At 41.9% G+C, this 72,089-nt stretch overlaps 1 long non-coding RNA gene across 2 annotated transcripts; it reads right to left on the bottom strand.

The window, feature by feature from the left end:
• Positions 1-26,520: 26,520 nt before the first annotated feature.
• On the bottom strand, positions 26,521-67,515 carry LOC139186403 (uncharacterized). Of its 2 annotated transcripts, none has more exons than XR_011569947.1 (5): positions 67,331-67,515; positions 37,135-37,304; positions 36,256-36,371; positions 29,043-29,119; positions 26,521-28,254 (listed from the first exon to the last, which is right to left on the bottom strand). It is a non-coding gene; the product is annotated as an uncharacterized lncRNA (long non-coding RNA). The 2 variants fall into 2 exon arrangements; XR_011569952.1 differs by having other exon boundaries at positions 26,521-28,188.
• Between the last annotated feature and the right edge of the window lie 4,574 nt (positions 67,516-72,089).

The following is a 72,089-nucleotide window of genomic DNA, read 5'->3' as shown; positions in this document are numbered from 1 at the left end:
GCCACTTTCACTTTGGTCTGGGAAGGTCAAGGAAGCACTCTACCTCAGGACTGAGAGTAAACTGGGTGCTAACCATCTTTTAGCATCCATGACCATCTCTTTATGGACAGCAGTCTGGCACCACGTCACCTGATGGCCCAGAAAACCTCAAATTAAGTGAATTTAGATTATGATGGCCCAAAAGAAGTAGTACCTCTAGACTAATGGTGAAAACAATGGAAATCCTTTCTAGATGTAGAAAATACCATGCTAGGCCCCTAGTCGGAGAAGGCAATGGCACCCCACTCCAGTGTTCTTGCCTGGAGAATCCCAGGGATGGGGGAGCCTGATGGGCTGCCATCTATGGGGTCCTACAGAGTTGGACACGACTGAAGCGACTTAGCAGCAGCAGCAACAGGCCTCTAGTTATTTCAACAAATAAATTTTCACTGTAATGTCTAGAATATTCAAAACTAACTAAGCATCTGTAAAGACAAACAACATGAGCAAGCAGAAAAATTAGGCAACAGAAACAGACAGACAGAGACTCCAGATATTGACATTATTGGATACAGATTATGAAACAACTTTATCCTCAATGTCATAAACCAAGTTTTAAAATTTCACAAAAAATTAGGGAATCTATAATATGACATCATAGATTTTTTTAAACAGTCAAATAGAAGTTCTAGACCTGAAATACACAATAGTTTAAACTAAAACTGGAATGGATTTGTAGTAAATTAGATGTTGGTAAGCTTTTAAAACCATATACAGAATTAAGCATTGTGTTACAAAAGTGTGGAAGAATAGAATCTTTTTAATCCAAAATAATTTGAGAAAGAACAAAGCAAGAAAAGTATAACAGGATAGACAAATACACAGCACATATCATGAGAAGGTAGATTTAAAGATGAACACACCTATAATTTCAGTAAATGTCAATAAAAATGCTTCAGTTAAAAGACAAAGATTATCACACTGGATTAGGAAATACACGTTATTTACTATTCAGAAGAACTGCATTTAAAATGTAAGAATACAAAAAAGTTTGAGAGTAAAAAATGGTAAAGGGTACCCATACAAACACTAACTAAAAGTAACTGGTGCACCTATATTAATAACAGCTAAAATAGAATCAGCAATAAAAAAAAGTATTATTAGAAATTAAGAAGATTGTTTCTCAATGAAAAAAAGGATCAATTCACTAGTAATTATAAGCTTTCTAAATTTGGATGCACCTAATAACATTGGCCTCAAAATATATAAAGCAAAAATTTACAGAACTATAAGGACAAACAGGCGCATTTATAATATAATGGCAGATGTTAACATGCTCTCTCAGTAACTGATAAAATAAGCAGACATTTTTTAAAGTAAGGCTATAGAACAATCTGACCTGATTGAAATAAACATATAAAATATCATACTTAATAACTGAAAAATGCTTAATTTTTTTTAATTGGCTGTATTATGAGCCATAAAGCAAGCTTCACAAACTTCAAAAGGTTAAAATCATAAAGAGGTGCACTGTGCAATATGTTTTTCATAGGAACATATGGCTATTCAAAATTGTTAACTATAATTAAATAAGATTTAACATTCAATTCCTCAGTCACGCTAACCATGTTTCAATTCTCAGTCCTTTTTCAGTTGTCTCTACAACATTTAAACCGTATGCAAATTTTTATTTAGCTGTCTCTTTACCAGCAAACTTATTCTTTGCTACATGTTTTTTATCTGTCTTCCCACCTAGAAGTATGCTCTGTGAAGTCAAGAACAGTATTTGTCATATTCACCCTGGGACCTACTTAGTAAAAGTTGGTTGAATTTACTAATTAACTAATTAATGATTCTGTATTATATTTTCTTATAGTATAAACTTAAGTTGGTAGATTGAATGAAAGAATCATTCATGTCAAATTAAAATATCAAGCAAAAATTCTTAGACACAGAAAGATATTTCACTTCCTCTGCTGGTGATGCATCATCCTAGAAACGGTCAGTGTGGAAGACGGCTTCAGTTTGGGATTTAGAAAGCTATACAAATGTCTGAACGGAGGGAGTTGAGACTCTGGAGTCACACCTGCCTCAATGATCTAAAATTCCTCTCTTTTTGTACAAAGCTGTTCAGAATAACCCTATACAATTTTTTGCCCCAGAATAAGGTATGGAATCTATTTATCAAGGTCTTAACAATGACACAGAGTCAATGAAAGCATGCATTCCTATCAGTCTGAGAATGTCATGTTGTACATGAAGCAATTAGAAATGGGCAGAATCAAAATGAGAAATGCCTTGTGTACTTTATCATGAAGGAGTAGAGGCCCACCAGCAAGTTCTAAATAAAAAGGAGATGGCCTAGGATATGAATAAGAATAAGAGCTTGGACTCATGGCTGAATTTTGGAGGACCTTCCAGCTTCCCTAAACTATATGCAAAGGTCACACTTTTTTCTTCACTCTCCAAATTTCAGGGAATGTTGGTTCCTATGAAGAAGAATTTACTTACATATAAAAACTACACCTCTTTAAGCCAGGCTTGGAGAATAGCATCATCTGCTGCTGTGACAGCAATAGACATCATCGAATTAATAAAATCTCATGACATTTGCAAGCAAGATCAGTCACAAAGAATCATCAACCTCTTATCATGTGGTTAGATCTGTTTTGGGTGCAGAGGTTTCAGCCACTAACTAGACATACAAGATCATTGCTTTCATGGACTTTTCAATTCAGAAGGAAAGATAGCCAATAAATAAGCACACAAACAAATATACAAACAGAGATAAGCTCTACAAAGAAAATAAATCAGGACATTTGGACAAGGAAGTTAAGGAAGACAAGCTAAGAAGAGACTAATCTATTACTAGAAAGGTAAAAACAAGAATGCCATTTGCAACAACATAGATATGATCAAACTAAGTGAAGTCAGTCAGACAAAGACAAATATCATATGATATCACTGCTATGTGTAATCTAAAAAATTATACAAATTAACTTACTTACAGAACAGAAACAGACTAACAGACACAGAAAACAAACTTATGGTTACCAGAGGGGATAGCAGGAGTTTCCAGGGGGAGGTAAACTAGGAGTTTGGGATTAAAAAATACACACCACTATAACGGGCTTCCCAGGTGGCTCAGTGGTAAAGAATCCCCCTGCCAATGCAGGAGACACAAGTTCGATCCCTGGAGGAGGAAATAGCAAACCACTTCAGCATTCTTGCCTGGGAATTCCATGGACAGAGGAGCCTGACGGGCTACAGTCCATGGGGTCACAAAGAGTCAGATGTTACTTAGCAATAAAATAACAACCTATAAATGAACTGTGTTCCAACAGACTTCATGTACAACCATGGGCAGCTGGTGGGCTGTTGTTTGCCAACCCCTGACCTCAGATCCTCTTAACAAACTCTGTGAGCTGCCTACTCCATACTCTCTCTTGCCTTCATTATTGATAACATAACCCCAAATTTGTTTACAATAACAATTCATGAACTGAAACTGCTCACTATCCCAGGTTGACCATGAGACTCAATTATGGCCAATGAGATGTAAATGGATATCTCCAGATAGGGCTTGGAAAAGATGGGCAAAAAAAAAGATTTTTAAGATGGGCAGCCTCAGTTGTCATGCTTTCATTCAAACTTATATGCTTCTTTTTTCTGCTTCCTGTCAGAACTTGAATGGATTTAGAACAGCAATCTATATACATGAGTCTACATAAATAAGAATGGAGGCTACATGCTAAGAACAGCAGAGAATGATATACAAAGGCTCTGGTTTCCAGTACATCATTGGCAGCTGTATTAGCCATGGATTGACTTCCTCCACATGCACACTTTTCTAACTGATGCATTATGTTCAACTGAATGCCTCCCTAGCTAATATACTCAAATCTTTAAGAGACTACAGCTATCAGCATGATTGGGTAGAGGATTATCATATTAGTAAAAAATAATCTATCATCAGCGACTTTTATATAACAAACAACCACAAGATTTCTTGGCATATAACAATAAACATCTATTTCTCATGCGTCTGTGGTCCACTGGGGTGATTCTTATATCTTGGCTGTGCTCAAGTTGGGTGGAGGTCTGCTACACATGGCTCTCATCCACCTTGGATGAGCTGGCTAGCCAGGGCATGTCATTCTGATGGTGATAGTAGATGAAAAGTAGGTTGAACAGAACAGACAGGGTGTCTTAAGTCCTGGGCCTGTCACTTCTGTCCACATTCCATTAGCTAAAGAAAGGCACATGACTGAGTCCAATGTCCAGGAACAAGAAAGCAGATTCCATATTGCATTGAAAGAACTAATTACAGGGCAAATGGCATGGATAAAGTGAAGAACTGGCACCAAGAACCTGATAACACCACAGATAGAGGACACAGAGAAGGCAGAGTCGATTGGAGCAGACTCTTTGGTCACTCTGCTGAGCCCTGGGGAATCCCACTGAGAAAAGTTACCTCTCAAGTGTTCTTGGTCGAAGATGGAATAGCAATCATGCCTTTCCCCTTCAAACATTCATCTATTCTACCCCCAAAGCACCCATGACCCCCAGAAATCTTCATAGAATTCTATATATTCAAACAATTATTTCCAGACCCTAAAATAATACATAAATAGACATGCTCAGAAGTCAAAGTTAAAGTAAGTCAGAAAAAGATAAATACCATATGATATCACTTATATGTGAAATTTAAAATATGTACCAAATAAACTTATCTATGAAACAGACTCTCAGACACAGAGAACAGGATGTTGGCCACCAAGGGGAAGGGACAGACTGGAAGTTTGTGGTTAACAGATGCAAACTAATATACATAGAATGTATAAACAACAAGGTCCTACTATATAGCACAGGGAACTATATTCAATATGCTGTGATAAGCCAGAATGAAGTAGAATATGAAAAAGGATATATGTACGTATTTATTTGAATAACTTTGTTGTATAGCAGAAATTAATGCAACATTGTAAACCAACTATACTTCAATAAAATATTTTTTTTTAAAAAAATCAGAGTTACCAATGGAACAAATATATAAAGCCCAGAGATTAACCCACACACCTATGGGCACCTTATCTTTGACAAAGGAGGCAAGAATATGCAATGGGGCAAAGATAGTCTCTTCAATAAGTAGTAATGGGAAAACTAGACAGCTATATGTAAAAGAATGAAATTAGAACCCTTCCTGACACCATACACAAAAATAAACTCAAAATGGATTAAAGACCTAGATGTAAGACCAGAAACTATAAAACTCTTAGAGGAAAACATAGAACATTCTATGACATAAATCACAGTAAGATCCTCTATGACCCATCTCCTAGAGTAATGGGAAAAAAAAAAAAAAATAAGCAAGTAGAACCTAATTAAACTTAAAAGATTTAAGCAGCAAAGAGCAAAGGAAACTATGCTGTGTTTAGTCACTCAGTCATGTCTGACTCTTTGTGACCCAATGGACTACGGCCTGCCAGGCTCCTCTGTCCATGGGATTCCAGTTGCCATGCCCTCCTCCAGGGGATCTTCCCAACCGCAGAATCGAACCCAGGTCTCCCGCAGGGCATTCAGATTCTTTACCACCTAAGCCACCAGGGAAGCCCAAAGAAACTATTAGCAAGGTGAAAAGACAACTCTCAGAATGGGAAAATAATAGTAAATGAAACAACTGACAAAGGATTAATTTCCAAAATATATAAACAGCTTATGCATCTCAGAAACAGAAAAAGAAATATCCCAATCAAAAAGTGGCCAAAGACCTAAGCAGACATTTCTCCTAAGAAGACATTTAGATAGCTAATAAACACATGAAAAGATGCTCAACATAGCTCATTATTAGAGAAATGCAAATCAAAACTACAATGAGATATCACCTCACACTGGTCAGAATGGCCATCATCAAAAAATATGCAAACAGTAAATGTTGGAGAGGGTGAGGAGAAAAGGGAATCCTCTTGCACTTTTGGTGTAAATGTAAATTGAACAGTCACTATGGACATTGGTATGGAGAGTCTTCAAAAAACTAGGAATAAAACTATCATGTGACCCAACAATTTCAATACGGGGCATATGCCCTGAGAAAATCATAATTGAAAAAGACACATGTACTGCAATGTTCATTGCAGCACTCTTTACAATAGCTAGGACATGGAAGCAATCTAGATGTCAATCGACAGATGAATGGATAAAGAAAGTGTAGCACATATTCACAATGGAATATTGTTGTTGTTCAGTCACTCAGTCATGTATGACTCTTTGTGATCCCGTGGACTACAGTACGCCAGGCTTCCCTGACCTTCAGTATCCCAGCATTTGCTCAAACTCATGTCCATTGAGTTGATGATGCCATCCAATCACCTTATCCTCTGTTACCCCCTTCTCTTCCTGCCCTCAATCTTTTGATGAGGATCCGTTCCAATGAGTCAGCTCTTGGCATCAGGTGGCCAAAGTGTTGGAGTTTCAGCAACAGTCCTTCCAATGAATATTCAGGGTTGATTTCCCATAGGACTGACTGGTTGGATCTCCTTGCTGTCCAAGGGACTCTCAAGAGTCTTCTCCAACACCAAAGTTCAAAAGCATCAATTCTTTGGTGCTCAGCCTTCTTTATGGTCCAACTCTCATGTCCATACATGACTACTGGAAAAACCATAGCTTTGACTACACAGACCTTTGTTGGAAAAATTATGGCTCTGCTATTTAATATGCTGTGTAGGTTTTTCATAGTTTTTCTTCCAAGGAGCAAGCATCTTTCAGTTTAATGGCTCCAGTCACTGTCCACAGTGATTTTGGAACCCAAGAAAATAAAATCTGTCACTGTTTCCATTTTTTTCCCATATGTTTGCCATGAAGTGATGGGATCAGAATATTATTCAGCCAAAAAAAAGATTTGAATCAGTGCTAATGAGACGTATGAACCTAGAGCCTATTATACAGAGCGAGTGAAAGTATTAGTCTCTCAGTAGTATCTGACTCTTTGCAACCCCATGGACTGTAGCCCACCAGGCTCCTCTGTCCATGAAATTCTCCAGGCAGAATATTGGAATGGGTTGCCATTTCCTTCTCTGGGGGATCTTCCCAACCCAGGTATCAAACCTGGGTCTCCTGCATTACAGCAGATTGTTTATCATCTGAGACACCACAGAGTGAAGTAAATCAGAAAGAGAAAAACAAATATCATATATTAATCATATATATGGAAGCAACAGTTAGAACTGGACATGGAACAACAGACTGGTTCCAAATAGGAGAAGGAGTACGTCAAGGCTGTATATTGTCACCCTGCTTATTTAACTTATATGCAGAGTACATCATGAGAAACACTGGGCTGGAAGCAGCACAAGCTGGAATCAAGATTACCAGGAGAAATATCAATAACCTCAGATATGCAGATGACACCACCCTTATGGCAGAAAGTGAAGAGGAACTCAAAAGCCTCTTGATGAAAGTGAAAGTGGAGAGTGAAAAAGTTGGCTTAAAGCTCAACATTCAGAAAACGAAGATCATGACATCTGGTCCCATCACTTCATGGGAAATAGATGGGGAAACAGTGGCAGATTTTATTTTGGGGGGATCCAAAATCACTGCAGATGGTGACTGCAGCCATGAAATTAAAAGACGCTTACTTCTTGGAAGGAAAGTTATGACCAACCTAGATAGCATATTCAAAAGCAGAGACATTAGTTTGCCAACAAAGGTCCGTCTAGTCAAGGCTATGGTTTTTCCTGTAGTCATGTATGGATGTGAGAGTTGGACTGTGAAGAAGGCTGAGCGCCGAAGAATTGATGCCTTTGAACTGTGGTGTTGGAGAAGACTCTTGAGAGTCCCTTGGACTGCAAGGAGATCCAACCAGACTATTCTGAAGGAGATCAGCCCTGGGATTTCTTTGGAAGGAATGATGCTAAAGCTGAAGCTCCAGTACTTTGGCCACCTCATGCAAAGACTTGACTCATTGGAAAAGACTCTGATGCCGGGAGGGATTGGGGGCAGGAGGAGAAGGGGACGACAGAGGATGAGATGGCTGGATGGCATCACTTCACTGACTTGATGGACGTGAGTTTGAGTGAACTCTGGGAGTTGGTGATGGACAGGGAGGCCTGGCGTGCCGTGATTCATGGGGTCGCAGAGTCAGACACAACTGAGCAACTGAACTGAACTGAACTGAGAATGTCCCAGGGGGACCAACCTGGTGATGGCTGATCAGATGTTGCTGCTGCTGCTGCTAAGTCGCTTCGGTCGTGTCTGACGCTGTGTGACCCCATAGACAGCAGCCCACCAGGCTCCCCAGTCCCTGGGATTCTCCAGGCAAGAACACTGGAGTGGGTTTCCATTTCCTTCTCCAATGCGTGAAAGTGAAAAAATAAAGTGAAGTCACTCAGCCGTGTCCGACTCCTAGCGACCCCATGGACTGCAGCCCACCAGACCCCTCCGTCCATGGGATTTTCCAGGCAAGAGTACTGGAGTGGGTTGCCATTGATCAGATGTTAGGAAGATGTTATTGTCGCACACTGCAATTCTTGGACTTGAAAACGTGAGCAATAGCTCAGTACCCCATTAGCTAAAGTACTTGGTGACACTTAATATGCCAGTGGACAGCAGACTTTCAGTTCCTTTCAGTTTATAAGGAAGTGGTAACAAATTTCTGCAGTGGAAAGAATGCTGGGAGACCATGCATGGGGCTGTGGTCAGGCACGGCCTCCCAGGGTAGCTGGCCCACTGCTGGGTGGGCAGTGGGGGTGCAGGACTGGAACTGTGCCTGCCCCTGGACGCCTCCCCCACCCCCTGCCCCCGTTGGACCAGGCAGGGGTGAAGCTGTTATTTTCACCCCACTTGAAAACAGACATCATGAAGTCTAACATGAAGTCTAACAGTACAGGGAAGCGACAATACCATGCCCGGAAGGGGACAGAAAGGTACAGATCTCAAGGTCAGCACAACCCTGTCTTCTTGACACAGAAACTGTGAATGAACATCAGCAGGGCAGGACCGAAGTAGAAACATCTTCAGGGCAAAATTTGTTCTATAAATGGACGTTGCTATCACATTCATTTTGCTCGCCTTGGCTTCACAAAATCAAGTGATTTAGAGTGCAAGAGAGCTGAAATCATGGCAGCCAGTCCCCTTCTCTCACAAGTGAAAAAAAAAAGGTGTGTGGAGATCAACTTCCTAAGGCAAGAATAAGGTATTAGACTGATACCAGCTCTCTCACCTCTGAGCTCTTTAGCTATTAACCAGCATTCCATTGAGCCAACTTGAACCTGCCTTCCCACCCAGGCAGCTCTAAAGTGTCATATTTACAAAGTCTTTAATAACTTGAGCTGAATGGGAGATGTGAAATTATATGTGCAAAACAATCCCAGCTACTGTGTGTGTTTAACCACCATATGACTTTCAAGGAAAGCAAGAAACTGGATAAATGGAAAGGAAAGAGATATTGTAGATTGGAAGAGAAAGGAGAACCAAGATATTGATTCAGAAATGAGTTGGGTACACAGATAGCAATGGCAAAATGTCCGGAGAGTGTAGACATTTGGATGGAGTGAAACGGATGCCCTGGGAGTAAGGGCAGGCATAGGTGTCAGCCAGATGTGGGTTTATCCCAGCCAGCTCTGATAAACTAGGAGATACACAGGTCTACTGTGGATACACACTGCTGCTGCTGCTGCTGCTGCTGCTAAGTCGCTTCGGTCGTGTCCAACTCTGTGCGACCCCATAGACAGCAGCCCACCTGGCTTCACCGTCCCTGGGGTTCTCCAGGCAAGAACAGTGGAGTGGGTTGCCATTTCCTTCTCCAATGCATGAAAGATGGATACACACTACTAGATTCAAAATAGGTAAACAACAAGGTCCTACTGTAATGCACAGGGAACTGCACTCAATATCTTAAAATAACCCAAAATGGAAAAGAATCTGAAAAATAATATAGTATAATATATATTTCTAATTGAATCACTTTGTTGTATGGTGGATGAGTGGTTTAGTCACTAAGTTGTGTCTGACTCTTGCAACCCCATGGATTGTACCCTGCCAGGCTCCTCTGTACATGGGATTTTTTTCAGGCAAGAATACTGGAGTGGGTTGCCATTTCCTTCTCCTTGTTGTACAGGACGTTGTAAACCATCTACATTTCAAATTTTTAAAAATTAAAAAAAAAAGAACTAGAGGACTAGAGTCTATTGAATTAGCTGTTTCCTTACTAATCGAAATGAAGACAATAGTATCTATCTGCAGAGATATTGTGACAATACTCATAAAGCACATGGCATGTGGCTCACCAAACACAATTGGTAAGAGGTCCCAGTTGCTGTAGGCTGGAACTCTAGGTAGGGGTTCCATATAAGAATTCATATTCAGGAAGGAGAGTGAATTCCTACAACACAGAAAATGTTTATTAAAAATCAGAAATGAAGTGAGTCTTTCCCCCAGCACCTTGCAATCCCCTAGTTCCACCCCTGTCACACACACAGGCACAAGCTCACAGTGAAGGACCTTCAAGGACACAATCGGAGCCAGGTAGCAGCAGACAGAAGCACAGAGTTGCCTATTACTCTACACCACTTCCCATCCTGAGTGATCTGGTGCAATCAGCGAGACCAAAGCCTCCATGGCAGACAGCAAGTAACCTTTTCTAGATGGTCAGCCTTTCATTAGTCAAATCAAATGATGAAGAGGCAGATCTTTTCTAAAGGAAGAAAAATTGTCAACTGAGAAATAACTGACTATAAACTTCACAATGAGGCTCAGTGTTTTGACACTAAAGCCCGGAATTGAAAGAATACCTGCATTTTGTTTCTAAAAATGGGATGCCATGAGAGTCCTACACCGAGAAGACGAAAATGTCTCCAAGGAGGTCATGCTTGGAATCCTTTCAGAACACCCAGGAGTATGAAATGGCTCATCTGAAACTGAAGAACCAACCAATCTGGATGTCAAAGGTTTGGCTGATGAATGAATTGGGAAGAGAAAGAGTCCCCAGGAGGGAAGAGACATTCAAAGAGAATTATAGACTTTCAAAGCTGGAAGGGACTTCAGTCCTCAAAAGGTTGAGGCAACTGAGAAAACCCAAAAAAGCAAAGCACCTTGCCCAGAGGAACCCAACTAGAGAGGACAGTGTCTTAGCTTCGGTTCCCTGGAGAGCGAAGGCTTGGGTTCAGGCCATCTGTGCTGGGGGGAATCCAAGGAAACAAGGTCTGTGGAGACTGAGACAAGGAAGGATGAAAAGTCAGGCAAAGAAGGCATTGTCAAGGTCACTGCTATGGCCCACAGGAGTTCCTAGTCCAAAAGGACCCCTCAGCAGTATATACAGTGCCACTCAGGATTATCTGCCAGAAAGATGAGACAGGAACCTTGGTCTGGTCACGTCCTTTTCTGGGTAGTAAAGGATTGTCCCTGAAAGTTTTAACTCCTTTGCACATCTGCACACACCCTGTGCATGACCGAAAGAGCCCTAGGGTAGAAGGCCAAGTCAAGCGGCATATCCTTAAGGCCAGATACCATCAGCAGAAAGAGAACCAAAGCCTGAACAGAACTGTCCACTCCAGTCATGACTGAACTCAGAGGTGAGGTCAAGAGAATGCAAAGCAAAACACAGAGTCATTTACCACAAACAGCAAGTTTTGAGCTGATCCCAATACATACTATGTGGGTCACAGGTGTGTGACAATGACGTGATGCTTCTGAAAGACTTAAAAAGCCCATACTCCTATCATAACCATCTAACCAGATACTCAAGGTTCTAACCAGATAGTCAGGGTTTTTTTTAATTGGAGTGTATTTGCTTTACAATGTTGTATTAGTTTCTGCTGTACAGCAAAATGAATCAGCTGTATGTATACATATATCCCCTTTTGTTACCACATAGCACTGAGTAGAGTTCCTTATGCTATACGGTAAGTTCTCAATAGTTATGTATTTTATACATAGTAGTGTATGTATGTTAATCCCAAGCTCCCAACTCATCCCACCTTCTGCCTCTCTCCTTTTGGTATCCATACATTTGTTCTCCATGTCTGTGTCTCTATTTCTGCTTTGTAAAAAAGTTCATATGTACATTTTTTCTAGATTCCACATATATGTGTTAATTCATGATTTTTGCTTTTCTCTTTCTGACTTCTCTCTGTATGACAGTCTCTAGGTCCATCCACATCTCTGCAAATGGCACAATTCTGTTCTGCTTTGTGGCTGAGTTATAGTCTACTGTATTAACATATATGTACCATGTCATCTTTATCCATTACTCCATGGGTGGCAGATGCTCAAGATTTTAACCAGAGACTCAAGATTCTAGCCAGAGATTCAAGGTTCTAACCAGAGACACATTTACATGTTGCCTTGGTCAAAACTGTAAAAATCTACCATGTGGTACCCAACTCTACCTTGAGCTCACAAGGTGATCTTGAATGCTGTTAAAAAGGAACTCTGAGCTCCTTGACGGCATACAAATACTGTGCCCTAACAGGATATTGAACTGGATCTTTCACCTCTAATGTACCCTTCAAGCCAGCTTTGATGTCAATGCCTAATAGAGCTCTGAAAGAAAATGGGTCAGTTCTAAAGGAGCATGTAAGCAGCAGACCTCAAAAGCCCAGGATCCATGGTACCCTTTTCTTGCTAGGCTGCTCTTACTTCTTTAAGGAAATATCATTGACAAATTAAACGTAAGACCAGTGAAGTGTCTGACAATGTCAAGAAAAAGTGACAGGAGATGCCAAAAGTCTGTCATATCCATTTTCCAGGGTGCATACTAACAGCCAAACAAGGCCTGCCATTCAATTTCATTGTTCTGGGAAAGCTGCCTGGTGCAATGCCATGCTTCACAAACTGAGTTGGGCAAGCTCCCAAGGAACACAGCTGCAGGCCAGGGGTCTGCAGGATACTCAATAAACATGCATTTCTTACAGGAGCATCTATTCTGCTTAAAGATATCAGCAGTTTTTACAGCTAAAAGGATATGTGATGAAGTAGAATGCCAAATAGATATTAATTTTTAAGAGAAAATGTAGAATTTTGAAGAATTTTCAGACTCCTATGGGCAATTTGGGCAGTAGCCCTGAGGCTCCCTAGGGGTGCGAATTCACTTTCCTCCACACATAGAATAATTCAAAAAAGGTTTCAAAAATACTGGTGAGGGAGAAAGCTCTCAGGATCTAGATAAAATTTTTTTCCTACAGAGTCATTTTGGATGAGTTATTTAACTTTTTCTAAGCCTGTTTCCTCATCTGTTAAATGTGGATAATAATGCCTATTTCTTGATGTGGTGAATACTACTCAGCTATAAAGAAATGAAATAATGCCATTTGCAGCATCATACTAAGTGAAGTGAAGTCAGACAGAGAAAGACAAATATCTTATTATACCACTTTTATGTAGAATCTTTAAAAAATGATACAAATGATCTTATCTACAAAATAGACTCACAGACATAGAAAACAGACTTGTGGTTGCCAAAGGGGAAGATGAGGTGAGATGGTTTGGGAGTTTGGGGTTAGCAAATGTAAACTATTGAAGAAGGCATAAACAACAAGGGCCTATTGTATAGCACAGGGAACTCTATTCAGTATCTTGTGATAAACTATAATTTAACAAATATGAAAAAGAATGTACATATACATATATATACATCATTTTGCTATATCGCAGAAATTAACACAACGTTGTAAATCAACCATTGTTCAACAAAACAGATTTAAAAATTAATAATATTTTCTCCCACTCTGAAGGCTGTCTTTTCACCTTGCTTATAGTTTCCTTTGCTTGTGCAGAAGCTTTTAATATTTAATTAGGTGGATTCATGTTGATGTGTGGCAGAACCAATACAATATTGTAAAGTAATTAGCCTCCAATTAAAATAAATAAATATAAAATTTAAAAAAAATAATAATAGTGCCTACTTCTTAGGGTGGTTGGGAAAATTAAATGAGACAGTATGATAAAATGACTAGAATAGTTGATACATGATAAACACGTGTCTATTTCCTCATTTTATAAGATGGAACCAAATGAAAATTCAACTAGACTCAAGAAGGGCTTAACTAGAAGAACAATGCCAGCTCTAAGCTAAGGGTCTGTGAGCCTGACTCCATTAGTGGCTCCAGCTTTTAACCCTCCCAGCCCCTCATTCCCACCCTTTGCTTTGTGACCTTGTGGTACCCTCCTGCCCCAGTTCAGTGCTTGGCCATATTACTGATGTCTTAGTCTGATGGACTGCTGTAACAGAATGATTATAAACAATAAAAATTCATTTCCCACAGTCCTTAAGGAGGGAAAGTCAAGAAACTGGCAGGTTCTGTGACAGCTGAGAGCCTACTTCCTGGTTCACAGACCACAGTCTTCTCCTTATTTCCTCAGAGAGCAGACGGAGTGAGGGAGCTCTCTGGGGTCTCTTTCTAAAGATATAAATTAAATTCATGAGGACTTCACCCTCATTTAATCACCTCCCAAAGGGCCCACCTCTTAGGACCATTGCATTGGGCGTTATGTCTCAACAGATACATTTGGGGAGACTCAAATATTCAGTCTATGGAATCTATCTTAAAGTAGTGGGATGTACGGGTACATGACACAAGCAGAGACCTTCAAGGTGTCTTCACTCTGAGCTTGGTCTGCTTTTCTGTCTCCCATCACTTGAGAAGGGCATGGTTGGGGTAGCCTGCTCAAAGAGAAGACACAGGGGAGTGGCGCTTGGCCACCTGAATGGTCACAGCCCCAAGGCGATTCTAGATAGGCCAACAGCCAGCCAGCCCCTAGGAATCTGGGTGAGCAAGTCAGGGTCACCTGGCCAGCCTGCAGTGGACCCCTGCTGCAAGAGCAAGCCCAACCAGTGAGCTAAATAACCATTTATTGTTGAGTGCCATTGAGCTGTTCTAGGTTTGTGCTACACCCAGGGGGTAATAGATAGCTGACCCAGTGCTGCAGGCTGAGTTGCTGTTTAGTTGCTAAGTTGTGTCCCACCCTTTTGTCACCACATGAACCTTCCAGGTTCTTCTGTCCATGGGATTTCTTAGGCAAGAATACTGGGTTGCCGTTTCCTTTTTCAGGGGATCTTCCCAACTTCAGGATCAAAACCACATCTCCTGCATTGCACATTGGTTCTTTACCACTGAACCACCAGGAAATCCCCAGGCTGAGTTGTGTCTACCTCAAGTTCATATGTTGAAGCCCTGACCCTCAGGATCTCAAAATGTAATGGTATTTGGAGAAAAGGCCTGTAGAAAGGTGATTAAGTTATAACAAGGTCTTCAGAGTGGGCCCTAATCTGCTATCACTGATGTCTCTCTAAGAAGAGGAAATGTGGATACAAAAAGCCACCAAGGCTTCACATGCACAGAAGAAAGATGACATGGGGACACAGTGAGGAGCTGGCCACCTACAAACCAAGGAGAGAGGCCTGAAGCCAGTGCTTCCATGATGGTCTTCAGTTCAGTCAGTCAGATCAATAAGCCACTCAGTTGTGTCCGACTCTTTGTGACCCCGTGGACTGCAGCAGGCCAGGCCTCCCTGTCCATCACCAACTCCCAGAGTTTACTCAAACTCATGTCCATTGAGTCCGTGATGCCATCCAATCATCGCATCCTCTGACGTCCCCGTCTGTTCCTGCCTTCCATCTTTCCCAGCATCAGGATCTTTTCAAATAAGTCAGTTCTTCACATCAGGTGACCAAAGTACTGGAGTTTCAGCTTCAGCATCAGTCCTTCCAATGAATATTCAGGACTCATTTCTTTTAGGATGGACTGGTTGGATCTCCTTGCACTCCAAGGGACTCTCAAGAGTCTTCTCCAATGCCATAGTTCAAAAGCATCAATTCTTCAGACAGCTTTCTTTATAGTCCAACTCTCACATCCATACATGACTACTGGAAAAACCATAGCTTTGGCTAGATGGACCTTAGTTGGCAAATATCTCTGCTTTTTAATATGCTGTCTAGGTTGGTCATAACTTTTCTTCCAAGAAGTAAGCATCTTTTAATTTCATGGCTGCAGTCACCATCTGCAGTGATTTTGGAGCCCCCAAAAATAAAGTCTGCCACTGTTTCCACTGTTTCCCCATCTATTTGCCATGAAGTGATGGGACCAGATGCCATTATCTTAGTTTTCTAAATGTTGAGTTTTAAGCCAACTTTTTCACTCTCCTCTTTCACTTTCACCAAGAAACTCTTTAGTTCTTCTTCACTTTCTGCCATAAGGATGGTGTCATCTGCAGAACTGAGGTTATAGATATTTATCCTGGCAATCTTGATTCCAGCTTGTGCTTCATCCAGCCCAGCATTTCTCATGATGTACTCTGCATATGAGTTAAATAAGCAGGGTAACAATATACAGCCTTGAAGTACTCCTTTCCCTGTTTGGAATCAGTCTGTTGTTCCAATGTCCCGTTTTAACTGTTGCTTCTTGACTTACATACAGATTTCTCAAGAGGCAGATCAGGGGGTCTGGTATTCCCATCTCTTTAAGAATTTTCCAGTTTGTTTTGATCCACACAGTCAAAGGCTTTGGTGTAGTCAATAAAGCAGAAATAGATGTTTTTCTGGAACTCTCTTGCTTTTTCGATGATCCAATGGATGTTGGCAATTTGATCTTTGGTTGGTCTGCCTTCTCTAAATCCAGCTTGAACATTTGGAAGTTCACAGTTCATGTACTGTCAAAGCCTGTCTTGGAGAATTTTTAGCATTACTTTACTAGCATGTGAGATGAGTGCAATTGTGCGGTAGTTTGAACATTCTTTGGCATTGCCTTTCTTTGGGATTGGAATGAAAACTGATCTTTTCTGTGGCCACTGCTGAGTTTTCCAAATTTGCTGGCATATTGAGGGCAGCACTTTCACAGCATCATCTTTTAGGATTTGAAATACCTCAACTGGAATTCCATCACCTCCACTAGCTTTATCCATAGTGATGCTTCCTAAGGCCCACTTGACTTTGCATTCCAGGATGTCTGGCTCTAGATTGGTGATTACACCATCATGGTTATCTGGGTCATGACGATCTTTTTTGTATAGTTCTTCTGTGTATTCTTGTCACCTCTTCTTAATATCTTCTGCTGCTGTTAGGTCCATACCATTTCTGTCCTTTATTGGGCCCATCTTTGCATGAAATGTTCCCATGGTATCTCAATCTCTAGTCTTTCCCACTCTATCGTTTTCCTCTATTTCTTTGCACTGACCACTGAGGAAGGCTTTCTTATGTCTCATTGCCATTCTTTGGATCTCTGCATTCAAATGGGTATATCTTTGTTTTCCTCTTTGCTTTTTGCTTCTCTTCTTTTCACAGCTATTTTTCTTTTTTGCATTTTTTTTCTTGGGGATGGTCTTGATCTCTGCCTCCTGTACAATGTTACAAACCTCCATCCATAGTTTCTCAGGTACTCTATCAGATCTAATCCCTTAAATCTATTTGTCACTTCCCTTGTATAATCGTAAGGGATTTGATTTAGATCATACCTAAATGGTCTAGTGGTTTCCTCTACTTACTTCAATTTAAGTCTGAATTTGATGGTCCTCAGAGAAAACCAAATGGCAGCATTTTGATGTTGGATTTCTAGTCTTCAGAACAGTAAGAAAAGTGATTTTTGTTTAAGCCTGTGTTATTCTTTTGTAGCAGACCATGATGACTAATACAACCAGATTGCTGAGACTTAGCTAGACAAGAGCCAGTCACTTTACCTGTGTCACAGCTCTGTGTGATGGATTTTGGAACCCTGTGTCCAGGTGAGACATCTCAGTCTGGGAGGTAGATAAGGATACAGCTAGAGAGGCAGGCCCTGGGCGTTCAGAGGGGACTCTGGGCTGGTCTTTCCCCGTGTGCATAACCATGAGGTGAGGAGAGGTGGACAGTTCTACCAACATTTTTGCCCTTGTCCCTTATCAAATGAAATTCTCATCATGTGTTTAAGAAACATAATTTTCATGTCAAGTGTGAGCACATATCAAAATTTTACAAAACTGATCATTGGAGAATCCAGCAGAAGGGCACCCCAAAGAGCTTTGTGGATGTAAGTTATATCTAGTAATATTTGATGCAATAAAAATTAAAATTAAGGGTTTTAAAAATAATAATAATAAGCCCATTATGTGTTCATGCTCATTTGCTAAGTCATGTCTGCCTCTTTGTGACCCCATGGACTGTAGCCCACCAGGTTTCTCTCTCCATGGGATTTTTCAGGCAAGACTACTGGAGCGGGTGCCATTTCCTCCTCCAGGGGATCGTCCTGACCCAGGAATTGAACCCATGTCTCCTGTGTCTCCTGAATTGGCAGGGAGATTCTTTACCACTGAACTACCTGGGAAACCAATAAACCCACTATCAGATCAGATCAGATCAGATCAGGCGCTCAGTTGTGTCCAACTCCTTGTGACCTCATGAATCGCAGCACGCCAGGCCTCCCTGTCCATCATCAACTCCCAGAGTTCACTGAGACTCACGTCCATCGAGTCAGTGATGCCATCCAGCCATCTCATCCTCTGTCATCCCCTTCTCCTCTTGCCCCCAACCCCTCCCAGCATCAGGGTGTTTTCCAATGAGTCAAATCTTTGCATGAGGTGGCAAAAGTACTGGAGCTTCAGCTTTAGCATCATTCCTTCCAAAGAAATCCCAGGGCTGATCTCCTTCAGAATAGTCTGGTTGGATCTCCTTGCAGTCCAAGGGACTCTCAAGAGTCTTCTCCAACACCACAGTTCAAAAGCATCAATTCTTCGGCGCTCAGCCTTCTTCACAGTCCAACTTTCACATCCATACATGACCACAGGAAAAACCATAGCCTTGACTAGACGAACCTTTGTTGGCAAAGTAATGTCTCTGCTTTTGAATATGCTATCTAGGTTGGTCATAACTTTCCTTCCAAGGAGTAAGCGTCTTTTAATTTCATGGCTGCAGTCACCATCTGTAGTGATTTTGGAGCCCAGAAAAAGAAAGTCTGACACTGTTTCCACTGTTTCCCCATCTATTTCCCATGAAGTGGTGGGACCAGATGCCATGATCTTAGTGTTCTGAATGTTGAGCTTTAAGCCAAATTTTTCACTCTCCACTTTCACTTTCATCAAGAGGCTTTTGAGTTCCTCTTCACTTTCTGCCATAAGGGTGGTGTCATCTGCATATCTGAGGTTATTGATATTTCTCCCGGCAATCTTGAAACCCACTATAGATTAATGTAAATTTTAAATAACATACTTTTGTAAAAAATAACTATATTTTCCAACAAAAAATATTTTTTAGTGAGAAAAGTGGGTATGTTTTACATCTTGGTAAATTTTGTTTGAAGTCTGCCTTAATAGAACACAGCTGGATTCCCATAGCTGCTTCTACATTCAATCTGTTACAGTGTGTCATTTTGGTTGAGTAGTCAAAGGAAATCCAACCTCACTCAGATATGCTGTCAGAACAGGGAGGAGGAGTATTTTAATAACCCTTCTAGATCATTCTGGATCATTTTCTTTGACACTTTATTAAAACTAAACAAATGGTCGTTTCTCCTTGCATGTGGCAATGAACAATATGAGTCACTTTTGTTCTGAAATAACATTGAAAACTTTTTATATTGTTATATTAAGGTCCTTTGGTCTGCCTTATATTTTCAATGGGTATTTTACCCACGCATGAGAAATCATGATTGGTCATTTAGAAAATGTTAATTCAGTGAATTCTACAGATCTTCCAAATGCTGGCACACTTCATTATGCTATAACAAAAAATTCATTAATATCACCACCGATTTTGTCAGTGAAACAATTTTTTTTACTGTGAGTATATGGCAAGATGTATGCAATGACTAGGGCTATGAATTGTGTTAGTATACAAGCAGCTTCACCCACTGTTGGTTTTGTCCCAGTTGCAAATGTCAATCCAGTGGAAAATGCAAATACTATCTTCATGTCATCACAAAAATAGTTTTGAGCTCACAGACACCCTCCATGGGTTTCAGGATCCCCAGAGATTCCCTAGCCCACACTTTGGGAAGTGCTTCTCTCCAGCATGATGTTGAAAAGATAAGCTGTCATCTTTTTGACAGATATCCAAGTTTTAGCTCAAATTTCTTAATATCTCTGACTTTCACAAAAATAAACAGAGATCATTCAACCAGAGTTGGTGTTACTGACCAGGGTCCTTGGCTTCCATAATCAATGGAAACTGATCAGAGGTCAGAGAAGAAATTCAGGCCAGGCTTTACTGGGGTCCCTGCTACAGCAGGGTAGGAGGCAGTGAGAACAAGTGGCAGGTTCCCTCGCTCAGTCGCTCCCCAAGGGGAGACGAGCTGGTTCCCTGTATGGAGTGAGGGTAGGGTTATGCTCAGGGGTTGGGCTGGAGAGATGGCTTAGATGGTCTGCTCACCCCTTAGGTGGCGCTGTGTGCAGGGGGCATGCCCAGTACTCTGCTTTTCCTCCCAAACCCCTGCTTTTACTCCTGGCTCCTCAGAAGTGGCCATTGGTCTTTTTAGTCTTCTTTGTCGATAATTACTTACTGTCCATCATTTGCTACAACTGCACATGCAAGAAGGTGTTTTTAGTCCCTTATAATTTGTTTGTATTTTGCTGCTGTATGTTTGTCCAGGTGCAAGCACTGCAGCAAAGGGTCCCAGGCCCCAGGTCCCAGCCTGTGTCACTGGAAGCAAGGGGGGGATAGAAAGATAAACAATGCTGGTGACAGTGGGAGGGTTGCCATGGCTGTTATTCCCCGAAGTACAAAATGTGTAAGCAGGACCATTGTGAGGAAGGGACATCATCTCCCAATTTGGCCCTGCAGGCTAGAGCATGTCACCAAAAGCAGGCTTTAAATCAGGGGAATCTCCCTGAAAGCAGAGCTGACTACCCAAAAGCAAGTGAATGTGGGCTCACAAGTTTGTAACTGCAACCCAACACTCATTTGCCATTAATCAACAAAGTTAATTAGCAGATAATCACTGCCCCTTAGGGTGTGTGCTACTCAATTCTCTCAGCAGATAATTTCAAAACAAAACAAACAACCCAACTCTTTAGAAATTAGTGCAGATGTAGTCTTTTGTCTCCACCCTGTAAATAGCACACTGATGTTTTTTTCCTTCAGGATGTCTCAGCCCCTGTCAGTTCCTGGTGCCCTGTTGCCTAGATGGAGTGCATGAAGTGGGTGGGGTGAAGCAGGGCAGTATGTGCCTCAGTCGGCCAATCACTCACCAAGGTTTCCTGCGCCAGGAGATCCAGTGAACAAAACGTCTAGTCAAGGCTATGGTTTTTCCAGTGGTTATGTATGGATGTGAGAGTTGGACTGTGAAGAAAGCTGAGCGCCAAAGAATTGATGATTTTGAACTGTGGTGTTGGAGAAGACTCTTGAGAGTCCCTTGGACTGCAAGGAGATCCAACCAGTCCATTGTGAAGGAGATCAGCCCTGGGATTTCTTTGGAAGGAATGATGCTAAAGCTGAAACTCCAGTACTTTTGCCACCTCATGCAAAGAGTTGACTCATTGGAAAAGACCCTGATGCTGGGCGGGATTGGGGGCAAGAGGAGAAGGGGATGACAGAGGATGAGATGGCTGGATGGCATCACTGACTCGATGGACGTGAGTCTCAGTGAACTTTGGGAGTTGGTGATGGACAGGGAGGCCTGGCGTGCTGCGATTCATGGGGTCGCAAAGAGTCAGACACGACTGAGTGACTGAACTGAGCTGAACTGATAGACACCAGGTTGCGGGAGGGTTGGGGGCGGAGTACAGGGTTTATTGCAGGTGCAAAGTGAGAACAGGCAGCTCAAGCTCAAAAGACCCAGACTCCCCAGTTTTTAAAGATAGCGTGAGGGAGGGGGCTGCAGGGTATATGATCAGCTTGTGAACAATTTTCAGATGTGCGGGCATCAAGGTAAATTTTCAAGCATCATCAACGTTTTGGTTTCAACCAGTCTAGGATCTATATGCTTGTGGTAGCAGTTTCCATCTGGCGGGGGTCTGCTATCTATAGAAACTACTTAGGAACATGTATCATGTCTTTATCTGTATTTTCAAGGGACTGTGAGTTTGGTGGCTGTGCCATGTGGCTGGTTTATAGTCTGAACTGTTCCCAGTTTCCCAGCCCAGTAGCTATTCTTTTTTCCTACGTTTTCACATTCCTAAAAATTAACTCTTGTTTTTTTTTTAATCTTTAATTGGAGGATAATCACTTTACTATATTGTGATGGTTTCTGCCATACATCAACATGAATCAGCCTTAGGTATACATATGTCCCCTCCCCGTTGAACCTCCCTCCCACCTCCCTCCCCACCCCACCTCTCTAGGTTGTCACAGAGCACCAGCTGCCAGGAATAAGGTAGAGCAAAAGATAAAGCCTAACCATTAACTCCTGAGCCAGCTTTTGAGACTCCAGGGAGGCCTGGGAGATTAAAACCTTTTACTTCAAAGGACAGAGACATGGACTTGTCCAGTAAGTCCCCTACATACAAATTTTTCAAGTTGTAAACTTTCAAAGATGGAAACATGCATTCACATGCCTGATCACATTAAGTTAGCTCACGTTTGGCATACGTTGTCACACACGTACATTCTCTACAAGTAGCTGTCCTTTTGTGTACTTTACTCTACAGGACTCTATAGAGCATAGTAGTACAATTCTTTATTTCAAGCTCAGGATGTCTGAAAGCAAGGATAAAAACATCAGCGATGTACCTGGTACTGCTAAGAAGCACCAGCTTGTGTACTGGACTTCTGTACTTTTCAAGATTCTATACTGTAAGATACATTTTTTTTATTTGTTTTTTTATGTATTATTTGTGTGAAAAGTATCATAAACCTATTATGGTACAGTACTATATATATAATTGGTTGTATCAGTTGGGTACCTAGGCTAATTTTGTTGAAGAAAGCTTAAGGTGTTTTCAGTCATGCCCGACTCTTCGCAACCCCATGAACTATAGACCCGCCAGGCTCCTCTATGCATGGAATATCCCAGGCAAGAATACTGGAGTGGGTTGCCATTTTCTTCTCCAGGGGAGTCTTCCCAACCCAGGAATCGAACTCGAGTCTCCTGCCTTTCCTGCACTGGCCACTGCGCCACAGTTGGACTTATGAACACGCCCTCAGAATGGAACTTGTTCGTGTGTAGGGGACTTACTGCATATGATTTCAGGAGCACTGTTTTCCTCTACTTTCTACTAAGAAAAGGAGGCTCTCTAAGCTTAGATAAGCTCCCAAGGACTGCAACAAGAGACCTATTGAAAGGCCACTATCTCCTCTAGAAGGTCCTGCTGACCCCCAAAAGGGGTGACCACTCCCTCCTTGGCCCTTCCTTACCACTTCTAGCCCACCAGGCTCCTGTTTCTTTCTGTGTCTTCTCTCTATCAGCAGGGAGATTGGTAGAAACTGTGTTTCACATGGCACCATGTACTCAGTAAGTAATCAGGGAAGGAATTCTGATGCCTAGGTCTCTGCTTTTTACCCCTGGGGAGAGAGAATCTGGAATTTGACATTTTTTTCTTTCTTCACTTTAGGGTCGACTTACAGTGGTTACCTCCACTTGAAAATAGAGATGTTGGCACATTGAGGTGGTAGGGGGGACAGGAATGCCAAAGACAAGTATGTATACTTGTATTTATTTACACCATGTGCACACCCTGCCGTGGACACTGAGTGACACAAAGGAAATCCAAAGTCCCACTTGTTTTTCTTTTTTTTTTAATATGACAGTTTGTTTGTTTTTGTTTATTCATTTTGGCTCAACCACACGACATGCAGGATCTTAGTTCCCAGACCAGGAATGGAAACCCTGCCCACTGCAGTGGAAGCACAGAGTCCTAACAACTGGACACCCGGGAATGTCCCAAGTCCCGCTTGTTTTCTAAAGAGGAGCCCTCGGGCCAAATTTAATCACATGCTGGGAATGAAGATTAGGGTTAGGAGCACAGATGTATTTCAATAAAAGACGGAAGGAAGGCGGCTTCCCTGGGTGGTTTAGTGGTTAGGACTCTGAGCTTCCACTGCAGGAGGCAGGGCTTCCATCCCTGGTCCAGGAGCTAAGATCCTGCATGCCATCACACGTCATGAAGTGTGGCCACACACACAAAAAAAAGACAGAAAGAAGGAGTTCAAGATTTTACAATAAGGGAAACAAAACTTTTCATTATCAATAAAATACACTTAAATACCAAACACCCCTGTGTTCCATCCCTGTGGTGGTGAATTTCCCAACCGGAAGGGGCCTTCTGACTGCCAGGGTGATGTCTACAGAAGTCCAGGGACTCTGGAAGAATTTAAAGTGATCAGTGAAACAGTGAGATCCAAAAGATTAAACAGAAGCTAACAAACCAAAAGAAGGAGGAAAGAGAGCAGTGGGTGCTGAAGGGACACTGACTCCAGTAGCAGAGAGGAGGACAGGGAGCCGGGATCTCTGATCTAGTCCACCCACTGCAGCAGTGTCCCCAGCAGCCTGGCAGCCACAGCCCTGCTGACCTGCCCAGCATCCCACATACCACCACGAGGATGCCTCACTCTCTGCCCAAGCCCTCAGCACCTCCACCTTATACTTAGGACAGAATCTCTACATGAGCCCCGCTGCCTCATCTCACATCCTTCCAGCATCATATGAGGTCACTGCCCTTCATGTACATTCTCCAGTCACATTGGCCAAACCATTTAACCTCAGGGCCCTTGCACATGCTGCTCCACAAGCCTAGAAGGCTCCTTACCCCACCCCACCCTTGCCACCGCTTCCTCTGGCTCTCTCCTGTTCATTCTGAAGCTCTTGTATAAAGTGTCCCTTCCTCAGCAGTCTTATCTGATACCTAAATATGATGCCTTTGCTCTAGCATTATTGCTCACCACACTCTAAAGCTTACATCCTCATATATGAAAATACACTTACTTTTGTGCCTCTCACTGGCTTCAGTGGAGGAATGCACTAGACATCCTGAGGACTAAAACAGAGTCAGTGGCAAAGTAAGGGAACCTTAAATGGGTTGCCCAGACCTGCTCAAGCCAGCCATAGAGTACAGTGGTGTAGAGAAGCAGGAAGAGGATGTGACCAGGGAGTGCCGCCAGACGATGAAAAGACCAAACAGACTCCACAGACAGAGGGAACCGCAGCTCTTGATAAGGCCTGGATGCGCTTGGGTGCAGCCAGTACATGGCTGGGGTCCAAGGGAATGAGGCAACATGCTCATATGCCCATGCTCCCTACTGCCCATATCCTCCATCCATTTTCACCAAAGGAAGATTATTTATTACCCTTATAGTTGTCCTCTCTTCCTTCCCAGTTTCCTTGTGCTATTTCCAGCTTTCTTCCACTGTGTCAAGTAATCACTTCTTGTCCCCAAGGAAGACTTCCCCACCATGGGCTGACTTTCTGAAGAAATATCATGAGACATTCACAGGGCTCTCTTTATGTTTAATTAAAATAGAGTTGATTTACAATGTTGTGCTAGTGTCAGGTACACAAAACGATTCATGTGTGTGTGTGTGTGTGTGTGTGTATGTGTATTATTCTCTTCCATTATGGTTTATCACACAGGGTATTGACTAAAGATCCCTGTGCTGTACAGTAAGACCTCATTGTTTATTCATCCTATATATAGTAGCTTGCACCTGCTAATCCCAAATTCCCAATCCTTCCCTCTCCCACTCCCCATCCCTCTTGGCAATCACAAATCTGTTCTTTATGTCTGTGAGTCTATTTCTGTTTCGTAGATAAGTTCATTTGTGTCCTCTTTTAGACTCCACATATAATTTATATCACACGATATTTGTCTTTCTCTTTCTGACTTATTTTGCTTTGTATGATAATGTCTAGGTCCATCCATGTGGCTGTAAATGGCATTATTTTATTCTTCTCTATGGCTGAGTGATAGGGCTCTCTCTTTAATATCTTAAATGAACCCTGTAGCTTTTAATTACCCAGTATGGAGACTAGTTTATTCCTGAAGTCTATGCTTATCTCCCCAGCTGTGCTGTGAGTCCCGTAAAGGAGAAAACACTTGCCCATTGTTGGAAGACCCTTCAGCGTGATATGACAGAGACGGACATGCATGTAAACCATGACCCAGCAATTCCTGCCCGAGTTTCACCCTAGAGCAAGGTTTGCTAATGTGCATCAGGAAACTGTGAGAGTGTTCACAGCAATGCTTTCCCAGCAGCAAAAACCTTAGAAGTGACCTAATTGGCCCTCTTCAATAGAATGAATAAATCAATGTCTGCATATTTATTCAACAGAATACAATATAGCAATAAAAACCAGCACAGGCATATACAAACATAGATGGACCAAAGCATCAGTTGAATGAAAGAAGCCCATGGAAAACTATGGGATTCAGTCAACAAGAGTAAAAAGCAGGTAAAACTAAATAGTGTATTATTGAAGAGTGTATACAAATGTGGTAAAAAAAAAAAAATAATAAAGAAAAACAAAGATGTAATCAACAAAAAATCAGGATGGATATTTATTCTATTATGAGTTCTTAAATGCACAATTTAAAAAGGAAAACAAGCAGACTAACTCAACAGCACTCAGCACAGTGGTGACATAGAATTATGTTTTGTTTCTCATAAGAATAAAAGTCTTTGAAAATAAAGGGTGAAAATGGTGGGAGGAAAGAACCAAAAATGTGGAGAGGATAAATCTGTATGTCACAGGTTAGAAAACTATAAACTATGAGTAAAGCATTAAAAAAAGGAAAAAGTTGCTCACCACCATTATTTTCTGTTCATCAACTTATCTTGTTCTTGAAACTTTATTGATCGTAGGATGCCTGTAAAAGCTCGATCTTGTCAATAGTAAGTATTTGGGCAATTAGTCTTCCTGAATGTCTTGTCTCTTTAAGAATCTCTCCTTCCTACATCCATAAATGGTTTATGGATGCCAGGAAAGGTTAGGGTCCTGGTGCTCCAGGAAAGGATGGGCTTCCTCCATGGGACCATCTAGGAAGGTGGGTGTCCGTGGTCCTTTCTCTTGACTCAGCACTCTCACCTGAGCTGCCATTCCTTGGAGAACTCGAGGCCAGCTTCACTCCCATGAGATCCCTACCTTCTAGGGACAGCTTGACCAAGACCCTGAGAACCTGAGAGTCACATCTCACACCCATCTGCAAGCATTTTTTCTTTGCCTTCTGGTGGCAGGTGAGAAGTGGCAACCCCCAGGTTTTTTTGTTTGTTTGTTTGTTTGAGAGGTGCATGGTCTTTGCAGGCTCTGCCTAAAGAATCAGGACAAACCACCCACTCTAGGACTCACCCAAACCTCTCTGGAAACCTCTGTTCATCTGCCTCCTCCCCACAAGAGGATGGGCACATAAAGGATGCTTGATCCACATGCTCACCTTCACTTAGCTCAGCCCCTCATGTGAGAACATTCTTTGATGCTCCAACACTGTCTCCAGGGTCAACATTTCAACTTTGGATTCTTGGTATTTGCATTAGTCAGGATTAGGTTTGCCTGCAATTGATAAAAGATCCAAATACTGAGATTTTTTTCCACTCACATGAAGGTTAGTATATCCATTTTCTATTGCCACATAACCATTTACCACAAATGCAGCAGCTTTAAATGACAAGAAGTTACTACCTCACAGTGTCGATGCATCAGAAATCCAGGCACAGTGTGGCTCAGCTCTGTCCTCTGCTTAGAGCCTCTTAAAGCTAAAACACAGGTGTTGACAGTGCTGAGCTCTTCCCTGGATACTCTGGGAAATAACCCACTTCTAAGTTCATCCAGGTTGTTACTGGAACTCGGTTCACTGCAGCTATATGACTGAAGTCCTGTTTCCTTGACAGGTGGACCCCTTCATCTTCAAGCCAACAACCACAAATCAAATCTTCTCCTGCTTTGAATCTCTGATTTCCCCTTTTCCATGACAGCTGGAGATAGATTTCTCTTTAGCAGGACCCACACAACTTAGATTTGGTCCACCTGATTAGTTAAGGATACTCTTCACCTTAAGGTCAACTGATTAGTAACCTTAACTACATTTGCCAAGTCCATTTTGCCATGTAATGTAACATACTCATAGGATAACACCAGGGGGAAGGTCATGGGTCCAAAGTTCTGCCTTCCATGCTGATGAGGCAGTTCTGCCCTGGTCCTTAGGATCAGATTCCTTCCTGCACCACCCACCACCCCTGGAAACGGGCCCTCACCCACCATGGTCCAGGAGGCAGCATGGGGTTCACTCTGACCAGATTTTTAACGAAGTTTCCCAACAGCTGCCATGTGACACTTCTACCTGCATCCCACTGGTCCAGCTTTGTGGTTTTGTGACATCCTTTCACAGCTGCAAGGGAGGATGGGTAAAGTAAATTTATTCTGGGTGGTACTGTGCCAGGCAAGAATCCTATCACTATGAAAAGAAAAAAAAAAAAGCAATCAGGGACCATATGTAAAAACACAATTCAGGAAAACCCAATCAAATCCTTTTTTCCTCTTTTGCAAGCTTGGCTCTCAAGATTTTACAGTCTTCGACACTCAAGCTGAAAACTGGCATTTCTGTTCCAGGCAACAACCACTTCCCGCTTTCCTGGGCAATCAGTCTCAGCCTCCAAGTCTAGACTTATTGGCAATAAGGCTAAGGGAGAGGAGGTAGATTTGGAGAAAACCTAATTCCCACACTGCATCTGAATGCAAAAGATACGGGAGGGACAGTCAGCTCCAGATGTACCATCTACCACTGCCTCACAGGGTCTGACTCGCAGCTTTACTGATGCCTGTACAAGAGGAAAAGAACTATTGCAAGGCCATCTTTCATTCCAATAGTGAATCTCAACCTTTGCAAATACAATTCCAGTAGTCATGCCTTAAACAAGCCGTATTTTTTTTTTACAAGAAAGGAAAAATGACCTCCAATAGTGTTGTGCAATTATAGCCCCTCAAAGCATGCAGAAAAGTCACAGAAATGGAACCTACAATGAATTATTTTCCAGACTCAGTCATGCTTAAGAAATACAGCAATCAGAGCCCAGCATGAGTGGCCAGTTGCCTCCATGGCAGCTCTGCATAACTTTAAGAACCCTGGAGGCAGCTCATTACAGTCAGGGTGGAGAGGAAATTCCTGCCCTGGCTTTTAAGGCCCACAGAACCCTCACTGGGATGCTCCCAGAGGAAATGGAGATTTCATAAGCAGATTCATACCTCAAGCAGTTCGTTTTTTTCCTGATGCCTATTTTTTAGAAAATGTAGTAAGTTGGCAGTTTCCAACCTAGAGAGGCCTAGAAGAAAAAAAACAGAAATTTTTAATTCTGATGAATCTGAACATACAAATTGGCTCAGTCACTTTCCAACTGTGAGAGCTTAGCAAACCAATTTAAACTCTGAGTTTTGGAGTCTTCATTTCCGGGATTAGGATATTAACATACATCCTCCATTCCCAGAGTCCCACTTTAGGGCTCTGAGTTAATAAATATGAAATTCCAGGAACATTAGCAGATCCCAGGGCGATAAGGAGTTATTGTTGTCATTGTTCACATGTTGAATCGGGATCACATCATTATTAAGAGCTGGGATGGCCGGGCTCAGCTGCAGAGACGTTTAATTAGACAATCCAAGCTACTGATCCTAAGATTCACTGGGTATTGACAGAGGTCGGAGACATCGATATTGAGTTGGAGGATGGGGTGGTTCTCATTTGATGTTCTGTCCGGGAGACAGGGAACAGCCAAGGTAACTCGACATGAAAAAGATGTCAATCTTATTTGTTATGCTCAGGAGATGCTAACATATCAGGACTCTACCTGCTCTGCCTCTAATGAAAATGGGCAAATAACAGATGGCCTTTGATACCACAGTGCCATTCCTTATCACAGCAATGTCCTTGTCAAAAGAGCTCTACCCACCAGCCCCCTTGGTATGGTCAGGATAACCCAGACAGAGGATGATCTTCTTAGAAGTGTTAGAAGAACACAAGACAATATCTGGAGAAATTCTTACTCCAACCACAGACCACGGTATTATACCCTCTCCAACTTGGATAAAGACCCATCAGCCCATCTCACAAGTCCCCAAGTCTATTTAGGGACCACAATTGAAAAACCACTGCTGGGACTGCCCTGATGGTCCAGTAGTTAAGACTCCACACTTCCACTTCAGGGGGCATGGGTTCCATCCCTGGTCTGGCAACTAAAATCCCACATGCAGCATGCATCATGACCAAGAGGAAAAAAAAGAAAACCCACTGATCTAGGGCAAGGGTCAGCAAACTACAGCCTGCCAGTGGGTTGAACCCCACCTGCCACCTGTGTTTATTCAGCCCAAGAACTATGAATGGTTTTACATTTTTTAGCAGTTGGGAGAGGGTGAGGGGAAGAATTTTACAGCCCTTAAACACAGTATGAAATTCTCCATTCAATGTCCATAGATACAGGTTTATTGAAACAGAGATAGACTTACATGCTGTCTATGGCTGCTTTTGTATTACAATGGCAAAGCTGAGTCGTTGCATCAGAACCTATCTAGTTCACAAATGTTCATCGTGTTTTCCTTTACAGGAAAACCTTACTCTAGGGTGAGCCAATCACCTCACAGCACACCTGAAGGGGAAGCATTCACCTGGTTTCGTGTCCTTTGTCCAATGCTCTGGGTTCATCTGAAGATGGGCACTATCCAAAGAATCATTTCTTTAACACTTAGGTATTAATAAAAGAAAAATTACCTTTCATCTTTCCCTTTCTGCTTGTATGCAAACAACAGCAATGACAGGGCAGAGGCCCGCTAAAAAATCTGACCATTATACAAAATTAATGTCACAGGAGCTCAAAGCCAATGTATTTATTAAAGTAACCCACCTAAGAAAATAGCAGCAAATAGAAAGCAGGAGGGGCTGGGAATCTAGGAACCTGTGATTCCCAGTTAGTATTTCATTTGCATTTGCATTTAAATGATAGCACATCTTGTGGCAAATTATTGCAGACTTTTTCTAGCAGGAAAAGGAGAAGAAAAATGCACTCACTGAAGGAAAGCTTTGCAAGAGGCAAAAAGTGATAAAGTTCCCCAAGCCTATTTACAAATGCAGTCAATGAAACAGAATTTTAATGAATTGTGCCACGTAATCTGGAGGGTAATGAACTGCAAAAGCCTTTGTCAATTGCAGTGACTGGGAACTAAGTCTTTCAGTTTCAAGATCAATAAGAGAGTTCTCAGCTCTGCACTCCCCCAAATGGAACTCTCGGGGAAAAGGAAGTTGTCATAGGCATGCCATGTCTGCAGATCACAGCAGCAAGGCTGCCATCTGTTTCATACAAACCCCCACCCACCCCTTTTATTTAAATCCTGACTTCAGACCAAGAGTGAGCAAAAGACAGTTGGGAAATCAAACAACACTCTGCCTATGAGATGCCTGCCCATACAAAGTGACAACAAAAGGTTGGAGTGACTCTAATAGTAGCTCCAAATATTTCAGAAGCTGTATTGAGTTCAACTGCTGGTGTGGACCTTTGTGGGGAAGTAAAGCCCTTGACATTTGGAGTTCCTGATTTACAAAGATAAGGGGGGTGGATGGGCTGTTTGGAGATTAAGCACTGACCTAAGGCTTCCTGCTAATTCTGCCTTCCATCATTCTTCTTTCATCTGCTGTCCTCGTTACTGTGACTCCAAACAGTCACAGTCTTCTTCAGAGACCTAGAAGTTGCAAGTTATTGTATTATTCATCTTCTTCACCTCCATTGTTGCTATGGAGATGTGGTTGTTGTTATGGTCCTAATGCCACAGAACAAGAGAAATCCAGGTGGAAAAGACTTCCTCATTCAGCAATAGGTCATCAACATTTATTGAGTACCTACTACGTGGAAATATTTAGTAAGAAATCTTGGAAAGGTGGAGACAAATGAAACATCAAACCACACCCTTAACTTGCTCTTAGACTAGTGGAAGAGACAGATTCTTACATTCCTTGAATCAATTAATATACAATTTGGTTATACATTTTGTGTTTAACAGAGGTGCTAAAAAGATTATATTTCATGTTAGGGGCCCAGTGAATGTATAAGAAACTTGCCTGAGGGACTACCCCAGTGGTCCAGTGGCTAAGAATCCGCACTCTCAATGCAGGGGGCCTGGATTCAATCCCTGGTTAGGGAACTAGATCCCACATGCCCAACTAAAAGTTCACATGCCACAAGTAAGACCAGGTGCAGCCAAATAAATAAGTATGAAAGAAAGAAAGAAACTAGCCTGGTATCTTGACACACACATCAAACTAAGGGAAAATACTCCTACCATGCCATTTCCCCACTACACACATACCCATTCTTGGAGTTTACTTACAGACAACTTCTGCACTTCTATTTTCTTCCATTAAGGTTCTCTCTCTGGCATCAAGGTAGAGGACCATTAAGAAAAGCCATGGGGAAGCAATTTTAGAGGGCGGGCAGGGTGCGGTAAGCGAACCTGATAAAATGGAAAACTTGAAGTGATCCTGCATGCTGCACTGAGGAAATTGCCACGGGCAATCCCATTCTGTCAACAGAATGTTCCACTTGACTGAAATCAAGACACAGGTGAAATGTCTTAAAATGTGGTCTTTCGGAAAGGTGGAGCATGAGGTGCTCTGAGGGAATTGGGCAGCCCCGGATCACCCAGCATCCATTCTTATACTAGTAAACTTTTACTGGACTATGAAGAGATAAAAAGATGTAGTCCTCTTTCTCAAGGAGTTTATGATCTAGCCAAAGAATCACACTTGTGAAGAGATGTTCATAATCAATGGAGGAGTACAGTAATTCATATAAGCAGTGAATGGTTGAAGACCATGCCAACATATTCAGATAAGGTTCAATTCAGATGTCAAGGGAAAAGGAAAAAATGAACTCTCTTTGAAAATGAATAGTCTAGATCACCAGATGTGACAACCTCATTTTTGACTCATAGCCCTCCCCCCACCCAGGGGCTCTTCTTTCCTGGTCCTGCCTTATATCCTTGTGGTAGGCACAATGTTGGCTTTACCAGGGAGACCCCCATGCCAGGATGCTCCTCTCTACCAAACCTGAATCACAGGTGGAGTGGGGGGGGGGGCTGTTAGGCATAGCTTGCATCCCACTTTGCTGCTCCATCATCTTTCCCCTCTTTTAGCATCATCTCATCCCTATTTGCATGTACAAGTGCCACCCAGCAGTCTCAGTGGATGCACTGATAACAGGCTATCAAACAGTCGTCATTTTTTGAGAAGCAGGTATGTACCAGACATCATGCTTAGATGGAGATCCATCTGTTTATCTCTCTGTCCATTCACTCATCCATCTAGACAGACAGACAGGTAGATAGATAGACAGGTAGCTAGACAGATAGATGATAGATAGCTAGATACTATACATATATCTATACATATATCTATACATATATCTATATCTATCTATCTATATATATATATATAAACATATGCATACATATGTAGGAGAAGGAAATGGCAACCCACTCCAGTATTCTTGCCTGGAAAATTCCGATGGACAGAGGAGCCTGGCAGGCTACAGTCCATGGGTCGCAAGAGTCAGACATGACTTAGCAACTAAACCACCACCACCATATACATATGTAACCCTTCTGGGTTTGGAGAATTTCCTGTTTTTAAAAGACCCAGCACCAAATGTGAAAGTGTTAAATCATAAATTGTGAAGGACCTGAGATTTCACCCTCCTTGCAAGCTTCCCCCGGTTTATCGATGTATACTAATGGAAGACACAAGACCTCGGGTGCAGAGACAAAGACAAATTACTTGTCATAGCAAAAGATGTAGCAAGAGCAGAATCTTGTGTCAGTTACCTAAAGTCCAACTCCTACAAGCAAAAGAGGTGGGAGAGAGAGAGAGAGAGACCTTTTTTTTTTTTAATTTGGAATGTAAGCAACTCTCTTCCAGAGAATTTACCATCCTGGAATGTCTCCAAAGATGGCAGCAGTTTCATTTCATCAGCTTGAGCTTCCAAGGCTGGCTACTATTCAGGCAAGCTTGAATAGATAGTCCAAGAAACGGAGGAACATCATGGAGAATTGCCTCCTACTACTAAGTCATCATATGCTATTCCCAACCTAGTCCCAAATGTGACTATGATGATTCCTTGTGCACAGTTGCATGTCCTAGAACCTGTATCATCCTCCCCAGGATCTGGCTCTTGTGGGAGCCGAACCAGTTAGTAATGGCCACCATCTACCAAACCCTTGTAGGTGCTCCACACCATGCAGGTGCTTTACAAACATCAATTCCCTTCCATGCAACAACTCAGTAGGAGAGATGTCAGTTATCATTCCCGTTTTAAAGATGAGGAAGTAATGACTTAAGTTGAGTGTCTTGCTCATTATTGAAATGTAACAGAACCCTATGGTTCTCCACCAACCTTTTGTCTGTAGAAAAACTTTAGCCAAAGGGTAAATTTAATCAGAGAAGAAAATGCAGAAGCAAAGGAAAGCAGGCAAATAGGACAAAATATAAAGAGTTTAGTCATTAAGCAAAGTCAACGATTTTCAGTTCCTCCTCAAGGGTTATAGATAATATTCTGAGCCATCTCTTGTGAGCTATCTTATAGATGTTGAAACACCCACAACGTAGAAGTTAACTACATGATGACCAGACTGTAGCCCTGACATTAGCTGCCACAATCCCAAGAACTGGCCTCATGGAAATGGGAACAAATCAACCCTAAAACTGAAGACTAACTGTACATAAAGCAATAAAGGAGACACTGATTCAATCACTGCATGACCAGTTTCAAGATGACTGTCAAAATGCAGATGTGGTAGAGATAGCAAAAGAACTAGAATTAGAATTGGAGTCTAAGCACTTCCATGGTAGTCTAGTGGCTAAGACTCCATGCTCCCAATGCAGGGGGCCTGGTTCAATCCTTGGTCAGGGAACTAGATCCCACATACTGCAACTAAGACCCAGTGCAACCAGATAAATAAATAAAAATTTAAAAAAAAAGAATTGGAGCCTAAAAATATCACTGAATTGCAGCAATCTCATGATAAAACTTGAATAGGGAATTGCTTCTTCTGGATGAACAGAGAAAGTGGTTTCTTGAGACAGGATCTACTCCTGATGAAGATACCATGTAGATGGTTGAAATGACAACAAAAGATTTAAAATATTACATAAACTGAGTTGATAAAGTACTGACAGGTTTGAGAGGACTGACTTCAATTTTGAAAGAAGTTCTACTGCGGGTAAAATGCTGTTAAACAGCATTGCTTGCTGCAGAGAAATTGTTCACGAAAGGATCAATTGATGTGCAAACTTCGCTGTTTTCTTATTTTAAGAAATTGCCACAGCCACCACAACCTTCAGGAATACCCACCCTGATCAGTTAGCAGCCATCAATGTGGAGGCAAGACCCTCTACCAAGAAAAATATTATGACTCACTGAATGCTCAGATGATAGTTAACATTTTTAGCAATAAAGTATTTTTTTTAGTTAAATCTTTTATTTTATTTTATTTTATTTAACTTTACAATATTGTATTGGTTTTGCCATAAAGTATTTTTTAATGAAAAAAAAATCAAGATGGCTGTCAGAACTGACTTTGCTATTTCTGCATGTAGCCCTCTCCCTCAGTCTATAAAAGCTCTTGCCCACTGATTGTCAGCGGGGTGTCAGCCTTTGAACATGAGACCACCCTCTCCACTAGTTACTGGCCTCCAAATAAAGCAAACCTTCCTTTCTACCAACCTTGCTTTTCTAGTATAGACTTTCTAGTGGCAAGCACCTGGACCCCACTTTTGATAACATCACTACCCCTTAAGTGGTGGAGACAGGATTCCTTGCCATGTTAGTCGAATTACAAAACCTGTGCTTTCCTTCTGCTCTTGAAGCCTTGAAAGTTGGCATGGGGTCCTTTAGAGGTCAGCCTTCTCCCAGCCTCACTGGGGGAGGTCAAGCAGCCTCCTTGCTTACTATTAATTAAGAACAAAGCCATTCCTTAGCAAGATGACCTTTTAAGAATAGCAATTAAGAGTCTTCACTTTATAAGATCCAGTCAAACTTGGAGGGGACAAGATAAAGGGAACAAGCTCATTAGCTTAAAAAGCCAGGGTACCTTTGCTACAAAAAGTAATTTTTTTAAAGCCCAATTACCTTAAAAAAAATAATACTACACTTAGGCAGCTTTCTACCTGCATAAGAAACACAACCACAGTGTTACAGCCACACGTGCCAAAGCTCTGTACAATAATGTTGTTACTTTTCAAGGCATGGAGCAGATGGGGATGGGGCAAAATGCAGCCATCAGTGGAGCAGATATGTATGCACAACTCCTGTCCCAGCTACCCCATATCACAACCAAGAAGAACCCTGGGCCATAGTCAAGCTAGCCTGCAAAGAAAATTCCAAAAATATTTTTTTGGTGTTTATGGTTTTTAAATCCTTACCATATAACCATCAGTCCTCTTCATTGGGGTCAGAATCATCTATGGCACCTGCTGGGGAGTTCATGAAGGTTTATTTGAAGACATTAGACATCTGCCGGGTTGGAAGACACAGCTGCCTATGGAAAAAAATGACAAGAGTCAGGTGCCAGCCATAGAGGTAGGTCCAACTCACTCCAAGTGACTGCTGTCCCAGGAGCCATCAATTGTTGGCTGCTGCTCCGACTCAAAGTTAAATGAGTATGTCATCTGTATTGTCCCACCATGAGCCAGATACCCCTGAGGACCTATCTGCAATGAGCCCTAATTGAATGAAGATTGATGGGAACAGAATTTCCAAGGCCATTTACAGATGAAGGTGCCAGCTTCCTAAGCCATGACTGCCATGAACTGCAAGAGCTAATATTCATCCCTCAAGCCCTCCCTGCCATCACCATGAAGGAGCTTCGTCATTCTTCTCTGGTGACCCTGAACAGCATTTCAGCTGGCCTCCTAAGGCAGAAGGTTAAAGAAGGTAAAGTAACTTTTCCTATTTCTTCCATCTTCCTGTTTTATCTTTTACTTTGAAGAGTAACATATTTAGCTGGAACAATTCATGGCAGATGGTGAATTTGGCCATGTTCTTCTTCTATGCCTCTCTTATCTTCTCAGTGACAAGCACATCCCTCCTCTGTGTCACCACCTCATTCATTCCTGAAACCCCTAATGCAAAGAGAAAAGTCATGGGAAAAATCTTTTCATTGATTTTAATGGGAAATGTTTGCAGTTTTTGTAGATAGACAAATATATTCACTGAACCTGGAAAATAAGTTTAAGTCATAAACAGCAACTTGAAAATTTGTACATAAAATGCAACACAATGAAGGAAGGGGTGAAGCTTACTAGTAGCGATGGGTGATGGAGGCCGAGAGGGGTCACCGTCTGAAAGGTGGTAGAGAGTTTGGTGGTTGATTTTCAGGCAGGCCTTTCATATCAAAATCAGGCGAGCTTGGTGATAACTTCCTTTTCCTTCAGACTAACACTAGAAGGATCTCCTGATGTGGAAGACACACCTGTAGAAAACATGGAATCTATAGGTTAAAAAGCTGGGTGAGACTTTCCTAGTGGTCCAGTGGCTTAGACTCAGTGCTCTCGATGCAGGGGGCCCAGGTTTGATCCCTGGTCAGTGAAATAAATTCCACATGCCACAATTAAGACCCAGTGCAGCCCAATAAATAAATATTTTTTAAAAGTGTGTTTGGGGTGGGGAGAGTTTCAAAAGATGAGCAAAAAGCACATGGATTCCACAGACAAAAGAGATATAGAAAATCTAACCTCTTTATCCCCCTTGCTTGACAACACATTCATGCACCAGAGTTTGTGTCCATCTTCAAAGGCATAAATTTAAATTGTCCTACATAGCATTCTCTGACTAGAAATAGAGATTATATCAGTTACCAAGTACCTGTCTGTGCTAAGTGCAATGACAAAATCTCACTTACTATTTTGCAGCACACTTGAGGATGAGAAATCCTACTGAGGGAATTGTCATTGTATGGAAAGCAGTGTCATTTCCCCAGAGCCCATGGCAGAAGGCATTAAGGGCACAGCTGGGACTGTACAGTGTGTGCAGCCCTCTTCACGGAGCCATGCGGGTCTCCCTTACGTATGGGACTTCTTATTTTCTGCCTTCATTTCCCTGACTCTCCTTTCGCGTACAAACTGCCCAGAACTGAGATAGCACCTGACAGGTGTCCCATAGAGGTATGTTTTTATTTACTGAAAAGCATTTGCATTCAAATCAATGGAGAATCCACACACCTTCTAAAATTTCCAAGGCAATGCTTCTCAAAGCATGGTCCTTGACTCAGCATCAAAAAAGTCCCCTTACCCCAGAACTTTCTAGAAATTCAAATCTTCAGGGCTGATCACAAATCTATTGAATAAATCTGGGACAGGAATCCAGCAATTTATGCAAAAACAAGCCCATGGATCCACAATAAAGCTTGAGAACTGCTCTAAGGAATCAGACATTTAACCCAGATGCCCTAATGGACCTTGAATATTCAACCACAAAGGCTCAAAACAAATGCCCCCAGAAGAGAGGCCATGTTCTTCTGCGGGCTAATTTGTGTATTAATCTCTCAAAGGGGTTGATAAGCCTATGGTTTACAAGCTTAATTTAACACATGAGCTAATTAGTCATTCTTCACAGTGTTTTATATGTACAGACAAATATGTGAAACTTGAAAGTGTTATCATATTAAGCTGAATCCACTCAAATTACCCAATGGAAATTTGTCCTAAAGGAAATCAGTCCAGGATATTCATTGGAAGGACTGATGCTAAGACTGAAACTCCAATACTCTAGCTACCTGATGCAAAGAACTGACTCATTGGAAAAGACTGTGATGCTGGGAAAGATTGAAGGCAGGAGGAGAAGGGGAAGACAGAGGATGAAATGGTCGGATGGCATCACTGGCTCAATGGACATGAGTTTGAGCAAATGAGCTGGTGATGTACAGGCAAGTATGGCGTGCTGCAGTCCATGGGGTTCTAAAGAGTCAGATATGACTGTAAGTGACTGAACTGAACTGACTCAAATTACCATATGAAGTTAACAAGGTGCTCATTGAAGGCAGATCATTATACTGTCTTCACCTCCATATCCTCATAGCACAGCACAAAACTGGTCCAGAATTAACGCTTGTGGAAAGGGAAATGTGTGGATAGATTTTAAAAATTAATGTGGGGAAAAGGGGAATTATGAATGTGAAGTAGTCTGTATTAGAAAAGCATCTGTGAACTTGCAGCAATACATACTGTTGACCATTGGTTCAGGCCCATTCCAGAATGAAATTTCAGTGGCAGTGAAAGAAAACATATGGTTCTGTGGTAATAATATGGCATTGTGTAGACACAACCTAAATTTGAAAACCTCTTCAAACGGAAACCTTGATTCCATCTGTCTCTTAAAAAAGAAAACCTCATAATTGCTTATAATCATGTTCATTTACCCTTTTCTCAAATGCTTAACAGCTGGTGGGGGGCGGAGGACAGACGGGCAGGAGGAGACATGGGTAATTAATAAAAGTCGTTCTCCTTCTTTGATTCTGAATGTTATTGGTGTTTAATATGTCAAAACTATGCCCCCATATTCCTCAGATGACTCGCCCCTGACATGTCATAACTGAACCCACTCTCCAACCCACAGATTCACCCCTAGAGAGTTCTAGAGAATGAGTGGGCTCAACCTATTTCTTTTTTTAATTAAATATAGTTGATTTATACTGTCCTGTTAGTTTCAGGTGTACAGTATAGTGATTCGATTATAAATATACACACATTCATTCTTTTATGGATTCTTTTCCCTTATAGGTTATTACAAAATATTGAGTATAGTTCCCTGTGCTATGGAGTGGGTCCTTGTTGCTTATTTATCTTATATAGTATTGTGTATATGTAAATCACAAACTTCTTTTAAAGGACTTTTGGGAGGCTCTAAGAGAGAGACATTTGCAAGGACAATTCAGCTGATGAAAACAATATATGGCAAATATTTAAGTCTTAATATTCCAACTGAACTTCTTTTCAAGACTAGAAATGAAACCAGCAGGGAGTCCAACCTGGGAACACATCTGTTTCTGTAAGAAAATGAAATTGACAAGCACCTAAGCACGTATGTGCCCATGCACACGTCAGCTCTGGTGCCTTGTTGCACATAGAGTAAAACCTGCCTTGTGGAGGTGGTTTCCTGCCTACCATCTTCTTGAAAGTAGGGGTGAGGACCATGAGCCCAGGTCACTCTTGAGCTTATTGATCATGCACAACCACTCCCTGACTCCAGACTTACAGAACCAGAGTCTATGGGTGGGGCCTAGTGCCCAGGTGATTCTGATTTAAATCAGGGCTCCCATTTCCCTCTCACTCACACCAAGCATGGGTAGTTTGTCTACACCCAGAAGACAGGTCCCTCCCATCCAGTCAGCTCTCTGCAACCATCTGGAGGTAAGGGTTATTCCACAACTTTAAGAGGACAGTAAATGGGCTTGTTGCAAATGGCTGGGCACACATGGTCTAGTAGGAGGACCTGGAGCATTAATTTGACCATAATAATTGGCATTCTGTAAATGGCCATCTCAAGGGGTCCCTGGATGGCCCTCTGGTTCTTCCTCTTCAGAAAATAGTGAAGCTCTTTAGCTTCGTCAGCTAAAAGTCTGCTCTCTGTCCTCAGTCAGACGGAAGTCTCCCATCACTGTCGAGTTCTACTGGAGCTGTTTCCCCCACCTAATCATCTCCCAAGCCTGTCTGCTCAGTTCAAGGCCCTGTTACCACATAGAAAAATCGTCAGTCTCATCACTTCACTGTATGCCTGAAACTCTGCAAATCAACTCTCTGCTGTGCTGTGCTAAGTCGCTTCAGTTGTGTCTGACTCTGGTGACCCTAAGGACTGTACCCTACCTGACTCCTCTGTCCATGGGATTCTCCAGGAAAGAATATTGGAGTGGATTGCCACGCTCTCTTCCAAGGGATCTTCCCAATCCAGGGATCGAACCCTGGTTTCCTGCATTGCAGGCAGATTCTTTACCATCTAAGCCACGAGGGAAGCCCCATTAATCAACTCTACTTCAATTTTTTAAAAATGCATAATAACCTGTAATGGAAAAGAATCTGATAAAGAATACAGGTATGTGTATGACTGAATCACTTTGCTGTACACTTGAAACTAACACAACATTGCGAATTAACTGTACTTCAAAAAAATCACAGATGTATGCAAATAAATACATTTTAAAATTAAAAAATGTTTTAAAAGATTTTTTTAAATATATAAAGAACATAGGACAATTGTCCTATATGCTTATAATTATATGCTGTGTATGAGGAACTCACATTAGGTACAATGATGCAAGTATATCAAAAATGTGTTATTGTTGTGTGTTAGTTGCTCAGTCATGTCTGACTCTTTGCCACCCCATGGACTGTAGCCGCCAAGCTCTCCTCTGTCCATTGAATTCTGCAAGCAAGAATACTGGAATGGGTTGCCATTCCCTTCTCCAGGGGATCTTCCTAACCCAGGGATGGAATCCAGGTCTCCTGCATTGTGGTCAGATTCTCTACCATCTGAGCCACCAGGGAAGCCCAAATTTAAAATGAGAGAATTGAATAAGTCAAAATAAAATTCCAAGTTTCTTCATCTTTAGTACTCAGACTTAAGTAGATAGAGTAGAGGTATAATAATAATCATTGAGATTCAACATTCCTGTGAGGGACTAGTGCCACATCTATTTTGTTTTGTAATGAACAAATGGAGGTAAGGAGAGGTTAAGAAACTTGTCCAAGGACACATAGCTGGTCGTTGCCAATATAAAGGTTGACATTGGAGTGCTGGTTTGGCAATCAGTGTGACTGGAGTTCAAATCCTGACTTTACCTCTTTCTATAGAATTATTTCATCTCACATGCTAGCAAAGTAATGCTCAAAATTCTCCAAGACAGGTTTCAACAATACATATACTGTGAACTTCCAGATGTTCAAGCTGGATTTAGAAAAGGCAGAGGAACCAGAGATCAAATTGCCAACATCTGCTGAATCACCCAAAAAGCAAGAGAGTTCCATAAAAATGTCTACTTTTGCTTTATTGACTACCCCAAAGCCTTTGACTGTGTGGATCACAACAAACTGTGGAAAATTCTCAAAGAGATGGAAATACCAGACCACCTGACCTGCCTCTTGGGAAATCTGTATGCAGGTCAAAAAGCAACAGTTAAAACTGGACATGGAACAACAGACTGGTTCCAAATTGAGAAAGAAGTACATCAAGGCTGCATATTGTAACCCTGCTTATTTAACTTATATGCAGAGTACATCATGCAAAATGCTGGGCTGGATGAAGCACAAGCTGGAATCAAGATTTCCGGGAGAAATATCAATAACCTCAGATGACACCACCCTTATGGCCAAAAGTAAAGAAGAACTAAAGAGCCTCTTGATGAAAGTGAAAGAGAAGAGTGAAAAAGTTAGCTTAAAACTCAACATTCAGAAAACTAAGATAATGGCATCTGGTCCCATCACTCCATGGCAGATAGATGGGGAAACAGTGGAAACAGTGACAGACTTTATTTTGGGGGGGCTCCAAAATCACTGCAGATGGTGACTACAGCCATGAAATTAAGACGCTTGCTCCTTGGAAGAAAAGGTATGACCAACCTAGACAGCATATTAAAAAGCAGAGACATTACTTTACCGATGTCTGTCTAGTCAAAACTATGGTTTTTCCAGTAGTCATGTATGGATGTGAGACTTGGACTCTAAAGAAGACTGAGTGCCAAAGAATTGATGCTTTTGAACTGTCGTGTTGGAGAAGACTCTTGAGAGTCCCTTGGATGGTAAGGAGATCCAACCAGTCCATCCTAAAGGAAGTCAGTCCTGAATATTCATTGGAAGGACTGCTGTTGAAGCAGAAACTCCAATACCTTGGCCACCTGATGCAAAGAACCAACTCTTTGGAAAAGACCCTGATGCTGGGAAAGACTGAAGGAGGGAGGAGAAGGGGACGAGGATGAGATGGTTGGATGACATCAATGATGCATTGGACATGAGTTTGAGTAGGCTCCGGGAGTTGGTGATGGACAGGAAAGCCTGGCGTGCTACAGTCATGGGGTTGCAAAGAGTTGGATACGACTGAGCGACTGAACTGAACTGATGGAATTATTTAACTGCTCTAATTCTCATTTCTCTCATCTAAGAAAGAGGAACAATAATAATAATAAAACTGCTGTGGGGCTAGCTGAATGAATTAACTGCAAAATGCTTGGAGCATTGCTAGTGCGTGATAGGTATTCAGTAAATGCTGCTGTTGTTATTGCCGTGGTACAGTATTCCAAAGGAAGTTTATCCCCTTGAGTGCTCTGTGACATGTCTGTGCAAACACCCTACCCTAGGAGCAGCATCCCTTCCCATGAATGCCCAGGGCCCCTGCACTGGCTCCAACCTGAGTGTCTAAGCTGCCTGGTCGGGCAGGGACCATTTCCCCTCTCCCTCCCCTGCGTAATGCATCTCACCCACTCAAGCACAGTAAGAAGAGAGGTCCTGCTGGCTTGGTGGGCACAGTGCCTTCTTAGTGGCCTCTTCACCAAGAATGGATTTTCCTCCACTGAACAGAAATATAACTGTGGCCACACTTCCTGTCTATGTTAAACATCCTCACCTGCAGCAGGGGCTTCACTCTCTCATCCATCTGCCTGCCCTCACCTCCCACTGGTCTGCGAGTGATGGAAAAAAGCATTTGATGTGGGAACTACTTATGAAGACTGTTTACCTTCCTCCTGTCTCACAGGGTGTGTGGGTGGCCACAGGCTGCAGAGAAGACAGAAGCCAGTTCACATCTCACCCACATGGCTGTCCTTTCTTTGAACCCTATGATTTCCTCCACCCCAGACCAAGCTCGGCCTCCCCTCTGAACCTTCCCTGCCAACAGGGACCTATAGGCATGCTCCCCTCTCTGAATCCTAGGAGGCTTCTATCATGCTGGTACTGGTGTTTCTGAATCACCTTAACTTCCCAACTGATTTTCACCTTTCCTTCTCCTCTGAGCATTTGGAGAGGAGGGCCATCTTCAAAGAAGAGGCTACACCAGACTTGGTGTGGCTGGAAAGCATTTCCAAAATCCTAACATCAAGGGTAACTTTTTAAATTTTGTTTTATGGAAGTATAGTTGATTTACAATGTCCTATTTCTGCTGTATAGCAAAGTGGTTCAGTTATACATATATACACATTCCTTTTCATATTCTTTTCCATTATGGTTTATCACAGGATACTGAACGTATTTCCATATGCTATACAGTAGGACCTTGTTGTTTATCTACTTTATACATAGTGGTGTGTATATGTTAATCCCAGATCCCTTTCTGCCCTTTCCCTTTGGAAAACATAAGATTATTTTCTATGTCTCTAAGTCTATTTTTGTTTTATAAATAAGTTCATTAGTGTCATATTTTAGATTCCACATATTTGATATCATATGATATTTCTTTATCTGACTTACTTCACTTAGTATGTTAATCTCTGCAACCTGGTCCAACCATGTTGCTGCTAATGACATTATTTCATTCTTTTTTGTGCTGAATAGTATTCCACTTTATATATGTACCACATCTTCTTTATGCATTTGTCTGTTGATGGACATTTAGGTTGTTTCCATGTCTTGGCTATTGTAAATAGTGCTTCTATAAACAGGGGAGCATGTATCTTTATGAATTGTAGTTTTATCCATATATATGTCAGGAATGGGATTGTAGTATCATATAGCAACTGTATTTTTAGTTTTTTAAGGAACTGCCATACAGTTCTCTATAGTGGCTGCACCAATTTTTATTCCCACCAACAACTTGGAAAGGTTCTCTTTTCTCCATAAAGGGTAACTTTTTGTAATACAGGTAAATTCATCTTTTTTATCCACAGTTGTTGGCAAACGTATCAATAAGAACAGCTTTTGGGAAAGGCAATTAATCCAAATCTAAAATACAGTAGGTCTACCTTTCCATCTGGCAACTCCCCTCCAGCTGTCTATCTCAGAAAATCTTTGCATGTGTACACAAAAAGTTGTATTAAGAATCATTCCTGGCATTTATTATTTATAATAGAAAAAGCTGGAAGCCACCCAACATCCATCCCTAGAAGAATGACCAAATTATTTTGCCACACTGTGCTGAAGTTAAAGAAAATGATGATCTGGATGTTCTGAGAAAGACCTTAAAACAAATTATTTTAAAACAAGGATTAGCAAACTTTTCTATAGAGGGTCAGATGGTAAATATTTTAGTCTTTGCAGGCCATTCTGTCTCTGCTATGACTACTCAATTCTGCCACAGTTGTGCAAAAGCAGCCCACGACAATAATAAACAAAAAAGCATGACTATGTTCCAATAAAACTTTATTTATAAAAACAAGCTTGGGGCCAGATTTGGCCCAGAGGCCATAGTTTGCCAACACCTGAGTTTAAAAAAACAAAGCAAATTCCAGATCAATATGCACAAGCTGGAAAACAAATCTACCCCGTTTATATAAAAACAAAATCATAAAGATCTGTATATGTTCTTCACTATGTGTATACATGCATTTATAGAAAGTCCTGAAGGATTATGAAAAGTAATAAAATCATCAAGCCACCTTCAAATAATAGTTTGAGAAATATTGACAGCTGTTTCTTTTATTCATGACCTCTATTGTCCTTGACAATTCTAATTGCTTTCAATTAGACAGCAACTCTAACACATTATTCTTTTAAGAAAGGAACTAAATAAGGATTTTCAGCTCCCACAAAAGAGCAATTGGCAGACCACCAGGTCTCAGGGTCCTCTCCATATCTCATGGCTCTATCCCAGCATCAGAATAACCCCAGCCAGCCAAAGCAGGGGCTGGAGGCAGCCACAGGCCTGCTGGAGCAGGCACTTTCATACCTGGTCTTTGCTCTTAAAGATTCCCAAAGCCAAAAACAGAAATTCTTTTCTAAAGGGCAACTTATTTGAAGTATTAATTAAAATGCAAATTACTCCAAGATGGCTTGGCTTTTAAACATTTTCTCTGAAGTTTCCATGAATATAAAGCATATGACAGGCTTCTGTTTAGAATGATCTGCATGCGTGCTCACAGTTGAAAAATTGCTTGATTTTGAAAATAACAAGGAGGGCAGTAAATGCCAAGCAAGGCAGCCAGAATCCTTTAGCAAGAGCTGTTCTCCGTTAGGAGGACAAAGGAGTAAAAGGGTTGAAAAACCACATGATCTGCTAAGACTCAGCTTCTAGCAGGGTTTTTTGAGGGGGTGGAGTTTGCCACCCACAAAGAAGGGGAACCAAGTTACCAGGTTGGACCTCCCAGCTTTAAAGCAGTTAGAAACTTCTGTCAATGTACATTTGGGTTGCTTCCAGGTCCTAGCTGTAGTAATAGGGCTGCAATAAACATTGGGGTTCATGTATCTTTGTCTATTATTTTTAATTGGAAGATAATTGCATAACAATGTTGTGTTTGTTTCTGCCATACAACAACATGAATCAGCCATAAGTATACCTATGTCCCCTCCCTCTTGAACCTCCCTCCTGCCCCTCCCTATCTCACCCTCTAGGTTGTCACAGAGCACCTGATTGAGTTCCCTGTATTATATATTAACAGCAACTTCCCACTAGCTATCTATTTTACATATGGTAATGAATATCTTTCAGTGCTACTCTCCCAATTCATCCCACCCTATCCTTCCCAAGTTAAGTCCAAAAGTCTGTTCTCTATGTCTGCATCTCTATTCTTTCCCTGCAAATAGAATCATCAGTACTATCTTTCTAGATTCCATGTATACACATTAATATATGATATTTGTTGTTTTTTTTCTCTTTCTGACTTACATCACTCTGTATAACAGGCTCTAGGTTCATCCACCTCACTAGAACTGACTCAAATACATTTCTTTTTCTGGCTGAATAATATTCCATTGTATATACCTACCACAACTTCTTATTCATTCATCTGTTGATACACATCTATGCTGCTTCCATGTCCTGCTATTGTAAATAGTGCTGCAATGAACATTGGAGTACATGTGTCTTTTTCAATTATGGTTTCTCAGGAGGGTATATGCCCAGCAGTGGATTTCTGGGTCATATGGTAATTTTGCTCCTAGTTTTTTAAGAAATCTCCATATTTTTCTCCATAGTGGCTATATTGCCACTAACGGTGCAGGAGGGTTCCCTTTTCTTCACACCCTCTTCCAGCATTTATTGTTTGTAGATTTTTTGATGATGGTCATTCTGACTGGTATGAAGTGGTACCTCATTCTGGTTTTGATTGATACTTCTCTAATAATGAGTGATGTTGAGTATTTTTTTTTTTTTACATGTTTGTTAGCCATTTGTATGTCTTCTTTGGAGAAATGTCTGTTAAGGTCTTCTGACCATTTTTTTATTGGGCTGTTTGCTTGTTTTTTTATATTGAGATGCATGAGCTTCTCCTATATTTTGGAGATTAACCCTTTGTCCGTTTCTGTATTTGAAAATGTTTTCTCCCTTTCTGAGGATTGTCTTTTCTACAACATGATGACTAACTTCCCACTCTCTTCTTCCTGAGTCAGGGGAGAAAAGGAAGCTGTAAACAAACATAAAACTCATGAGAGGGAGGGACTGAACCCATCATAACCTTTAAGGAAGAAGCAAAAAAAAAAAAGACTCACTGTTCTTTTTTGCACTCACATCTTTTTTGCACCAGATGCTGAGTGTATCTTCCTGACATCCTTGTCCCAGTTTTACCTAATACTCTCCACAATCCTAAGAGACAGAAATTAACATTCCTAACTGATGGGGAAATAAACAAAACAGAAAAGTTAAGAAATTTGGTCCAGGGTCACAAAATTAAAGGGCAAAGGAAGAGAATGAAAAGAAATAATAATAACAGCTTTGATGATTACAACATCTGTTGAAGAGGGTACAATATAATCCAGTATATCACTTCCCTTACTTCACTTAAAGGATCTCTTAAGCAACAAGGCCCAGGAGAGGAACTTCCCCAGGAAGTACCAGTGGTGGGGACTGACATGCTAATCTCTAGGTCAGGAATGCAGAGCTGGACCAGGACTAGAACTCTTGCACTACACAATGACCAGATGTTCTTACAAGAGGGGTGGCTGAAACAGGTCTACCCACCAGAATTTCAGCATCTAAATAACTCCCCCACCAGGACACTACCTTTCTGGTCCCTGATAACAAACTCCCTGATATTTCAATATTTACCTACTAGTTATTAGTAGCCTCACATGTTGCTGATGAGTAGACCTTTTGTTTGGGGGTGTTTTGTTGTTGTTGTTTTTAATTAGAATATAATGGCTTTATAGTGTTGTGCTATTTTCTGCTGCATATGACCCAGCAATCCCACCCCTGGGCATATACCGAGAGAAAACCATAATTCCAAAAGATATATGCACCCCAATATTTATTGCAACACTAATTACAACAGCCGGAAGCTTTTGTTTTCATCATCAGCCCTGATCACCACTGCCTCAGGCCAATTAGTTGAAACTGTCACTTTTTATGGCAATTTGGAGTTATTGGTTGAGGGACCTCTTTCTCTTTAAACCCCATATCCTGTCCCAACACACTCACATTTGTTTTTCTTGGGCTGATCCTATGACAACCCAGATGTTCCCCACCAAGTATCTCTTCATTCAAAAGCAGCTCCTGAGCTAGCTTATGTATACTTTACATGACGTCCTGAACAGCAAACAGCTCTAAGTTTTTCCTTTGTCATTTTGGTTCTCAATGTCCCTCTTGGCTTCTCACCCCAGAGAGCTGCTGGTCTGCTCCCATAGGAATCCCCACTTCCCAGGCTCCTCCCGCCTGGATTTCAGTCTCCTCTCTGTATTGTTTAGAAGAATTCTCCCCTCCCAGCACCTCTTCTGTACTTGTGGCTGTGTGCATCCTGTACACAATGAATATCAAGGAATATCAGTAAACAAAGGTTATCACATCCATCAAGCCATCAGCCACTGCAACCGCACCCATAGGTGCACCCTGAGGGGATTCGGGATGTAGAGAAAAGGGATACTGGCCCTAGATAGTTAAGATGCATATCAAAGAATGTTTTCAATGAGCCCAGACTCTTGCATCTTCCCATACACAAAAAAGAAGTCGCTCTTTCTTGTGAAAAAAGTGATGTCGCTCAGTTGTGTCCATGAGACACCATGGACTGTAGCCTACCAGGCTCCTCTGTCCGTGGGATTCTCCAGGCAAGAATACTGGAATGGGTTGCCTTTTCCTTCACTAAATTCATTAAGCTTGGATGTCTGTTTTTCTTTAATTAGCAGTAATGTTTTGATCCCCTTCATGGATCACTGCCTTGGCATGGGGGAAGGACTTGTGTAACTCAATGGAACTAGACCTGGTGGACAAAGTGCCTAATGAACTATAGACAGAGGTTTGTAATATTGTACAGGAGGCAGTGACCAAAACCATCCCAAAGAAAAAGAAATGCAAGAAGGCAAAGTGGTTGCTTGAGGAGGCTTTACAAATAACTGAACAAAGAAAAGAAGTGAAAGGCAAGAGAGAAAGGGGAAGCTATACACCTCAGACAGTAAAGAATCTGCCTATAATGCAGAAGACCCAGGTTCAATCCCTGGGTTGGGAAGAACCCCTGGATAAGGGAGTGGCTCCAGTATTCTTTCCTGGAGAATTCCATAGACAGAGGAGCCTGGCAGCAACTCCACGGGGTCACAAAGAATCACACATGACTGATTAACTAACTGAATGCAGAGTTTCAGAGAATAGATAGACCTCTTCTCTCCAAGAAGAGATAAGAAGGCCTTCTTAAATAAATAGAGGGAAAAAATAGACTGGGAAAGACCAGCTATCTCTTCAAGAAAATTGGAGACGCCAAGGGAACATTTCATGCAAGTATGGACATGATAAACAACAAGGACCTAACAGAAGCAGAAGAGATTAAGAAGAGATGGCAAGAATACACAGAATTATACAAAAAAGCCCTCAATGACCTGGATAACCACGATGGTATGGCCACTCACCTAAAGTCAGACACCCTGGAGTATAAAGTCAAATGGGACTTAGGAAGCATTACTATGAACAAAGATAGTGGAAGTGTTCAAATTCCAGCTGAACTATTTCAAATCCTAAAAGATGATGCTGTTAAAGAGCTGCACTCAATATTTCAGCAAATTTGGAAAACTCACAGTGGCCACAGGACTGGAAAAGATCAGTTTTCATTTCTGTCCCAAAGAAGGGCAATGCCAAAAATGGTTCAAACTACCATACAATTGTATTCATTTCACATGCAAGCAAGGTAATACTCAAAATCCTTCAACAAATCCTTGTTGTTCAGTCACTTAGTCGTGTTGGACTCTTTATGACCCAATGGACTGCACACCAAGTTAGGCTTCAACAGTACGTGAACCAAGAAATTACATATGTACAGGCTGGGTTTTGAAGAGGTAGAGGAACCAGAGGACAAATTGCTAATATTTGTTGGATCATGGAGAAAGCAAGGAAATTCCAAAATAAAAATCTACTTCTGCTTCATTGATTATGCAAAAGCCTTTGACTGTGTGGATCACAATAAACTGTGGAAATGTCTTCAAGAGATAGGAATACCAAACTACCATATCTGTCTCCTAAGAAACCTGTATGAAGGTCAAGAAGCCACAGTTAGAACTGGATATGGAACAACTGAATGGTTCCAAATTGGGAAAGGAGCATATGAAGGCTGTATATTGTCACCTTGCTTATTTAACTTATATGCACAGTACATCCTGCGAAATGCCAGGCTAGATGATTCATAAGCAGGAATCAAGACTGCTGGGAGAAATATCAACAACTTCAGATAGGCAAATGGTATCACTCTAGTGGCAGAAAGTGAAGAGAAACTAAAGAGCCCCTTGATGGGTGAAAGAAGAGCGTGAAAAAGCTGGCTTAAAACTCAACATTCAAAACACTAAGATCATGGCATCTGATCCCATTACTTCATGGCAAATGGAAAGGCAAAAAGTGGAAACAATGATAGATTTTATTTTCTTGGACTCCAAAATCACTGCAGATGGTGACTGCAGCCATGAAATCAAAAGATGCTTGCTTCTTGAAAGAAAAGCTATGACCAACCTAGATAGCATATTAAAAAGCAGAGAACATCACTTTGATAGCAAAGGTCCATCTAGTGAAAACTATGGTTTTTCCAATAGTCATGTACGGATGTGAGAGTTGGACCATAAAGAAGGCTGAACACAAAAGAATTGATGCTTTGGAATTGTGGTCCTGGAGAAGACTCCTGAAAGTCCCTTGGACAGCAAGGAGATCACACCAGTCAATCCTGAAGGAAATCCATCCTGAATATTTATTGAAAGGACTGTTGCCAAAGCTCCAATACTTTGGTCACATGATGTGAGGAGCCAGCTCATTGGAAAAGATCTTGATGCTGGGTAAGATTGAAGACAAAAGATAAGGGGGTGGCAGAGGATGAGATGGTTGGATAGCATCAACAACTCAATGGACATGAGTTTAAGCAAACTCTAGGAGATTGTGGAGGACAGAGAAGCCTGGTATGCTGCAGTCCATGGGGTTGCAAAAAGTCAGACATGATATAGTGACTAAACAACAACAATCTTTTGATGTGCAGTTGCTTGGGCTTTTATCTGAAAAAAAAAAAAAAAACCCTCCTCTATACCCTGGCTCCTCCCTTTACTTCTTCGAAACAGTCCCTCAGAACTTTCTGAGAGGTTTTATCATGGGCTTAAGTGTACCAAATAAAACATAAATCTCAACTTTAAAGTGTGCTTTTTTTATGGTCAAATTCAACCTTATGGAAGAGAGTTTATCAACCATCTTTAGTTACTAACCACATCTTACTCCCAATCTCTACCTTAAACAGCCTATGAAATCCTCTCTTTCGAATACAAATAGTACTGGATCAGGAAAAATTCACGTAAAAGAAGCTCTTCCCACCTAATATTCCCACATTCCTGTCATGACATCTGTGGAGATGAAGAATAAAAATGGAACAGCCCTTCTCTCTATAAACTTCACTACCTCAGAACCATCTCAGGCTTGGCTACTCATGAAAGGTTCATATGGCCCGTGAGAGCAGCTGACAGCTCTCAAGGGGCTGTCTTGGCCGGAGAGAATAGACTTGCTGTGTGTGGTGTGCGGCCACAAAGAGCACCTGGATGGGCACTGTAACTCAGGAGAGAGCATATCTTTTTTGTCGTGGGAACTCTCCCACCTTGGACCAATCACCTGCACAATGGTATACTCCACACCAGTCCAAGATGTTGGCATGGACCAGTCTTGGACAAAGGGGAACTGGATGAACTTCCAACTTCTCCCACCAAAGGTCTAAGACACTCCATGCTCACTGTTCAGTCTTTGAAGAGGAGAAGTTGGCCTGCATGCTGACCATGTAAAAGTGTGTTTAATTGCTCCATGCACACACATTACCTCCTGGCCTTGCCTCTGGCATTGTCTTAACCAAAGAGACATTGGCTGACCCAGCTTTATTGAATAAAACACATTCCACATTAGTAGTGTAAATTTGATTAAATGCAAAAAAATAAAAATCTTTTCAATAGATTAAGGACACCACTATAATCTTGTTTATACTCAATTTGTTTAACAAATGTTTTCTTCAAAACAATACAATAAGCCTTGGTCCTGTCCGTTGAGGGGAATGATGATCAGTCCTGAGTTTCAAAATTTTAAATAAATAAGCCTTCCCTAATTCTGAAAAATCCTATACTGTGGGGTGTCCTTCATCTACCCATTTTACAAAATGATAAACTTGAGTAGAGAAGTGGGTACAAACTAAACTCAGGCTCTCTGAACCATACTGTCCCAAACACATGCCAAAAGCATGCCAGGACCCAACAGATGGTGGGTACCCAACAGTACCCACCAAAAGAGCCCTCCCAGATGTTGACTTTGGTTTGATTTGGTTTAGCTTCATTTTCATTTTGTTTTATTTTGAGTTTTGTAAATTTTTTTTGTTTGTTTGCTTGGCTTTGCTTTACTTTGTTTTGTTTTCAGGGTTGGGGACAAAGGAGAGTGATACAAACCACTCCAAAAATCAGCATTTTAAGAATGGATATTGAATATGTGGTGTGTTCCTAAAAATAGAAGTATACAGAGCATTTCCTAAGCTCCACTCTGTGCCCATCCCAAACCTTAGGATGCGAATGTCCACTCAGAAGCTTCCAGTCCAACTCAGGCTACAGTCTAAACACTATGAAACAATGAGGAGACTGATTCACTCCTTTAAAATCTTCTGAGCATGTATTGTGCACCAGACCTTATGAAGAGTCCCACACAGAAGCTAGTTCCCAGTCTCTGAATGCTGATGACCTACTGGGGGAGAGAAGACAAACAGTAACCCAGCACAGGACAGAGTCCTTTAGACAGTTAGTACTCTTAAGAGTAAGAGGGCGAAGGGCCCGTAGCAAGGTGACCAGATTTAGCAAACAAAAATACAGGGTAGCCTCTTCAATAAATGATACTGGAAAAACTGGACAGCTACATGTCAAAGAATGAAATTAGAACACTTCGTAACACCATACATAAAAATAAACTCATAATGGATTAAAGACCTAAATGTAAGACCAGAAACTATAAAACTCTTAGAGGAAAACATAGGCAGAACACTCCATGACATAAATCAAATCAAGATTCTCTTTGACCCACCTCCTAGAGTAATGGAAATAAAACAAAAGTAAACAAGTGGACCTGATTAAACTTAAAAGCTTTCGCACAGCAAAGGAAACTATAAGCAAGGTGAACAGCCGCTGCAGCTGCTAAGTCACTTCAGTCGTGTCCAACTCTGTGCGACCCCGTAGATGGCAGCCTACCAGGTTCCTCCATCCTTGGGAGTCTCCAGGGAAGAATACTGGAGTGGGTGGCCATTTCCTTCTCCAATGCATGCATATATGCTAAGTCGCTTCAGTCATGTCTGACTCTATGCAACCCCATGGACAGCAACCCACCAGGCTCCTCCATCCTCAGGACCCTCCAGGCAAGAACACTGGAGTGGGTTGCCATTTACTGCTCCAAAAGTGAACAGACAACCCTCAGAATAAGATAAAATAATAGCAAATGAAACAACTGATAAAGGGTTAATTTCCAAAGTATACAAGCAGCTCATACAACTCAATAGCAGAAAAACAAGCAACCCAATCAAAAAGTGAGAAAAAGACCTAAATAGGCATTTCTCCAAAAAAGACATACAAATGGCTAACAGACACATAAAAAGATGCTCAACATCACTCATTACTGGAGAAATGCAAATCAAAACTACAATTACCAGTCAGAATGGCCATCATCAAAAAGTCTACAAATAATAAATGCTGGAGAGGGTGAGGAGAAAAGGGAACACTCTTTCACTATTAGTGGGAACATAAATTGATACAGCCAAAATGGAAGACTGCTTGGAGATTCCTTTAAAAACTAGGAATAAAATCACCATATGACCCAGCAATGTCATATACCCTGAGGAAACCAAAATTTAAAAAGGCACATGTATCCCATTGTCCATTGCAGCACTATTTACAATAGCTAGAATGTGGAAACAACCAAGATGTCCATCAACAGATGAATGGATAAAGGTGTTGTGGTACATATACACAATGGAACATTACTCAGCCATAAAAAGGAATGCATTTGAGTCAGTTCTAATGAGGTGGATGAACCTAGAGACTATTATACAGAGTGAAGTAAGTCAGAAAGAGAAAGATAAATACTGTATTCTAACACATAGATATATAGAAAAATGGTACTGAAGAATTTATTTACAGAGCAGCAATGGAGAAACAAACATAGAGAATAGACTTATGGGCATGGGGAGAGGGGAGGAGAGGGTGAGATGTATGGAAAGAGTAACATGGAAACATACATTACCATATGTAAAATAGATAGCCAACAGGAATTTGCTGTATGGCTCAGGAAACTCAAACAGGGACTCTGTATCAACCCAGAGGGGTGGGATGGGGAGGAAGATGGGAGGGAGGTTCAAAAGGGAGAGGATATATGTATACCTATGGCTGATTCATGTTGAGGTTTTACAGAAAACAACAAAATTCTGTAAAGCAATTATACTTCAATTAAAAATAAATTAAATTTTAGAAATACAGGATACAGAATGTTTGGGACACATTTATACTCAAAAAAGATATTCATTGTTTATCTGAAATTCAAATATAACTAGCATCCTGTATTTATCTGGCTGATGAAAAAAAGTCAAGCTTCTGCTAGGAGGTTGGATGTCAGTAAACTAGTACATCCGAGGGGAAGTATGTTACTGGAATTCATGGGGAAAGGTGATGTGAGAAAAGTTCAGAGTGCACCAATGACTGGATTCTGCTAGGGCACCTGCCTTAGTCTGTTTGAGCTACTGTAAACAGAATACCATAGAGTGAATGACTTAGAGACAAGAGAATTTCCTTCTCACAGTTCTCGAGGTTGGGAAGTTTCTGGCAGATTTCATGTTTAGTGAGGTCTCCCTGGTTTACAGTTGGCCATCTTCTCTCTGTAACCACTCACGGTGGACAAGAGAACAAAGGAACTTTTTCAGGCCACTTGTATAAGGTCGTTAATTCTACTAAGCTCTCTCCCAAGGGCCCCACTTCCCAATAGCATCACTGTGAGGGCTGGGCTTTCAACATATAAATTGGTGAGGGACACAAACATCTGGACCAGTGCAACATCTTAAAGCTGGAAACGAAGAGGGAGCAGATGACAGAAGTTGTGGAATGTTGCCTAAATTGCAAGATTCTCTCAGAAAAGGAGCTCAATTCATCAAATCTACATCACAGTGAATGATCAGCGCATGTTAAATGAAAACTCGATGGAAGGTTTCACAGGGCCAGTCCACCCATCTCCCAGTTTGTAAACATCTGTTATAAACCTGTGACCTGTCATATTTTTATTTTTGCTCTTTTACTAATTGAAGCATTGCTAACCTACAATGTAGTTTCAGTAAAGTAATTCAGTTATACATATATGCACATATATATTCTTTTTCAGATTTTTTTTCATTTTAGTTTATTACTAGATATTGAGTATAGTTCCCTGTGCTATACAGTAGGTCCTTGTTGATTATCTGTTTTATGTAGAGTAGTGTATGCGTCGGAGAAGGCAATGGCACTCCACTCCAGTACTCTTGCCTGGAAAATCCCATGGACGGAGGAGCCTGGTGGGCTGCAGTCCATGGGGTCGCTAGGAGTCAGACACGACTGAGCGACTTCACTTTCACTTCTCATTTTCATGCATTGGAGAAGGAAATGGCAACCCACTCCAGTGTTCTTGCCTGGAGAATCCCAGGGACGGGGGAGCCTGGTGGGCTACCGTCTATGCGCTCGCACAGAGTCAGACACGACTGAAGTGACTTAGCAGCAGCAGCAGCAGTGTACGTGTGCTAAGTCACTTTAGTAGTGTCCAAATCTGTGTGACCCTATGGACTATAGCCTGCCAGGCTCCTCTGTCTGTGCGATTCTCCAGGCAAGAATACTGGAGTGGGTAGCATTCCCTTCTCCAGGGGATCTTCCTAACCCAGGAATGGAACTCACGTCTCTTGTATCTCCTGCATTGCAGGTGGATTCTTTACCTCTGAGCCACCAGGGAAGCCCATGTATAGTAATGTGTGTATGTTAATCCCAAGCTCCTAATGTATCTCTCCCCTGACCCCCACTGTCTCCTCTGTCATTTCTTTAAAAAGGATCCTTCTGTGCTGCAGTTCAGACCAGCTCACTTCATGATTGGAAATTTCACAAAAGGGACATTCCAGTCTCATCTGAACCAAGTTTGATCAAAATGAGAGATGTGCTATCAGTAAACTTTGAACAATGGGAGTCTAGACAAATTTGAGTCCTGGTGATGACATTCCAGTCTGGCAGCTTCTTACAGTGGGGTCTTGGCAAACTTCTGGAGCCTCTCTGAGCCTTCAAGTCCTCCCAAGTGAAGTTGACCTTGCTCACGAGGGTAAGGAGCAGAGATGGTTTCTACAGAACACCTAGCATTAAGCAGGATGTAGCGGGCAATCTGTAACTGGTTGTGTTTGCAGGAAGCACCATTCCAATGCTACATGCAGATTTCTGGGCTACAAAAAGTCATCTGAGCAGTCTTCAATCTCCTTTAAATAAAAGTTTATGAGCTGAGTCCACCTCTTTCTCGCCAGTTACTCTTTAACTAAAACCTCATGTGTGGCAGCTGCACAGCCTGGTTAGCAGGGAGACCGCCAAAGTCTGGAGCCAAGCCTTGCAGAGCCTGCACGTGTGCCTGCCAAGGCTCCCAGACCTGCGAAGAAGCACATGGTGGACCCTGGCAGCCAGCCGAGCTTCACCGTTTATCCTTTACAGGACAAACTTAGCACATCCCCAATTCTCAGTGCTGCCGTAGTGTTTTTAATTAAAAGATCCTTCGACAGAAAAACTGCAGTCTTAATTTTCTGAGTTGGCTTGAGCTCACGTTTCTCACACTGAGGTCAAGACCTGTCTTTGGCTCCAACTCCATGCTGTTCCCTGCAGTCCCATAGATTCCCTCACTGCCAGCAGCAGGTGGCCCACCTGCCACCACCTTAAGACCAGGTCACCCTGGGGTTGGCACCTGCTCCAGTAACAGGCATCAAAGACATTTTCTGAGCCTAGTATTAAACCCTGAAATAATAATTCTTATTAACTCCAAATGACACTAACCCTATTTCCTACACACCCTTTCAGTTACCAGATAACCGGGTAACTGTTATTTACAGCCTTCTGATCCCAAAGCATTCAGTTCGGTTCGATTCAGTTCAGTTCAGTCACTCAATCGTGTCCGACTATTTGCGACCTCATGAATCACAGCACGCCAGGCCCTCCTGTCCATCATCAACTCCCGGAGTTCACTCAAACTCATGTCCATTGAGTCGGTGATGCCATCCAGCCATCTCATCCTCTGTCGTCCCCTTCTCCTCCTGCCCGTAATCCCTCCCAGCATCAGGGTCTTTTCCAATGAGTCAACTCTTCGCATGAGGTGGCCAAAGTACTGGAGTTTCAGCTTCAGCATTATTCCCTCCAAAGAAATCCCAGGGCTGATCTCCTTCAGAACGGACTGGTTGGATCTCCTTGCAGTCCAAGGGACTCTCAGAAGTCTTCTCCAACACCACAGTTCAAAAGCATCAATTCTTCGGCGCTCAGCTTTCTTCACAGTCCAACTCTCGCATCCATACATGACCACTGGAAAAACCATAGCCTTGACTAGATGGACCTTTGTTGGCAAAGTAATGTCTCTGCTTTTCAATATGCTATCTAGATTGGTCATAACTTTTCTTGCAAGGAGTAAGCGTCTTTTCATTTCATGGCTGCAGTCACCATCATAAGCATTACATAATTGCAATTCAGATTCCTCTTGTATAAAATGGGATGATCACATTCAGGATTATTATGAGGCTGAAATAATTCTATGTGTATGATCACCTAGCATGGCTCTTGGCATGGTCCACACTCAATAAGTGGCAATGATGATAGGAGATAACATCTATTGAGTGTTTACTATGTGTCAGAAGTTGTTCTAAGTGCTTAGCAAATATCAACTCAACCTGAAAGGAAGTTGCAATCATTATCCTGTTTTTCTGACAAAGAAATAAAAGCTCCACAAGATTCCTTGTCTTGCCCAAGTTTGAGCAGCTCTTGCAAGGCAGCTGTGCTCTAATCCTGTAGCTGCTACTACCTGATACATGCCGATAATGGCCTCCTTATAGTGACCACTTAAAGAAGGTTCTTTTTCACTGCAGGACTGTACAGCCACAGGCTCATGCCAGCCACAGGCTGGGTCAGTCTCAGGCCCTGAGAATGAAGGTTGAACCCACACCTCATGCCTTCTGCAGCAGCAGGAGGGGGTGGGGGTGCTCCACACTGGCTCCCAGACTCAGAAAGCAAGGTGACTCTCCCACCATCATGTGCCACCACCCTCTCTTTCTGAAGCTCAGTCATATCACTGGGAGATCCTGTTGGGATATCTCAGACCTTTAAACCCACCTCCATCCCACAGAGCTCTTCCTAAATATTCCATAGCTAGGGCAGCCCATCTGGCCTCACTTCTTTATTTGTTGAAAGGCCTAGAGCTTTCTTTGTTGTCCTGTCTGCATTCTCCTTGAAAGCCCATTTCTACCTCTCCCAGGGTCACACACTTTGCAAGCATACTCTCAGCTCTGACACTCCCAGCCTGCCTGGGGCTCAGTCCGTTTGGTCCACCCACATCCTAACTACTTGAGTCTTCCATGCTCATTCTCGAATCACTCCTCAGGTGAGATTTCTCAACAACATTGCTGTAGTTATACCCTTGACTCCTCCATATCTTGGTTCTGTCCCCCAAGTCCAGACTCTGGATGCTCTAGAGATTAGCCCCATGGAGCATCTATGGCCCTGAGAAACATTATACATCACCTACCCTGATAGGAAACTCATTGTGCTATTGAGGGGCAGAAGGGCAGACAGGGGAACCACACACCCACTGGTCCCCAGCAGTGATCTCTACCAACTCCACAGATGACCAGACCTCCTGACTGCCCCCAGACTAGTCTGTCAGCTAACCCTTTTTTGACATGGGCCCTGAGACTGGGAAACTCAGAAATAGCATCTACCAGCATCCCCATCACTGGAGAGGCTATGAAATGCTAAATATTCTTTACCTAAAAAGAATTCAACCTTCCTTTTTACAGCTCACCTATTAAGAACGTTCCATGAAATTGACTTTAGATTCCCATCTCTTAGGCGTTTATCTGCTTTACTTTTATTTCCACGCAGACAGAAGATAAAATATAGTGAAAGCACAAACTTGTAAAGAAAATAAAAAAGGACTGGTAAACCACTGCTTTGCACAAATTCCACCACTGTAGATGGAGTTTCAGGAGAAATCACTTGTCAGTCAAAACACGTAATAGGGAAGAACAAATCTGACTCCATATTAGATCTATTTCTTTTACTTTAACCTTTGTGTTCCATTGCTTTTGCTTCAAGTTAAGCATGTTGCCCAGGCAATTCCCTGGTGGTCCAGTGCTTAGGACACTGCACTTTGACTGCCAAGGGCCCAGGTTCAATTCGTGGTTGGGGAACTCAGATCTCCCAAGCCATGTGGCATGGCCAAAAATAAAATAGAGATTAAAAGAAAGAATCTTGCCTATAGCCTGAAATATACAGTATAGCCCATCTCAAGTCTCTGACCTTTACTTTTCCGTTTATATAGCTGGAGGTTTACAGCAGCATTGTAACCTGACCTACCCGAGCACCTCTAAGAACAAAGGATTCCTGCACACGAAGTTTGCAATAACTAGCCACACCTCTCCCTGAGCCTGCCTTTAAAGGTGCTTTGCTGAAACCCTTCAAGGAGTTTGGGGTTTTAGAGGTATGAGCTACCCGTTTTCCTCCCATGGCCCTGCAATGAATCTTTCTCTGCCCCAAATTCTGACATTTTTGGGTTGTTTGGCCTCACTGTGTGTAAGGCATATGGACTGCATTAGGTAACAATTAGTATGAGTGACTTGGTTTATCATCTCAGTAAAAAAACTCTGCAAGGAAATAAGATATAAGACAGGAAATGAACAACGGGGAAAAGGAGGGAGAGACAGACCCACATCACTCCAGGAAGTGGCCCCCTGAACATCCAGGGGCTGATACCCAGTTCCAGATGTTCCCCATCTTCCCCATGCCCTTCACAGGATGCATTCAGTCCATGGGCAAGTCCAATGCATGCCCTCCTCACATCCCCTCTGTCCACTCTCTCTATCCCTTGCAGGGACCCAAGTCACCTCTTGCCTAGTGTTCCCTCTTGACCAATCTGCGTGCTTCTGATTCATACTCTAATAGCAGGAAAATGACCTATGCAAAATATAAATCAGATAAATTCACACTTCCTGCTTTACACACTCTAAAAACTTATCATTCCTGCCATAGAAACAAAGACTGGTGTCTGCCTTCCTATCTGATCCCATCTTCTGCTCTCCAGACTAATGAGCCTTCTTTCTTCCTCAGGGCCTTGGCACTTGCTCCTGCCTCTGTTGCAAATGTTCCTGGTCAAATCCTCCTCACCCTCAAGTGGCAAGTCAAATGTCACTTCCTCATGGGTGACTTTTCAAACACCCATCTAGAAGAGTCAACTCTCTCGTCCTACTCCCTGACATGCTCATATCACCTCTTTATTTTCTGTTGAACTTCAGTGAAGCAGGGAAATTGCATTACAATAAGTCCTCTACATATGAATGAGCTCCATTCCAACAGTGCATTCTTAAGTCCAATTTGTTCATAAGTCCAGCAAATTTCCCTCATAGCTCAGTCAGTAAAAAATCTGCCTGCAGTGCAGGAGACCTGTGTTCAGTCCCTGCGTCAGGAAGATCCCCTGGAGAAGGAAATGGCAACCCACTCCAGTATTCTAGCCTGGAAAAATCCCATGGACAGAGGAGCCTGGTGGGCTGCAGGCTATGGGACTGCAAAGAGTTGTGCATGACTGAGTGACTAACACACTTCCCACAATTTAGCCAAGGTACCCAGGTAACACAATCAGCTATATAGTACTGTATCATAAGAGATTTATAATACTTTTCACACAAAGAGTACATTAAAAAAACAAACAAAAAATAAAGAAAATATTTTTAATCTTACAGTTTCATACTTTGAAAAGCACAGTAGTAGAGTATAACAGCCGGCATACAGGGACACATTCATATCTTTGAAAGTTGACAACTTGAAGGTTTGCATGTAAGGGACTTACTATAAGTATACATTGACTTGTTTATTGTCAGTCTCTCTGCTAGAACCCAGGCTCCTGAACAGCAGAGACTATGTCTGTCTCGTTCCCCACTGGTCCCTGTGCACAAAGTGGGGCCTGACCTTAATTTGTGCCTGGATATTTGTGGGATGAAAATGAATGACCACAGAGAATGTCTGCAGAGGAGAGGGTCTAGCTGAGGATTCCCAAATAGCCGGCCTGCCAGACTTGTCTGTGCATTCATTCATCCTGCTATTCTCAGGCTCTGTGTGAACCAGGGGACATGACAACCAGATCCCACTCCAGTGGGGACCTCCAGCTGCTGGGGTGCTGTCAGCAGGCCAAACAGCTCTCTGCCCCTCCAGGTTCACCACCCAGACCCCTCACTTCTCAGAGTGGCCCTCATCCAAGGACTGGCAGAGGTGAGGGTACAAAGGCCCAGTCAAGTCAGGCCAAGGAGGTACATCTCTAAGGGTTTATTTCAGCCCCAGCATTCCCCACACAGTTAGGCAGGGCTGTTGTCAGGCCTGCCTCCCAGCTGACGACAAATTAAAATTATAATGGAGGGATCGCAGTTCAGGTGATCTCAGACAGGTCTCTGACCCACTGATAACTTGAATTCTCTTTGAACTATAGTTCTGTTTGAACTATACCAGGTCCAAAGACACTATCAGCCATATTCAGAACAGCATTACCAGCTGCAAACTTATGGTCTCAAAATCTCCCCTGGTAACCATGCCACCATTTCAGACACTGACCAATCCTTACTTAACAAACTCCCTTACTTCTTGTCAGCTCCGACTATAATTCTTGATAAACAACTCAAGTAACTACTGTCGCCGGGAGGTTTTGCCTTGATAAGCCTCCCCTTGTTGTAGTCCGCTGAAACACAATACAAGCGCTTCTTAAGTCTGTGTCTTCCGGGCTACAGTCTTAACAAATCCCAAATAAACACCTTTATTCAACTCTAATTTGAAAAGATATATGTACCCCAATGTTTATAGCAGCACTGTTTACAATAGCCAAGACATGGAAGCAACCTAAGTGTCCATCGACTGATGAATGGTAAAGAAGGTGTGGTACATATAGACAGTGGAACACAACAGTCATTAAAAAGAACAAACTAATGTCATTTGCAGCAACATGAATGGACCTAGAGATTATCACATTAAGTGAAGTAAGTCAGACAAAGACAAATACTGTATGATATCACTTACATGTGAGATCTAAAATAGACACAAGTGAACTTACCCATAAAACAGAAACAGACTCACAGACATAGAGAAAAGACTTAAGATTGCCAAGGCTGGGGAGGGATGGACTGTGAGCTTGGCATCGACATATACACACTTCTACGTATAAAACAGAGAACTGACAAGGTCCTACTGTATAGTACAGGGAACTATATTCAATATCTTATAATAATAATAAAAAGAATCTGTAAAAGAATAGATTTATATGTAACTAGATCTATATAACTAGATCAGATCAGTTCAGTTCAGTCGCTCAATCGTGTCCGACTCTTTGCAACCCCATGAATCGCAGCACGCCAGGCCTCCCTGTCCATCACCAACTCCCGGAGTTCACTGAGACTCACATCCATCGAGTCAGTGATGCCATCCAGCCATCTCATCCTCTGTCGTCCCCTTCTCCTCCTGCCCCCAATCCCTCCCAGCATCAGAGTCTTTTCCAATGAGTCAACTCTTCGCATGAGGTGACCAAAGTACGGGAGCTTCAGCTTTAGCATAATTCCTTCCAAAGAAATCCCAGGGCTGATCTCCTTCAGAATGGACTGGTTGGATCTCCTAGCAGTCCAAGGGACTCCCAAGAGTCTTTTCCAACACCATAGTTCAAAAGCATCAATTCTTCGGTGCTCAGCCTTCTTCACAGTCCAACTCTCACATCCATACTTGACCACAGGAAAAACCATAGCCTTGACTAGATGGACTTTGTTGGCAAAGTAATGTCTCTGCTTTTGAATATGCTCTCTAGGTTGGTCATAACTTTCCTTCCAAGGAGTAAGCGTCTTTTAATTTCATGGCTGCAGTCACCATCTGCAGTGGAGCCCAGAAAAATAAAGTCTGACACTGTTTCCACTGTTTCCCCATCTATTTCCCATGGAGTGATGGGACCGGATGCCATGATCTTCGTTTTCTGAATGTTGAGCTTTAAGCCAACTTTTTCACTCTCCTCTTTCACTTTCATCAAGAGGCTTTTGAGTTCCTCTTCACTTTCTGCCATAAGGGTGGTGTCATCTGCATATCTGAGGTTATTGATATTTCTCCCGGCAATCTTGATTCCAGCTTCTGCTTCTTCCAGTCCAGCATTTCTCATGATGTACTCTGCATAGAAGTTAAATAAGCAGGGTGACAGTACACAGCCTTGATGTACTCCTTTTCCTATTTGGAACCAGTCTGTTGTTCCATGTCCAGTTCTAACTGTTGCTTCCTGACCTGCATGCAGATTTCTCAAGAGGCAGGTCAGGGGGTCTGGTATTCTCATCTCTTTCAGAATTTTCCACAGTTTATTGTGATCCACACAGTCAAAGGTTTTGGCATAGTCAAGAAAGCAGAAATAGATGTTTTTCTGGAACTCTCTTGCTTTTTCCATGATCCAGCAGATGTTGGCAATTTGATCTCTGGTTCCTCTTCCCTTTCTAAAACCAGCTTGAACATCAGGAAGTTCACGGTTCACATATTGCTGAAGCCTGGCTTGGAGAATTTTGAGCATTACTTTGCTAGCATATGAGATGAGTGAAATTGTGCAGTAGTTTGAGCATTCTTTGGCATTGCCTTTCTTTGGGATTGGAATGAAAAGTGACCTTTTCCAGTCCTGTGGCCACTGCTGAGTTTTCCAAATTTGCTGGCATATTGAGTGCAGCACTTTCACAGCATCATCTTTTAGGATTTGGAATAGCTCAACTGGAATTCCATCACCTCCACTAGCTTTGTTCGTAGTGATGCTTTCTAAGGCCCACTTGACCTCACATTCCAGGGTGTCTGGCTCTAGGTCAGTGATCACACCATCATGATTATCTGGGTTGTGAAGATCTTTTTTGTACAGTTCTGTGTATTCTTGCCACCTCTTCTTCATATCTTCTGCTTCTGTTAGGTCCATACCATTTCTGTCCTTTATTGAGCCCATCTTTGCATGAAATGTTCCCTTGGTATCTCTAATTTTCTTGAAGAGATCTCTAGTCTTTTCCATTCTGTTGTTTTCCTCTATTTCTTTGCATTGATCACTGAGGAAGGCTTTCTTATCTCTTCTTGCTATTCTTTGGAACTCTGCATTCAGATGTTTATATCTTTCCTTTTCTCCTTTGCTTTTCTCTTCTCTTCTTTTCACAGCTATTTGTAAGGCCTCTCCAGACAGCCATTTTGCTTTTTTGCATTTCTTTTCCATGGGGATGGTCTTGATCCCTGTCTCCTGTACAATGTCACAAACCTCATTCCATAGTTCATCAGGCACACTATCTATCAGATCTAGATCACTTTGCTGCAAACCTGAAACTAACACAACTCTGTATATTAATTAAACTTCAATGAAATTACTTTTAAAATTAATTAACTGTTTAATTTTAAAGCACCTTTTATTTCAATCAGGTTTCTGTTTCTATAATTTTGGTGAAAACAGATCACTTCCTGCTTCCTTCCCCTTCCATCCATAGAGGCACTTCCCAAGGACACCTCCCTAAAAATCCTCTTTGACCACTAAATTCCATCCAGAGTCTGCTTCCTGGGAAGTCCACTGTACAAGAAGCCCCTTCTAGTGCTCAGCACCATGTCAGGTGTGGCATCACAGCAATGCAAGATCAGGAGCTCACACCTAGGGAGACATGTGACAAACCAGCCCCTAGTTACGTGCTGGGATAGAACTATGGTGGAGGAAGACACACAGCCATTCCAGTCCTCTCACCCAGCCTGGAGAGGCACAGCCAGGTAGAAATACAGGGAAGTTTCCTGAAGAAAATGCTGCTTAAGTTCAGTTCTGAGGAACAAGCAAGAGTAAGCCAGGAGGACCACTGGGGATAGGACATGAATACATGAGACAGGGAGACAAAGCTGGAAAGGTGAGCAGGGACCAGGTGAGGCAGACACAGAGGACCCAAGGGAACAGGAGGTAGACCCTACGGAGGAGGATGATACACAGCTCCCGAGCCCTGGACCTGCATGCAGGGTTCTTATGCCAGAAGATCAGAGAGGGCACTGGGCTGCACATGCCCTCACCATTCTGCTGCTTCCTTGCAGTGGGCCTGGAATCTACACCCCTCATCACTGAGTTGAGTGGTGGGGAAGTAAGGAGAGCCTGGCCTGACCTCCACCTGAAGTCTCCCCTGATGGCACTGCCCTCCAAGTCTGCTCTGGGTTTCCCCAGACCACACCACCTGCTACCCCTCTAACCATATCACTGAATCCCCATCGTGAACCCCCATCACTTGGTATTTACCACCTAATGAAGGCCAGTAATGACTGGCCTCTCAAATCTAAGGGTGACCATCTGACTTAAAGCCAACCCTGCATTTCTATATTCCTGTCAAAGTTACATTATCTACCCTTGACCTGACTGCCTAGTCACCCTCTCTGTTAATGAAATGCCATAGTAATTAAAACCTCCGTCAGGTTTGATGTTTGAAAGTATTGAGGGCTTTTTAGAGAACACACTTCACAAACCACCTGAAAAGCTCTATCACTTGGGAGAAGTTCCTTTTGACCCAGGCCTGATATTTTTTGTTTTGTTTTTCTTTTTCTTTTTTTTAGAAGGAGAGTGGTCAAGAGAGTAGGCTTTGGACTTCGGGTTTTGTTTTGTTATTGTTCACTTTTTTTGTTGTTCGTTCACTTCATTTCCTGACTTATCATAAAAACTTTCAGGGTAACTGATATTTTTATCCTGAAAGCATTTTCATCTATGCCAGACCACTGCCTTGGTTTTGGCTAATTAAACTTTCGAAACGAGGAAGTGGGTAAAAGTTCATTCCAGAGGTACAGGCTGCATCAATTCTGCATGCTAATTGAGCCCCCACTAAAGAGAGATGCTGCAGGCTGCCTGTGTGTTATTTCATTATCACCTGCCTGGCACAGCCCTGGGAGTGTGGAGATGGGAGCCAGGGGTAAAACCTGATATTTGGAAGATGATTCTTCAAGGCCTGCTTTCACGTTTTAGAATCCCCTCCCCCACCTTTTTATTAAATACTGCCTACAAAAGACCCAGTAATGACTGGAGTGGCCTTGAAAACTCCAGTCTGGTGTCTGATTTGCATCAACATTCAGAAGAATTGGGTATGATTAGGACAGGCGTTTTTTATAAAGTAAACATGTGATGTGCTGAATAACCATGGTTTCTGATTAGCAGATCCACTGTGCCAGGTGCAATCCAGATACGGAATCTTTTTTGCTGAGAGCAACTCTTCAAAGTAAACATCAGGATCTCCTCTGTCCTGAGAAGGATCTGCAGTTCTAAGAAGTTAAGAGGTCCAAAGTTACAGAGAAAGTGGATAAGTTTGCCCCTGGACCTGACTCTTAAGTCCATGCTCTGTCTGTTGAAGGAGACTTAAAAACAGGTGCTCTAGACCAGGCTGAGAGAAACCAGACTTGGGCACAAGAGGAGGGAAGAGCGGTCTGCAGTCCAGCCTATCTGGGTGGTATTTTTCTCCTTTTTGATCTACGGTGGGAGTTTTGCTACTACTGATGATATTTGCTTCTTTAGGTAAGAGTTCAGACTTGCCAGTGTTTCCCATTTTCCAGATGATACCGAATTTAATCTGACTGTTCCACTGATATTAAACACAGGGGAGGAACTGTGAACCCAATGGCATCTCTTTTTTACTATATATTTACTTACTTATTTTTGGCTGTGCTGGGTCTTCATCGCTCTGTGCAGGCTTTCTCTAACTGTGGCGCGTGGTGCCCAGGCTTCTTGTTGCCGTGGCTTCTCTTGTTATGGAGCTTGGGCTCTAGAGTGCAGGCTCAATAGCTGTGACACACGGGCTTAGTTGCCCTGCAGCATGTGGAATCCTCATGGACCAGGGATCTAACCCATGTCCCCTGCATTGGGAGGTGGATTCTTAAGCAATGGATCACCAGGGTAGTGGCATCCTTGTGGCATTCTGATGCCAAGAAGTGGGGAGCACCAGATCACACCACAAACAAGAAGGTTCTAGAACAGTCACTGAATGTCACACAAAGGATGAAACCATGAGTGACAGGCCCCTTCACAATGGAGGTCACATTGGCTGCTCATTTCTCCCAGTGAGGCCTTGCAAAGAAACATGCCAGTATTGCCAAGAAAAGCATGTGTGGCAGTGAGGAGGGGAGAAATGAAGTTGAATACCAGCAGATACTAAAATATATCCCAAAGCTACTATAATTTTTTGAATTAGTACTTGTGCAGGAATAGACAAGAATAAATCACATGAAACAGAAAAAGAATAAAGTTATATCTAAATGTATAACTGACAGATGGAAAATTAGTAGGTGATAAAGGTAGCAATTCACATTGACAAGAAAAATTAAGAGATGTATTCAATGGTGATGCACAACTGACCAGCAATCAGCAAAATAATAAATAAACCTACTTCAATTCAGTTCAGTAGCTCAGTCGCGTCCGACTCTTTGCAACCCCATGGACTGCAGTACACCAGGCCTCCTGTCCATCACCAACTCCCGGAGCCTAGTCAAACTCTTGTCCATCACGTCAGTGATGCCATCCAACCATCTCATCCTCGTCCCCTTCTCCTCCCTCCTTCAATCTTTCCAGCATCAGGGTCTTTTCCAATGAGTCAGTTCTTCGCATCAGGTGGCCAAAGTATTGAAGTTTCAGCTTCAGCATCAGTCCTTTCAATGAATATTCAGGACTCATTTTGTTTAGGATGGACTGAATGGGTCTCATTGCAGTCCAAGGGACTCTCAAGAGTCTTCTCCAACACCACAGTTCAAAAGCATCAATTCTTTGGCCGTCAGCTTTCTTTATAATCCAACTCTCACATCCATACATGACTACTGGAAAAACCATAGCTTTGATTAGATGGACCTTTGTTGGCAAAGTAATGTCTCTGCTTTTTAATATGCTATCTAGGTTGGTCATAACTTTTCTCCCAAGGATCAAGTGCCTTTTAATTTCATGGCTGCAGTCAAAATCTGCAGTGATCTTGGAGCCCAAAAAAATAAAGTCTCTCACTGTTTCCACTGTTTCCCCATCTATTTGCCATAAAGTGATGGGACCAGATGCCATGATCTTAGTTTTCTAAATGTTGAGTTTTAAGCTAACTTTTTCACTCTCCTCTTTCATTTTCATTGAGAGGCTCTTTAGTTCTTCTTCGCTTTGTGCCATAAGGGTGGTGTCATCTGCATATCTGAGGTTATTGATATTTCTCCCGGCAGTCTTAATTCCAGCTTGTGCTTCATCCAGTCCAGCATTTCTCATGATGTACTCTGCTTATAAGTTAAATAATCAGAGTGACAATATACAACCTTGACGTACTCCTTTCCCGATTTGGAACAAGTCTGTTGTTCCATGTGCAGTTCTAACTGTTGTTTCTTTACCTGCATACAGATTTCTCATGAGGCAGGTCGGGTGGTCTGGCATTCCCATCTCCTGAAGAATTTTCCACAGTTTGTTGTGATCCACACAGTCAAAGGCTTTGGCATAGTCAATAAAGCAAAGGTTGATGTTTTTCTGGAACTCTCATATTTTTTCAATGATCCAACGGATGTTGACTATTTGATCTCTAGTTCCTCTGCCTTTTCTAAATCCAGCTTGAACATGTGGAAGTTCACCATTCACGTACTGTTGAAGCCTGGCTTGGAGAATTTTGAGCATTACTTTGCTTAGCGTATGAGATGAGTGCAATTGTGCAGTAGTTTGAGCATTCTTGGCACTGTCTTTCTCTGGGATTGGAATGAAAACTGACTTTTCCAGTCTTATGGCCATTGCTGAGTTTTCCAAATTTGCTGGCATATTGAGTGCAGCACTTTCACAGCATCATCTTTTAGGATTTGAAATAGCTCAACTGGAATTCCATCACCTCCACTAGCTTTGTTCGTAGTGATGCTTCTTAAGGCCCACTTGACTTCACATTCCAGGATGTCTGGCTCTAAGTGAGTGATCACACCATCGTGATTATCTGGGTCATGAAGATCTTTTTTCGTATAGTTCTTCTGTGTATTCCTGCCACCTCTTAATATCTTCTGCTTCTGTTAGGTTCATACCATTTTTGTCCTTTATTGGGCCCATCTTTGCATGAACTGTTCCCTTAGTATCTATAAGTTTCTTGAAGAGATCCCTAGTCTTTACCATTCTATTGTTTCCCTCTATTTCTTTGCACTGATCACTGAGGAAGGCTTTCTTATGTCTCCTTGCTATTCTTTGGAACTCTGCATTCAAATGGGTATATCTTTCTTTTTCTTTGCCTTTTGCTTCTCTTCTTTTCATAGCTGTTTGTAAGGCCTCCTTAGACAACCATTTTGTCTTTTTGCATTTCTTTTTCTTGGGGATGTTCTTGATCACTGCTTCCTGTACAATGTCACAAACCTCTGTCCATAGTTCATCAGGCACTCTGTCTATCAGATCTAATCCCTTGAATCTATTTGTCACTTCCACTGTATAGTCATAAGGGATTTGATTTAGGTCATACCTGAATGTTCTAGTGGTTTTCTGTACTTTCTTCTAAAAGAAATCCCAGATAAATCATTAAAAGGTAAAAAGTAAAAACATATGAGCCCTAGAAAAATAAGGAAATATTGATAATCTTAGAGGAGAGAAGGCCTTTATAAGCATGACACAAAATTGAGAAACCATAAAGGGAATACTGCTAAATCTGACCATATAAATATTAAAGAGCATGTAAAATAGCCAAAAGACAAAATTGGGAAAGTATTTATAAGTCTTTGCAAATAAAAGGCTAATGCTTTTAAATACAAAGAGCTCCTATAAATCATAAGATGAAACCAATAGAAAAATGTTGTCAAGGCCATTAGCAAACAACTCAGAAAATCATACAATTGACCATCAATCAAATAAGAATAAATGATCAACCTAACTCAAAATTAAATACAGTAAGCCCCCTATGTAAGAATGCCCAAGTTGTGAACTTTCAAAGATGCAAACATGGCTTTTCATGTACAATCAAGTTAGTTCATGTGTCTGGGTTACATTGTCCCACATATGTATCCTCTACAAGTGCTTGTGCCTTGTGTACTCTATTATTCAGTACTGTATAGAGTAGAGTAATACAGTGTATTTATTTCAAGCCCAGCATGTCTGAGAGCAAGTGTAAAAGCAGCAGTGATGTAGCTCCATCTCCTATTGCTGACCATCCTTCAGCTCCTACCATCTCCCACCTCCTCTCCATCCTCAAGTAGTATCTCTTCTTTCCTGTTCACTGGATGCCAGCCTCTGGATACCAGCTGTTGTACTATACTAATGTGCTTCTGAAGGTTCTGTACTGGAAGATTAAAAAATATTTATTTTTTGTGTTTGTTTTTTATGCATTATTTGCATGAAAAGTATTATAAATCTATTGCAGTATAGTACTATATATTAGTGGAGAAGGAAATGGCAAATTACTCCAGTATTCTTGCCTGGAGAATCCCATGGACAGAGGAGCTTGGCGGGCTACAGTCCATGGGGTCGCAAAGAGTCAGACACAACTGAGCGACTAAACCACCACCACCAAGACTATATAGTAGACTGTGTTAGTTGGGTACCTAGGCTAACTTTGTTGGACTTATGAACAAATTTGACTTATGAAAGTATTCTCAGAACCAAACTTGTTTGTATATCGGAGACTTACCATAAGTGCAAATTACAGTAGTGTGAGTTATGTTCTACTATTGTCTACCTCTAAGAGCAAACATAACAATCTTTACAAAACAGAAGTCTGATTATGTATCTCCCCTGGTTAAACCTTTTCCAAGCTTTCCCCCTCCTCCTAGGAAAGGATGTGAACCCTGAGTGAGTTATGTGTGGTCTGGCCCTGAACCGACTTTTTCCTTCTGACTTCACACCTGGATTCTTCTCAGGAACTTCATCTGTACTGTATTCCCTCTCTCTGCAATGCTTTCTCTCTCCTTCCCTCTTCCTCCTAGTGAATCTGTACTCATTTGGCAGGTCAGTTGTCCCTTCCTGGAGGAAGCTATTCTTGGCCACCCAGCCTAACCCCTAATGAGATCAGCTCTCTCTTTTACATGCTCTTCTAACTATTATGTGTTTCTCTTTTACTGCACTTGAAAAGATGATAATTTACACTTAACCCAATGTGATTACTGAATGTTTGTCTCCCCATCTGGACCAGGAGCTCCACTGGGAAAGGGTCTGCCATTTCGCTTTTTGCCCTCCATGTTTCCCATATCCTAATACATATCCTTGACACATAGTAGGTGCTCAAGAAAATATTTTTCAGTGGCTGAATAAATAAAAGAATTCTTCTTTCCTGTGATTTTGGCAAATATTAAAAGGTGCAGAGAGAATGAAACATACTTGTACACTGCCAGCGAGAAAAGTTGTTCAAGGTCAACATAAATGGTACCTAATAGAATGAATATAGCTATTAACTGTAGTTATAGATATGAACAAAGATACATGAAAGAAAATGCTGCTGGAA

This window comes from Bos indicus, chromosome 2 (genome assembly GCF_029378745.1).
Source record: "Bos indicus isolate NIAB-ARS_2022 breed Sahiwal x Tharparkar chromosome 2, NIAB-ARS_B.indTharparkar_mat_pri_1.0, whole genome shotgun sequence".
NCBI lineage: Eukaryota > Metazoa > Chordata > Mammalia > Artiodactyla > Bovidae > Bos > Bos indicus.
The sequence above is the reverse complement of the archived record's forward strand: the minus strand, read 5'-3'. Positions and strand labels throughout refer to the sequence as shown.